This window comes from Corvus cornix, chromosome 9 (genome assembly GCF_000738735.6).
Source record: "Corvus cornix cornix isolate S_Up_H32 chromosome 9, ASM73873v5, whole genome shotgun sequence".
NCBI lineage: Eukaryota > Metazoa > Chordata > Aves > Passeriformes > Corvidae > Corvus > Corvus cornix.
In genome coordinates this window covers 23765739-23835456 of record NC_046339.1, presented here as the reverse complement: position 1 = coordinate 23835456, position 69718 = coordinate 23765739, and the positions used below count along the sequence as shown (strand labels likewise).

General features: G+C 51.6%; 3 protein-coding genes across 4 annotated transcripts; 2 read left to right on the top strand and 1 right to left on the bottom strand.

Annotated features, from left to right (window-relative positions):
* The first annotated feature begins 24460 nt into the window (after positions 1 to 24460).
* A4GNT (alpha-1,4-N-acetylglucosaminyltransferase) lies at positions 24461 to 30741 on the top strand. Its single transcript, XM_010411196.3, has 5 exons — positions 24461 to 24588; positions 24731 to 24774; positions 27829 to 28040; positions 28731 to 29180; positions 30130 to 30741. The coding sequence occupies exons 1-5, from the start codon at positions 24461 to 24463 to the stop codon at positions 30739 to 30741; spliced, it is 1446 nt and encodes a 481-aa protein (XP_010409498.3).
* Positions 30742 to 32279: 1538 nt separating this feature from the next.
* On the top strand, positions 32280 to 41799 carry LOC120410475. The gene is given in 9 exon segments (XM_039557074.1): positions 32280 to 32319; positions 32620 to 32668; positions 32670 to 32849; positions 33701 to 33728; positions 34545 to 34647; positions 37329 to 37443; positions 37665 to 37848; positions 38971 to 39158; positions 41787 to 41799. Coding segments are annotated over 9 exon segments (900 nt in total).
* Positions 41800 to 47161: 5362 nt separating this feature from the next.
* Positions 47162 to 64311, bottom strand: CLDN18 (claudin 18). 2 transcript variants are annotated; one of them, XM_010411157.4, is made up of 5 exons: positions 64092 to 64311; positions 51916 to 52080; positions 50306 to 50411; positions 49861 to 49971; positions 47162 to 49033 (listed from the first exon to the last, which is right to left on the bottom strand). In XM_010411157.4, the coding sequence occupies exons 1-5, from the start codon at positions 64309 to 64311 to the stop codon at positions 48856 to 48858; spliced, it is 780 nt and encodes a 259-aa protein (XP_010409459.1). In that variant the 3' UTR covers positions 47162 to 48855. The 2 variants fall into 2 exon arrangements, with proteins under 2 accessions (XP_010409459.1, XP_039413104.1); XM_039557170.1 differs by lacking the exon at positions 64092 to 64311 and adding an exon at positions 55923 to 56142.
* Between the last annotated feature and the right edge of the window lie 5407 nt (positions 64312 to 69718).

The window sequence follows — 69718 nt, the reverse complement described above, 5'->3', positions numbered from 1 at the left end:
CGCTGGAATGGCAGAGGCAGAAGGAGCTGGACTAAAACCCAATGCGAGGTCTGCTGTGTCCTCTCAGCTCCCAGCTGAGTCATTTCTCCTGGAGGAGTGAAGCTGCTGTGCCGAGGCCTGTCCTTCTGTTTGCTCTTCGGGGGAAAAAAACCCTCTGATTTATGGCCGTGGACTTGCCTCGGAGTCATTTACCCTGATATCTGCTTCCCAGATAAGTGGATAGATGGGATCGATGGGAGCTGCTCCTTACGTGCAGAGAACCCTGTCAGTAAATATGCATTATTGCTGGGATTAGCCCGAGGAATCACAGACATTGCTCATGCTCTGCTCGCTGCACGCTTGCCCTAATTCACTCCTAAAAGCCCGTCTGTTTAAACGAGCCCGTGATGCCCGATAATCGATAGTTCCCCGCTGCCGTTCCGGGGGAGCGCCGGGATGTGCCGGGAGCGCCGGGATTGGGGGAACCCCCACCCCGGCCAGGCACAGCGGGGCTGCCCTGCGAAAGCAGGAGAGACCCTACAACCAGCTCCTTGGCTACTTAGCTGGTGCTTGCCCCTAAAATCTGACCCCAAATCACTGCCTGGCCACTCTGCCCTTCTCCAGCTTCCCGTCCACTCTGTTCCTGCAGGGCAGGAGAGATTCCTTACTGTCCTGAGGCTTTTAGGGAGGGGATTTGAGACACACACCCCCACCTCCCCAGGCCTCTGCACCGGGGGGAACCTGGCACCCCGCAGTTCTCATGGCCAAACCCCACGGCAGCCCCAAAACGCAGCTCTGGAGGCATCACCCAGGGACCCCAGGGACTCGGGCTGCCCTGTCCCTACTCTCCGGGAGCACTCTGGTGCCTCAGGACCCGTCCCTGGCTGCAGGGGATGCTTCTGCAGACTGCCAGGGGAGCTGTGGCTCTGCTGGAGCCCGTTCCCACCTCCGGCTCAGCGGGAGCTGCTGGCCCAGCCTGATGGAGACTCTTCTAAGATCCCTGTTCCTTAATTGCCGGAGCATCTGCCTCACGCCAGGAGCAGGAGGGGAGGTGATTTATTCCACAGCCTTTCAGCCCACGGTTGGGAACGTTTTGTTGCAGCCAGGGAAGCTGCTGCTGCTGCTGCTGCTGCTGCTGCTGCTGCTGCTGCTGCTCCAGAGCAGCTCTGCACCCCCAGAAGCAGCACAGACCCCTCCATGCAGCTGCAGCAGCCTCGGCACCAGCACCACAGCCCTCCTTTGCTCCAGGTGAGCCCACAAACAGGTCACTGTTGTGTTTGCTTGAGGCTTGGCAGGGAGTTCAGCCTTTCAGCTGTAGTTATTTGTCACAAAGGGCTCCTTGGGAGGTGGTTTCTGTGTGCTGGAGGCCACAGGGCTGCTGCTGCTGCTGCTGGAATCGCAGCTTCAGCAGTGTGAGGACAGGGAAGTTGCTCCCTGCTTGCCAAAGAGGCTAAAATCAATCTGATGTGCCTTCAGACCTAAGGAGGACCCGGTTTTTTTCTCCATCCCAGTACCACGTGTGTTTGCACAGACTAAATTCAATGTCCCTGCCTCTGCTGCCTTGACAAGGAACAGCCTGTCAAAGGAAAAAAGCAACTTTGGAGACCCAGACCCCGCCAGAAACTTTCCTTTGAACCCCAGCCTGTGCTGTGTTTGCTTCACGTGTAAAAGCCTGGTTTATTTGCCCACTTGAGCTCCTCAATGTAAATATTTGCCCTCTCTCATTGCCCTCATTAAATCCTCGGCATTAGCGCTGGAAGTGGAGGGGCTTTGCTGGGATGTGGGGTTTGCCTGCCCAGCCCTCGGGTCAGGCCGTGTTTGCTGAGCTGCTCAGCACATTTGGGGCCCCAGAGCCCTGCTCAGGGACCCATTTCCTTGTTTATTCAATCGATTTGGGTCTGTGTGCTGAGAAATCCACACAGCAAATTTCCTCATACCAAGGCGGGTGTGAGCTGGGAGCACACATGGGCTGGCAGCTCCTGGGCTTTCCAACCAAACTGCATCTCACAGGAGACTCAGGAGTGTCTTGGAGGCTCTCCCGAGGGAAAAACCTGGGATTAATGAAACAGGACATGTTCAAGGCCAGGTTGGACAGGGCTTAGAGCAACTTGGTCTCCTGGAAGGTGTCCTTGTCCATGTCAGGGGGCTGGAATGAGATGGGCTTTGAGGTCCCTTCCAGCCCAAACCATGCTGTGCCTATGAAATTAAACTCAGGAGAAAGCATTTTTGTTTGTCTGCTGGCTGAGGGCAGAGGGGAATATTATGGAATCATATCATGGAATGGTTTGGGTTGGAAGAGGGTTGGAAGAGAGTTGGAAGAGACCTTACAGCCCATCCCATCCCACCCCCTGGCACGAACAAGGATACCTTCCACAGACCAAGTTGCTCCAAGCCCTGTCCACCCTGGCCTTGGACATTTCCCCTGCTCTAAACACTTTCTGCTTTTCCCCCTCCACTTCACATCCCTGTTTCTCTGCTGAGGAGCAACGAAATCATTGCAGGGGCTGGCAGGGATAAGTTCAACACCACATCCCCCTTCCCAAAAACCCAGCGGTGACTCCGGAGTCAGCAGGATCCACTCAAGGGATCCGAGCAGAGACACAGCCCCGTGTGACGTCTTTGCACAAAGCCATTGGAAGCCCGGACACCTTCCAGCCCAACCCACACTGGGTTCATTCTCACACCCAGATGAATTCCCAGCTGATTTTCCCTCCCTGGGCCACCAACTTGCTCTGATGACTACAAGTGATCCACAGCAGAGCGTTCCCAAAAGGGGCCTTGCGAAACCCAGATGTTTTAAAGGACCAGCCCCACTTCAGAAAGGGAGAAATGACTTTTGCCCAGTGAAGTTCTGAAGGAATGCAGGATACAAGGCACTTTCTGACACCTCCGAGCTGCTGTTGGCATGCTGAGTCCAAACCAGCCTGAGGAACGGGAGGTGCTAGAGCTCAGCAGAAAACATTAATTAATTCTTCTCTAACTCTGAAATACAGCTGGAAAAAAAAAAAATTAGGGCTTTTTTTCCCTTCTGCAAGCACAGATTCCTTTCTCTGATGTGAGGTTGTGCTTACAATAATTTGTGATACAGAAGCTCTGCCCAGAAGAGCCTTTGAAGCCAAAAAGCTTTGTTTAACTTCAGCAAAACCAGAGCTCCAGCCCAAGCTGGAACATTTGTACATCCCAGTAAAGTTTTCAGCACCAGTGGACTGCTCCCTTCACAGCCTTCTTCTCATCCCTCTCTGCCAAACCATTTCCCAACAGGGGCCCCCATTCCCTGACTGCCTGTGGGTGCCTCTGCCCAAATCCATGGGGCAAGGGAGTGTTTCCTACAGAAATACAGCTGGAAACACCTTGGATTATTTATTTAGTGATAGCAGTGCTGTTAAATGGGGAGGGAAGGTGCAGAAGCACCCAGGGAAGAGAGAAAAGCCCTTTTGGAGGGTTGGCTGCTACTGGAAGATGCCTTGGAGCCTCCTGCCCTTCTCCCAGGACACATCTGATGCTTTCCCTCTCTCCAGCAGCATCAGGAGCCTGGATTTCCCAGTGTGCCACTCATCTGCCTCTTGGCTTTCCCCAGAATTCCACCTAAACCTCCTTTCCAACCCCATATCACTGCTGCCCATCCCCACCAACCCCAAACCCACCTTCTTTCCCTGGCAAAGAGCAGAAATGCCCTGTGCCACTCACTCAGAGCGGTGCAGTGACACAGCAGAGCGCTGCCATCCCTCCCGCCTTATTTTCCCTCTATTTTCCAAGGATTTGGGGACTCCTGCTCCCTGTTATTTATTGCTGTTGCCTTGCCATCATGGCACACCCTCCTGGGAGGTTTTGCTGCTGGTGGTTGTGCAGGAACAATTGATTTTCTCTCTCTACCCCCTGCTCACCCCACAGACAGGAGAGGTGCTGCCCCTCCGAAAGAGGGGGGTCCTGGACGCCTCCTCAGCTTAAAGAAAGGTATTTCCCTTAAGCTGGAAACCTTCTCAGAGCCCTTGGCCCCTTTCCCAGCATCCCAGCACTGCCCATAACTTCCAGCACTGCATTTTTACAGCAGCTGTCCACAATTAGCAGCTCAGGGTGGCTAATGAGCTCCATCATTAACCCCTCAGTGCTGCTGCTGCCTGGGATCCAGCTCCTCCACCACAGGCCCATGCAGGACCTTTTCTCCACACTCCTCTCTCTTTGTTCAAAGGTTCTCTTTGCCTTCCAGGCACGAAGAACCATTTTAGGAGTGCAGACATCCAGTAAAGCTAATTCTGCCTTGATTAGCAGGGGAGGAAATGCAGAGCATCTTCCTGGCCACCAGCTGTGGCCCTTTGGCTTCAGCCCTCCAGATGTTTGCTGGCCATGCATCCCCTCCCAGCTGGTGGCCACTTGTGCACAGGTGTCCCCTTGAACTTTTGTTCTCACTGTAACTGATCCTGGAGGAGAAGAAAAATCCCCACCTGTCTTTGTTAGAGTTGTTGGCAAAAACATCTCTGCAGAGAGCCTTTGGAAGCAACCCATTCCATGAAGGCTGAGCTCCAATCTGGTACAAAATCCTCCATTCCCCATCCAAACATCCCAGAGACGGTATTTCACAGAGAGATGCCCTGAAAATACCATGAAAATACAATTACTCCTCCCCTCAGTGGATGATGGTTTGGCTGTCCTCCAGATCCCAAAATGTAAGGTTTGCTCCTGACTTCAGCCAGGTTTTTCTGCTGGATCCAGGCCTTCTCTGAAGGCAGAGGTTAAATTTGGGTGCTGCTGGGGTCTTGCAGCAGGGAGGGCCCGTGCTGTGCCACACCAGGGTATAAAACATCTCTGTGGAACAACTGACAGCATCAGTTTTGAGCCTTGATTAGGCTCAAAGCAAGTGAAAACTCTTCAGGAGAACCTCTCCATACGAATCCTACTCTGCAGAGCCCTGGGAAGAGGCAGAAATGGGAACAGGAATCAGCAAAGGCATTCCCAGGGGTGCACAAGCATCCGAGTCCAGTCTCTGGAGTTTGTATTCAGCTGTGACCTCCCGGAGCTGCTCTGACTGAAGACATGACCTGAGCTTTTCCCATCAATCCTGCAGCTCCTGCTGCTGGTGGGGGCAGATGGAGACCCTTTCCCACCGCAGGTCTGCTCACACTGCTCTGACCAGTCCCTGCCTGCACCTCTGTCCCTTCTGGGAGGCTTTCCCACCACTTTTCAACTCATGTCACCTCCCTTGGGGTTGGTCTGCAGAGCTTCTCACCCTTGCTGCTGCTCCTGTGGGATGGGACACCCATCCGGCTTCCATCCCACCCTACCCCACATGGCTGGGGGGATAATCCTGTAAGTGACCGTTTGGGGATTGCATCCCAAAAAAGCCTCGTTGTCGTCATGCAGGAGCACCAGAAGTGCTTCCAGAATTAGCAGCTCCTCCAGGTTGCCCTGTTCAGTTTGAGATGTGCCACTTCAGAGCCCTTCAAGGGCTTGATTTGGGAAGTAAATGGGATTGGGAGCAGGTGAAACGTTCGGTAATTACAAATTATTGGAACACTTCACGTTATGAAAGCCCTTCAAATAATTTTAAATTGCTTTGTACTAATTGTGATCAGCGCTCCATTCATTTCCAAAACCCTCTTCAAACGACAAGCCCTGGGATATTTTGGGAGCTGGAGCCCAGTGCTTGGTTTTTTAAAAAAAAAATAATAAAAATCCACAAAAGATTTCCTGCTTGGAATGCTGCACTTCTGACAGAGGTGTGAAAAATGCACTCACTGGTTGCATGTCACAGGTTCTTCCGTGCTGCTGGAGCAACATTCCAAGGCCAACGAGTACAGCTGGTACCCTTGAGCAGAGGATATTCCCCAATTACACCACTTGGGAATCATTCAGACATAAAAAGGAGGATTAGAGAAGAAGACCAGACCAGTGTGTTCCTGGCAGGAAAACGAGGCACTGCTGGAGTGTGTGAGAGTGCAACAGGCACCATTCCTGGGCATCCTTCATCCAGGACAGCCAGGAAAAGCTTCTCCATCCTCCAAGCCAGCTCCAGGCTGCAGGCACTGATTTATAATTGAATAATTGTTAAAAACCTGCCTATGGAACTGCCATGGGCCTCTGCAAACGGGGCCTTTGGTGGGACATGTTCCCAAACTCTGAATGGAATATTTGGGTTGGTTGGAGATCTGGGCACCTTGGAGATGTAAGAGTTGTAATAGGAGATTTCTCACCTCTCCGAGGTCTCCTTGTCTTACAGGGCAATGAATCATCTCTTAGGGATGGGTTTTCCCCACAGAAACATCAAAATCATCCAAAATGATGTTTGCAGCCTGTTGAGCTCAGCAAGCTTGAGCTACACCACTGTGTAGGACCTACTTCTAGCTGGTCTAGAAGTTGACCAAAAAATTGGATTATTGTCCCCTTAAACTGATAAAACCCATTATTTGCACTATCCTAACTGGACAGAAGTGTTATGAATCACTAATAATAAAATTAAACCATCAAATCTGATGGCACAGGGTGCCCAGAGAAGCTGGGGCTGCCCCTGGATCCCTGGAAGTGTCCAAGGCCAGGTTGGACGGGGCTTGGGGCGACCTGGGACAGTGGAAGGTGTCCCTGCCCCTGGCAGCAGAGCTGGGAGTAGGTGGTCTTTAGGGCCCTTTCCCACCAGACCATTCTGGAATTCCATGATTCTATCCATCTGGAGAAAGGGAAAAGCACGCAGCTCAATTTCAGGGGGTTGAATTTTTTAAGGACGGCAGCAGAAAGAAAACCTCCAAAATCCCAGTGCTTCTGGCTCCTCATCCTGCCTCTCCCATCCCAGCTTCTTCTGGATGATCTTTTCTGTTCCTAAGTCTCCAGGGGTGACCATCCACCCATACCCAGCCCCACGGTGTCCCTGGGATATTGTTCATCACTGGAATATCGTTCATCACTGGAAGGCTTTGCAGGAATGGGTTCTTATTCTCCTGTTTAGCAGCAAAGGCCTCTTTGTTCCCTTTTCCATGTGTTTTTTTGTGACTCAGCATCCAGTGGGTTACTCCCGTCCTGACTCCCTCAGAGGGCCTTTGCTGGGGTGAGAAAACCTTTTTCCATGGCCACTGAAAACGTTAATGGGAATCCCAGTGTTACGGCCCTTCCCACCTCCCTGCACCTGGGGAAACCTCCTCTCCCTCCTGCTGCTGCTCCTCTCCATGCTTACGTAGCTCATTATCCTCTCCTTTCCCGGGAAAACGCTGAGGGTTTAGGAAGCTGAGGGGTTGAAGTGCAGACAAAGCCATCAGGCTCCTGAAGGTCGCCTCGGAGAGGCTCCGCTCTGGTGTCTGGGCTCAGCTCCAGGTGGGGAAGGTGGGGAAGGGGAACCAACACCTTTGCTCCTTTTTTGGGTGAGGCTTTCCAGGCCTCCTCCTTTCCAGGAGCTGCTGAGACCATCCCCGATGGGTTCATTATGCAGTGACCTCGCCAGCTTCTTTGTTTCTAAAGAACTGGATGTTTGTCCCATGGTCTGTGCCCAGAACCGGACACACACCATGGAATGGTTTGGGTTGGAAGGACCTTAAAACTCACCTTGTTCCACCTTCTGCCATGGGCAGGGACATTTTCCACTCTCCCAGGCCCCTCCAAACCCGGTCCAACCTGGCCTTGGACATGTTCAGAGGGGAGAAGATTTAAGGGCACAGGGTGACTGCACTTCCAACATCCAATCACCTCTAACTCCACCTTCCCATGGATCAAATCCCACTTCTCCCAGTTCCATGGCCACCTGGATGCCTTGGTCAGAAATCCAGCTGTGGGATGATTTTGGGGGGTGTGGGCAGCCAGCCCCAAACCCTGCCGCCCTTGCCCTCCCTGGCAGCAGTGGTGGGAGTCTCTCCCCTCCTCCAGTCAGTTAGAAACTTCCACAAGACTTGCAGGGACTTCATTATCTCAGAAACCTCATCTGCACTCCCAAATGGTGTTTGGAAGAAGCCAGAGCTTAGCAAGGGTTACAGGAGAGCTTGCCAACCTCGCTGCCTTAAGAAACCAGGCTGCAAACGTGGAGCAAAACCAGCACAAAACCAAAAACCTGCTCCTTTACTAATTACAATAACAATCAAACTCAGTCATTAAAGAAGCAGTTAAAGCTGCAAACAAACAACTGCTTCCACAGTTATCCCTAACAGCCTTTACAAGGCCCAAGTTCTCCAAAGCCGTGAAAATGAATAGCTCAGGATATCATAAATTTTATACTGCTCCCAGAGCATCCAGTATTCCAGAAAATGCATCTTTCATCCCCCTCAGCAGCCCTGGCTCCCATGCAGACTGCAGCCGTGCTCTCAGTGTAATTTTATAACGCGCCCAACTCAAAGCCTCTTTGTAAAAGAAACATAAAAATGATGCATGCGCATATTAAAGACTCGTATTTATCAGGCTCCAATGTGAGTCCACGTCCGTGCTTAATGTGGCCATAAATCAGCAGCTCCCCCCGTTAAAGCAGAGATGAAACCCTGGGATCAGGAGAAGCTATTTATGAACCCCGGAGCCGCTAATCCGAGTGGCATTTGGAAAAATATTTGTTAAAAAGATTTCCAATCGGAGCGAATCACTGCGAGGATGCAGCATGAAAGGAGAATAAAAATAAAACCCTGCCAATTCAAAAGAGCCAAGGACTTCTGGCTCGAGGTGGGTCAGGAGGGGGAAGCGTTTATTTCGTATTTAATGAAAGCAGTGCCCTGAGTTTATCACGCTCCTCAGGTGGGTGTTCGGGTCTTTGAGAAGCCTCCTTAAAGTCTGGACTACAGAGAGCAAACTCTGTCAGAAGGGGGGATGGAATGAGAAGGTCATTAAGGTCTCTTCCAGCTCAAACCTTTCCGTGATTCTGTTAAAATATCATCAAAACTGCTTTTTGTAGAATCCCAGGATAGTTTGGGTGGGAGAGGACCTTAAAACTCATCCCATCCCACCCCCACTATCACCTTCCACCATCCCACGTTGCTCCAAGCCCCGTCCAGCCTGGCCTTGGACACTTCCAGGGATCCAGGGGCAGCCCCAGCTTCTCTGGCCACTCTAAGCCAGGGCATTCCCACCCTTTGCTCCTGTTCAAAATTGGTATTTCTTATTTAAAATAAACCCATATGAAAGTGCAGGATCTACTGCTTCTCCACGGGGCAAAGACGCAGCAGCCCGTCCACCTCAGGCTGCCCTTTGCCACCAAGAAGCCGCCTCCTGCTCCTCACAGGGGCCAAGAAGTGAGAGACCAGACAAGAGAGACCATGGGGAGAAGAAGAACCACATCTGCCTGGAGAGGAACCATGTCTCCCCTCATCCCTGCCCCAGATTTAGGTGATTTGGGGGCTCACAGGGAGGGGACAATGACTTCCCCAATGTCCCCCACACCATGTTGCTGCTCATCTAGGTGGCCATGAGCTCATCAGTATTGAAATTGGTTCATGCACAGTTCCAATGAACTCCTTATTCCGAGCCTGCAATGCTCCGAATTCCTGCCCTGCTGAAATCTGTTCCAATGCCACGGCCCAGCCATGCAATTTCAGAGAGAGATAAGATACAGATCTGCTGTACTCTGGTGATTCTCTCTCACAAGTGCACCTTGTCAGGCCATAATTTGATATTCTTTTACCGTTCCTATAGGGAGGAGGGGAAAGCCCTTTAATTTAAAAAAAAAAAAAAAAAATCACATTTTCCCCCTTTTGTTCACTAATGACACAAATAGTAAAATGTTCAGATTACATCAGGGAACGGAAAAGCCCCTTGGAGAAAAGACACTGACAAAAGCTTCATTTTCAGGTAAAATTGCACGAAGCTTCAGGCACCACATCCTCCTGGTGATGTGGTTTTATTTTTTCCCCTGCCTTTCATCCCCAAGCATCCCCGTGAATGTTAATCCATTTTACAATGGGACGTTTAAAAGGACTGCAGAGAAATCAGGTTTGATCCGCTCTGATGTCTTCCAGAAATCTCCAAGCAATTTGCAGCTGTGAATAACACACAGGGAGCGTGGGGAGAGAGAGCGGGGCCAGCCCCTCCGATGCTGACTGCAGCTGCAGCTCACATCCTGCAATAAAACCATTCCTGATCAGGATGCTTTGGGTAAGGCAGGGATATGTTTTAGTTTTCCTAAAGCTGCTTGGTGGCTTTTACACCTGCACGGGTGACCACGGGGGGAAAAAGGGAAGGGGGCAGGATGAAGGATGGTTTCCATAGCAGGATTATGTCGGAGGGTGGCACGGACTGGCATTGAAGAAGTGCCAGGCCCAGTGTGTGAGGGTGCCCTGCTCAAAGGACAGGTTCTCCACATCTCCAGTGCCTTCAAAGCCAGAAGTGGGATGTCCAGAAGGGGTGTGTGAGTCTCCACAGGAGCCAGGAGAGAACCTGCACTCAGGTTAAAAAATTGGGAATCAGAGAATCTTAGAACACCAATTAGAATCCCAGAATGCTTTGGGGTAGGAACGGGACCTTAAAAACCAAATGGTTGGAAAGGACCCTAAAAACCATTTAGTCCCACCCCTTGCCATGGGCAGGGACACCTTCCACTAGCCCAGGTTGCTCCAAGCCCAATCCAAGCTGGCCTTGGACACTTCCAGGGACGGGGCATCCATGACTGCTCTGGGCACCCTGTGCCAAGGTCTTTCCAAACCAGCACGTGTAGGACACAGCCTCCACGGCCATGGGGGTCCTCAGGGCACCAGCTCAAGTGGAGCATTCCCAGGTTTCAGGTGGGGAGGAGGAATATTCAGCAGTGGCCCCATTCCCCACCACCATGGGCAGCCTTTGGCCCTGGAATTCCCACACTCGCTGCCCTCGTGGGTTTGCAGAGGAGGGGGTGTTGCAAACAGCAGCTGGATGAGCAGCTGTTTTAAAATCTGGGATAGGAGATGTGGAATCAACGACAGATCTGGAGAACAACTCCCTGCACTGGGGGTGCAGAGGGGATGTTGGGAAAATGCTCTGTGCCCAACCCCAACACCGCTCTGCTTCCACCTCCCTGGCACTCTTTGTCTTGTAAAATCATCGTGTGGGACCCTGTTTCCTTTGGCATCTGGTCATAAGGCAAACCACTGGATTTCACTTCCTATCTCCAGCTTATCCAAGAGTTTTCTTCAGCCACGGGGTGGCCACAGGAACATGGGGCAGAGGAGCGATGTCCTGCTCGTGGAGGAAATGTAGCCAGGAGCTGCTTGGACTCTTTCCAAAGCCTCCCTGCAGGTTTGAACTGCAGGGAGTTTTGAATTCCCTCAATTGTCACGAGATTTCTTGTTCCTCATGTCAGACTCTACTTACCAGGATCATCCTGAGGATGTTGAGGACTGAAATAGAAGAACTACAGCAGGATGTCCTGAACTGAGTCTGGACTGGCAGAGAGCTCCTTGAGGGACAGCACCATCACTCTCCCAATCCAGTGGGATCTCTGGTAGCCCAGGCTCAGCCGTCCTTTGGAGGATGATGCCCATTCCCACCCCCCAGGCAGCACCTGAGAGCCAAGAAGGGACCACAGGGGATACAACCAGGGAACAAAACCTCTTGAGTGATGCACAAACCCTCCTGAACCTCTGCACCTTACTCCAGTCCAGGGTCTGCCTCTAATTAGGCTTTAAGAGACCAAGAGGTCATTTTCCTGTCCAGCCTGGAGAGAAGAGCATCCCAGGTTATCCAAGCAGAACCTGCCTGCGAGGTCCCACTGCCCCTGAGGTGTGGCAAGGCTGGCAGCTCGGGGCTAAAATCAGCTTCTCTTCCCTGCCTGGAGCTGGAGATTTAAACCTTATCAGTGCTGCTAAAGTTTTTAATGGATATCAATGGGGTAAAGTTCACAAACAAAGCGGGGATCGATGGGTGGAATAATACAGTATTGATCGGGGTGCCGGGAGCCGATGCACCCCGTGATCGATAACGAGAACAGATCACATTCCCCGGCTCTCACTTACTGCTCACCCGGCGCCACGCTCCGGGGAGGAGCTCCTGGGAAGGGAGCACATTCCAGAGCTCCAGGCTGTGCGAACAGCGGGCACTGCCTGGCGGGTTTGTGTCTGTAGCGCTCCTCAGACGGGCTCCCCGTTGCTGTCACCCCCCTTTTAGCCTTTGCTAAGGCTGTTTGTGGCTGGAATTTCTCCCTGAGATGTTGACAGGGAGAAATTCTCTGTGCAGCTGCCTGGGCAAGGAGTATTTCCCTACCTGCACCAGGACAGCCTCAGTCTGAGGGTTGGGTGTATGTTTTCCCAGCAGGATCACCTGAAGTTTGCCACACCAGACTGAAATCCTGGACTTTTTCCCTCAGGTTCCCTCTTCAAGCAGAGTTTGGTTGGGGGTTCTCAAGAGAAGAGGGGCATCAGGAGCAGCACTCCTTTGATTGCAATGATATTGGTTTTTTTATTGAAGGAACAGGCACCGGGACAATGGGGTAAGAGCTGGACTAGGCCGGGTTTAGGATGGAATGAGAAGGTTTCTAACCATGCTTGAGCTGAGCCCTTCTGGAGGGTAAAATTCACTTTTGGTGTGGGTAGAGTGCAGCAGGATCCTGCCCACGCTGGGGTGCAGCCCCCATGATCCAGCTGTGCTCCGGAGATACAGAGGGACCATATTCCCAATGATCCCATACCCTGCTGCATCCCACACCCCCCAGCCAGCACAGCAAGGCCGAGCTCAGCTCACAGCCCACCCCTAAAGCACACAGAAGGGCACAATTCCCACCTCCTGTGGCTTGATGCCGGCGATTTCACACCCCGTGGTCTGTGCAGGAGTGCTGGGGAGAGGAGCCTGCTCCAGCTGCCATCACCCACCACTGCCTGCTCTCCAGGGAACTTCCTTCCCTCTGGAAGTCGGGAGCAGTTTGGTTTCCACACCTCTGAGAAGAAAACTGCCCTCCCCCCCCTCCACCCTGCCTGCTCCAGCCAGGGCTGCGCTATCCAATTGTTCTTTTTCGAGGAGCATTTGCTGCTTCCAAAGGTTTGAGGGAGCAGGAGGTGCTCATTGAGTTACTCACTCTGTTAGACACGGATCTTAATGGATGGTATTGATTGGAAGAAACAAAGCAGCAGTTTTCTCTCTCTCTGTCCAGGGATTTCTGGGCTCACATGAGAAGAGTTCGCTGCCTTGTGCTCTAAACAACAAAATACCACATTACAAGGTCCCCAGGAGTCCCTCAGGGCAGCGCAGCAGCGAGAGCGAGAAATGTGCAAGGTGTTAATGGGATAACAAATTAATAGGGAATGGGATTAGGCAGGGACACAGGCTGTACCAGGGCTCCCCAGGTCTCTGGTGCCGAGCTCTAATCCGTTCTTGGCACGTCAGCCTGGCCGACAGATGAACACAACAGGAACCCACCTGATTCCTGGGGCCACTGGGATCTCCAATGGCAGCTGGGACAGCCACGGCATCGGGAGCAGCCAAAAGACAATTTTAGGGGAAATCAGCGCCCGCAGTACCTGGAAAGGCAGCGAGATTCTGTCCTGCAGCATTGGAGAAGCGGGATGGAGCAGCCAGCTTGGAAACAGTTTTTAAAATCATTACCTGACTCTCTGTTGGCCCATGCAATTTTCCCATCCATCTGCCAGTCATTTGGGAAGGTCAAGAGCAAGGACATGCAAGTTTGGGGACCTGAGACTCACTGCTGCTCCTCTGCTTTGCTGTCACCTGCAGGCAGCTGGCCTTGGCCACCGAGACTCCCTCACCTGGCCATCCCCACCCAGACACTTGCCTGGATGAGCCATCGCAGAGGGGACATTTGAACCCAAAATCGTTGTCAGTGCCACTTCCTTGCCAGGAGAACCTGAGTCCCATTTCCAGCTTCAGGATCTTGGATTGGAAAGGGCTCATTTTACCAAGAGAACAACCCATCCCTCTCTCATTGCCCTGGCACCTCTGAGAATTCCTCTGCCTCTCATGAAATATTGATCCCGGGCCTTTGGGATGAGTGAGAGACCCCGGTATCCCACCATCCACAGGGCTGCGGTCCCTGCTGGCATCAAGACAAAACCAAAAGGGCTTTCACCAGTGGGATGTGCCGAAGTGGGGAAGGTTTCTCTGCCTTTTAACCATGATGCTGATCTTTGGTGAGCCATGAGGTTCTGGGGGATAACTGCCCCCTCCAGCCCCTTGGCCGCGGTGCTGCTGGGCTGCGAGCAGGATGCTCTGCAATCCTTCATCCAGTGTTCCCTGACAACCCTCTGGCTGTCCCTGACATTGATGAGTTACTTATTATCCCTGGGTTTTATCTTTTGAAGGGCCCCCTGTCTTTCCTAGATCATGTTAACAAGACAGCCATGGAGAGCCGTGGCCCTGGGGGTCTTCATTAGTTCTTCCCAGATTTATGTTCCCTGCCAGCTCCGTGCAGAGCTTTGGGCATGGCTGCACAATGCTGGGGTCACCGGGAGATTCCGCAGGTCAGGACCTTGATCCTTTCATTCCTAAATGGCAGGGGAGCTCTGCAGTCATCTCAGGGCTCCAGCTGGGAAATGCTGACACGAGGAAGGATACCTGCACACCCACATTCCGGATCTACACGGTGCTCCTGGTGCCAGGAGGCACCACGGGATGGAGTTCCAAAGGATTTCCAAAGCCAGCCCTCGGTCCTGCTCAGGGGTGTGAGATCAGCGCGGCCTTTCGGGTGGATCGCAGGAGGGGGCCCCATTTCCATGAATCCCTCAGAAAACGAGGTCCTGGAAATGTTTTACCACCACGCTGCACTGCAGGTGAACATGAAGGGTGAGATCCACACCCCATGGATTATACTCAGTGTTCCCAGAAGGAAACTGAGCTGGAGACCTGAGTGTGAGGCTCCCGCCCACCTGACCCACACCTGAGCATGGACTCGCCCCCATCCAATCCTGAGTGGGATCTCCCATCCACTGCATCGACACCTGAGCACGGGCTCCCACCCACCTGACCCCCACCTTCAATCACTGAGCTGCAGAACAGGCTGCACTCCCCAATTCCCTTCCCTTCCCACTGGTTTTTTTCCCAGAACAGGCAGTTTTGCACTTCTCCCCTCGCCCCATCCCCACAGCCACCTGCAAGGATGGTGCATCCCATCCCCTGCCCTGCTCCAGCTGACCCCATGTCCATGGGGCACCTCCAGCCCCATCCTGTTTTTCCCAGCTGCTGCTGACAGTGAATTTGCTCTTGGTTAGCAATGGAAACACCACCACCTTCAGGATTCCCCCACACCTTCCCTCTTCCTCCAGGGAAGCTCCCACATCTCGAGCACGCTCAGCACCAGGTCTAGGGACGAGCAGGTTACCAGAAGAACCACCCTCCATCAAAGACTCAGCTGGGACCTAAAATCCCAGCTGCATTCCAATGAATACATCTCCATTCACACCACTGGATCCGCATTAATTTGGAGCAGCTGGGGCCAGGCTTGTTCAAGGCTCCTATAAAAAAGAACCTCTGCCTCCCAGCTCCCACTCTCTTACAGCTCCAACCCATAATTTACCAAGTGAGAGGTGACCTAAAGAAATTCCTGAGTGGCTGGAAAATGAGAGGGAGGAAGGAACCATTTCATTGTGTAGGCTACCACTGGCAAAGCGGTGCTTGCGCAGGTGCTAAAAAAAGGGAAGGAATCTGGGAAGCCACAATAACAATGTAAAAATTCCAGCATTCAGGAGGCATCAGAATGGCTAATGATGGAAGGAAGGGGTGCAGTGGGTGGTGCCACCCACGTTTCCCCAGAACAGCATCCTTTGGCAATTCAGTATTTCAAAGTCCCCCTGAAGATTTATTAAAAGTGACAAAGTTGTTCTGGGTTTGAGGAATAATGAGCTCCTCCAAGATTTTTTGGGGGGGGGGAAAAATTATAGAGAACTGTGAGTCCCACCTGTGGCTAAATTTGCTGCAGCACAGGTGGGTGAAATCCAGCAGCAGCTCTTTCCCTGTGGAGTGTCCTCAAAACCACAGCACCCTCAAGGTTGGAAAAGACCTCTGAGATCATCGAGTCCAGCCTTGCTTGCTTGATGTCCTCTGCTTTCCTTTGGATTCGAACATTCCTGGTGGACAGAAATGGCCCAGCTGGGGTGTGTTATCCCAGCACAGTGACCCTGCTGACTGGCGAATTCCTAAAGACTTCATGTGCCTGCCATACTTGAGGATGGAGCTGGAGTGACCAGGTGTGATGTATGGGGAGAAAAAACAGCCCAAGGCATTCCTTTGGCCCTCTCCAAGTCCTTGTTTAATATTAACAGGAGCACCTCGTGCTCATGTAAGTTTGCTCCATGCCAAAGGAATCCGAATCAAGGTGTTAATACTTAATGCAAACACCCTCCCTGCTGTTTCACGAGGTTTAAAAAGGTGATCAAGACTTATTAGGATTAAGGGCTCATTTCAGCTGAATTGATCAGATGGCATTTAGGTGTAATTTCAGCTAAAAATACAGGCAAGGAATAAGCAGATTTTATTTCTATATACGATCGTCTCCTCCTCTCCCTCTCCCTGTGCCATGCACACATGCGGACGTGTTCACACCCTCAGCAACTCTGCCTGCTTTGGGTGGGTTGGGGCTTTTTGTGCACTGGGAAAGGCTCTTTGGGCTGGCTCTGCAGGGAGGACAGTGCTGCCTTGATCCCATCCCATGGATTTAAACCGCTTCCCTTCCCACGGCACCAAAGCTGCTTGTCCAGAGCCACGTTCCTTGGACTGATTTAGCTTCCACCACCGGCGCTTCACAGTTGCCATCACAGATTTCTTGGAGCCCGCACTGAAATGTGTCCAGGCGGTGAGAACTGGAGCTGGAAGATGAGGAGTGGGATGCTCTTCCATGGACCAACATTGCCATCTCATGGCGCAGTTGCTCGCCTGCAAACTCTGCAGCGATGCTCCCGCTCCCGGCGCTCAAGGTCGCCGGCTCCCCAGCGCACCAGAGTCGCTGCAGGAGATTCAGGAAAGCCAGGAAGCTTCACACCCAGCCTCGGAGATGGAGGGACTTTCCCAGCATCGGCCTCAGGACAGGCTCTCCGGACACCCATCCGCATCCTCTCGCCGATCCTGATTTCCCGTGGCGATCCCGATCCTGATCCCGCTGCAGTCTCTGTGCCAGCCCCGGCTCTCCCCACTCCCGAGTTCTGTTAATTCTCATTTTCTCCAGCCTCACTAATAATTTCCCATGCGGCCCCATATCAAATGCTTTATTGAACTCCAGATAGATTAGATCTACCAAATTTCCCTTGTCTGGAAAACCAATTATCTTATCAAAGGAAGATGTCAGCACAGTCTGGCAAAAACTGCCTTTGGTAAACTTGGCTTGCACTTTATCTCATTTTTCTCAGTGCCTTTAATTAATGTTTCCTTCAGAATTTGTCCTGCAGTCCAGGGTCTGCCTACAAACAGGTTAACACATCCAGAGCTGGATGTCCTGCTTTTCATTTTCCTGATCTTCCTTACTTTCCCTACAATCCAGTTGCTTGTAGGGGCTCAATCAGTGCCGTTTGACCCACAAAGCTCATTAGAAAGCTCCCTGCACACCACATGTCCCTTGTTCCTGAATTCCTGGATCACCAGGGAATGGCCTGGTCCTGGCAGTCCCCCTTTCTGCCTGTGTCTAGGTGTTTCCCTAAAGAAGCTTTCCAAGGCTCCAGACTTCCCCTCACGTTGAAGGTGCACCTTTCTGCTGCCCTGACATTTCAGTCCATCTCTGTCATCTCTCTAATGTGGAGATCATGGAATCCCGGGGTGGTTTGGGTGGGAAGGGACCTTAAAACTCATCCAGTTCCACACTCCTGCCATGGGCAGGGACACCTTCCTCTAGCCCAGGCTGCTCCAAGCCCCGTCCAACCTGGCCTTGGACACTTCTAGGGATCCAGGGGCAGCCCCAGCTTCTCTGGGCACCCTGTGCCAGGGCCTCAGCTCCCTTAATGTAAATAATTTCTTCATTACATCGTTAATATCTGGAGCCAGACTGTTGCTCATGGGACGGTCTTTTCCTCTCTCTGATGTCATGGGCACACAGGAGTTCGTGAGGCCGAGTTCCCCAGGAATTTTAGCCACCAAAATAAAATATTAATTCTTTTTTTTAACAGATAAAGATGTGACATGATTGAAATGAAGGCAGTGAGGAAGTTGTTTGCCCACTTTGTCATGACAGATGGGGGGGTCTGCAGCTCGCCCAATGATTCCATGCTATTCCAGGGGAAAATCCTGAATTCTGGACATGCTGAGATTATTCCAGTGTGGCAGCAGAGCAATTTGCCATCCCACCAGGGCCAGAAGTTGAAAATTTTGCCTACCACTTGGAACAAGTGTCCCCTCCAGCTATCAACGGGTCCTTGCCCTCACAGCCTGGGGAGCTGAAGAGGCTCCCAGAGATCGTCTTTGCCGTTCCTCATGCCTAAAAAAAATCCTTGGAAAATGCAGCCTTCCCAGCAGTCTGCTAGTTTTGTTTTGGCAGATGCTCAACCAAATGTTACTTTCTGGCATGGTGGGATCCCATCTTTTTGGAATCCATCTGATTGGCCTGGTGTCAAAACGTGCTGACAGCTCAGCTGGGCCTCTTGGAAAAATCTTGGGTTGTTCCCATTTCGTATTTTACAGCACCACGGCAGCTCTTGGATCGTGGGAAAGGCAGGTCAGGATGGAGCCTGATGGAGCCAGGGAGGGGCCTTAGGGGGATGGAGGGTGAAGAGGGGCTCTGCTTCTACCACAAATCCTTCTGGCATGGCAGGGGACACCGGGCTGTGCTCCCAGGCCGCCCCTTCTCTGCCTTTCCTCCACATCCCAGGCTCCAGCTTCCCGGAGGAAAGCCATCAACCCCAGCTCATCCCCTGCATCCACTTGTTGTCCAGATTTAACTTGGAAGGGCATTGTCCCTGGTCAGTTGTTTCATCTCCTCTGCCCTTTTGCAGCATTTTATGGCCAAGAATCCAAGGAGCAGCAGGGAAGGATCCCAGGAGCAGGGAAAGCTCCACCCCTAAGGCTCAGGGACCAAGGAGGCACACGGTGGCCATGGGGACAAACGGGTGTGATAAGGGGGTTGGAGCAAAGAGCCTTGTCATGCTCCATCCCAATCCTTGGAAAGTTGTTCCCTGAGCTCTCTTTTCCTTCCCTTCCTCTGTACACAAGCAGAGCAAGCACAGAGCGGGAGGCTCTGACTACAGGCAGAGCTCCAAAAAGCCAGGATAAACCTCACAGGAGCACAAGTCGTGTGCCCCAAGCTAAATTTGCCTGGAAAAAAACCACCCTGGTAGTGTTTTACACCACCCTATAATGACTTTCTTTCTGTTGTGATTGTTGCTGTTGTTCTGGTTAATACCTTCCTCACTTAAAAAGCCCCAAACACGACCCCATGGCAGCCACGACACAAATATCATTTGCTTGGATTATTCCTGAGGTGGTTCCTGTGCTGGAGGCAGCGAGTGCTTACAATCACTCAGTACATAATGGAGAAATTCGTTCCAATAATAACACTAATAACAGCATTTATTATTTTTGAAATATGACTCTGATGAATTCATGAATATAGAAAGCTCTTGTTTGCTGGCTGCTGGTGGAATTGAGCAGGATTCTCTGCTGGAGTTTTTCTGGAGATTTCTAATGCCATTGCTCCAGATGTGCATCCATCACCTCTCAGCATCTGATTCCTGGCCTCACTGGAGGACAGGGAGGGCAGATCAGCCTGGGCCACCTCATCCTGCTCAGGGCACTGTGCTGACAGTGTCCCACAAAATCCCAGGGTGATTGGGGTGGGAAGGGACCTGAAACCTCCTCCAGTCCCACCCTCCCCATGCCGTGGGCAAGGACACCTTCCACTATCCCAGGATGCTCCAAGCCCCGTCCAACCTGGCCTTGGACACTGCCAGGGATCCAGGGACAGCCACAGCTGCTCTGGGCACCCTGTGCCAGGGCCTGCCCACCCTGCCCACCTTCCCAATATCTGATATTTATACTTATTTACAAATGTTTGCTGTGTTATAAAAAAAACTTTTCTTACAGGCAAAACAACCAATAATCTGGAGCTTTCCACTCCCTGGTGTTTCTCCTTTCTAGGGCTGGGAGCTCTGTGGGGTCACATAAAACCAGGCTTTGCTCTGGCCCACCCTGCTCACAAGAATAAATTCCTCATGAGCTCAGCTTGGTGGGGTTTTTTACTTTGCAGGGACTTCAGGATTGGCACAACCCAAATCTCAGGGGCTCAAACACAATCTGCAGCAGGTAAAGCAGCAGTTTGCACTCGCCCTGCTCAGGGGAAATAGATCTGTTCCTAATGGGAGGAGAAAAAATAGTGGCTTTGCCCAGTGAGGCTCCCTGGTCTAATGGTGTTTGAACTGCGATTTAGCAGCACAAAAAGCCCTGGTGCTGCAGAGGCAGATTTGGGAGCACCCCTGGCTAACCCAATTCCCTCTGCTCTGGAGGTGGGGAGAGAACTGGAAGGGCAAAAGTGAGAAATTTCGGGGGTCGAGATGGTGACAGTTGAGTAGGGGAAGTAAAAGCTGTGCACGAGCAAACAAACCCAAGGAATCCATTCCCCGCTTCCCATGGGCAGGTGTTCAGCCATTCCCAGGAAAGCCAGGCTCCATCACACAGACAGGTGACTTGGGAAGGGAAATGCACCACTGCAAGAATCCCTCTCTTCCTCCTTCTTCCCCCAGCTCTGTAATGGCAAACACAGCCCCATCCCAGCTCCTCTGAGGGAAATCAGCTCTGCCCCAGGCCAAACCAGCACAAAGATATTGCTTTACAATTGGCTGTAATTCGGCACAGATCAGCTCCTTGCATTCCTTCCCCCGATATTTTTCCCTCCATGCATTCCTGGCCCTGCCTCCCCGTGAATCGACTGCCAAGCACTCCTTTGGGAGATGTAGCTCTGGGTCTGTTTAGATGAGCTTCTCTCCTTTTGTGTCCATCTGCATGTAAGCTCTAAGTGCTTTATTGTTTTCCAAGCTCAGCTATTGATTTTTGGGGAAATAACTAAGAAAACATTAATTTATAACTTCCCTGTTGCTCAAAGGAGCAAATGACTTTTCTGCCATATCAATATAATTCTAAAAAAAAAAGACACAGGCTTTCAATAAATACCAAAAGATAAAAATGCCAGGAGTTAAGAGCAGTGAGGAGGATGGAAAACCAGAGAGGGTGTGTGGAGGGTGGTCCTCTGTAACCAAGATGGTCATGGAATTCCAGAATGGTTTGGGTTGGAAGGGACCTTTAAGCCCATCCAGTGCCACTCCCTGCCATGGCAGGGACACCTTCCACTGTCCCAGGCTGCTCCAAACCCCATCCAACCTGGCCTGGAACATTTCCAGGGATCCAGGGGCAGCCACAGCTTCTCTGGGCACCCTGTGCCAGGGCCTCAGCACCCTCACAGGGAACAATTCCTTCCCAATATCCCATCTAAATCTACTCTCTGGAAGCCATTCCCTGTGTTCTGTCCCTCCATCCCTTGTCCACAGTCTCTCTCCATGTTTCCTGTTGGCTCCTTCAGGCAATGGAAAACCACAATTAGGTCACCTGAGACCCTTCTTTTTGCCAGGCTGAACAACCCCCAATTTCCCAGCCTTTCCCCATGGGAGAGGTGCTCCTGGAGGGCCATCAGGATGCTCACAGAGGGTGTGCAAGGAGACAGTGAGGGAGATGCTCAGAACAGCGGAGGAAAGGGGAGTCTGGTCACTGTCTCTCACTATTTAAGAGTTTCTAGGGAAAGCTGAGCCAGGCTGGCTTGGGTGATGCCGAGAGTGTGTACATAAATATAACATTATTACATCATGTTATTATAATAGATATAATATTAATATGTTTTGTGGGCAATGGCAATGTCTGCATGGGGTTCTTGCCTTCAGCTCCTGACTCCTCTCCTGAATCATCCTTTTGAATGGTCCTTCGGCCCAATCCAGCTCCAGCAGCTACTACAGATCCAGCCCAGAGGCTGGCTGGGCTCATGGAGAGCGGTCCCCAACCAGCCACATCAACACTCCCCTGTTTTGGGAGAAGCTGTGGCTGCCCCTGGATCCCTGGAAGTGTCCAAGGCCAGCCTGGACGGGGCTTGGAGCCACCTGGGCTAGTGGAAGGTGTCCCTGCCCATGGCCAGGAGTGGAATGGGATGGGTGTTATGGTCCTTCCCACCCAAAGCATTCCATGATCCTGTGATCCACATCCCAGTGAACCCAAGCTGAGCAGGCAGAGCAGGGGCCAAAGCTGGTGGGACACTTTCCCCATGACTCTGGGGATTCTCCCGTGGTGTTTGAGTCCCAGAGGTTGCTCTGAGTGTGTTGCATGTGGGGAAGGGAAGGGAAGGGAAGGGAAGGGAAGGGAAGGGAAGGGAAGGGAAGGGAAGGGAAGGGAAGGGAAGAGAAGACCTGACTTTGCCCCAGTCACATCCGTGGGAGCTGGGGCCTCCTTCTGCTTCTGTGACACTGAAGGGTGATTTTGGCCTCCCCTGGCCATGCCACCCAGGCCTTGGAGATGCAGGAGGTCCAGGCACAGGCTCTGCCTCCAGCCTCCCATTTTTCTATGGAAAACAGGCTCCCATAGAGGGCAATGCAGAGCAGCAGCAGCATTTTGGCTGCTCCCTGTGTTTGGTGTTGGTGTGTGTGGGTGTGAAGCACCCAGGGGTCTCAGCCCAACCCCAGCTGTGGACCAGCTGTGGCGTGTGTGTCACCCTGCTTATTGTCCCCTCAGCAGACTTTTGGGGACCCAAACTCCCCTGCTGGGCTGGCAGGGCACCGGTGAGGCCACGGCAGTGGCACCTGGAGTAGGGAATGGGCAGAGTCCTGGTGGGATGCCCAGTTGCAGCATCCTGAGGGGTACAAAAGGATTGGCCCCAGTTCATCTGGAATTAAGAGGCAGGATGAGGTGCTCCAGGCTATAACTTCCTGCTGGAGTGAGCTCCATGGAAATATCTCCTCCTAAATCTGTGCCAAGAGTCTCAGTAGGGCATTAGGGCAATGGGGAGAGCTGGGGGAGGAGGGGGAAGTTTCCACGTTATGGATAAGATAAAAACTGGGCTGGAACTTTTAATATCAGCTGCTATCTCTGTCCTGGTGTTGCTGCATCGTCCAGGCTCAGCAGACACTTCCCAGCGCCCTGGGAAGGGAGGGAGGAATGGACCACCACGGAATCGTGGAATGGTTTGGGTTGGAAGGCACCCTGGAGATCATCCATTTCCAACGGGCAGGGATGCCATGGATCTGCTGGGTGGGCAGATGGATGTGTTCACCCCCAGAGGAGCTGCCAGCATCTGAGCTGCGCGCTGTCCACCCCCAATTCCCTGCAAACGATGGACCCGAGCCGTGTTTGCCCAAGGGGAGCGTTCCTCACCGAGGGGTGTGCCGGGCTCCTCACGCACGTCATTGCCCCGGGGATGTTGTTCACAACTGGAGCTCTCCTGGCATTTTTACCCGGGCCCTTATCAGCTGATTAAGCGCTGGGTATCTCGCTGCCTTTCTGTGGGCGCTGTTTGCCCTGCCTGCAGCAGCATGAGCAGCTCTCGCATCCTCCGCCAGCCCTCCCAGCAGGAATCACGTAGCCGGGGTCAGCGTCTCTGCACCCTGCCGAGGGGTGAGGGGGTGCCCCCGAGCTGGCCCGGAGCGAATGGGAACACCCTGGAATGTTTCTGGCTGGTTTTGAAGAGCTGCCTGGATTTTTGGTGCCATCACAGGCTGCGGGGGGGATGCGCCGAGTGGTTTTTTGGTGTCTTCCAAGCACTGGTGATGGAGAGAGGTGGGGGGTTGGCTGGAAAATGGGTGGTTTTGCCATGTTTGCGTGTGTGCAACACGTGGGGCTGCCGGCACTCCCTGGCTGGAAAAAGCTTCCAGCTCTCCTGGCATCTCTGGGTATTTCTGGCATTTCTTGGCCAAAAATAGGAAGAGGAAGGAAAAAGAGGAGGAGGAGAGCTGCAAAGAACCTGCTTGGTGTGGGTGGCTGGAGCCGGGGATCACGTCCCTGCTGGATGCTGTGATGTCCTCCCATGGGCTGAGCAGCTCTGGGTCAGGGGGGATGCACTGGGGAGTTTTCTTGGATGCCACAGCTCCACCTCTCCTTACAGATTCTGCTGTCCCGGCACAGGATGGCCGCTGCAGTTCACACCCCTGAGACTCCAGAGCCACGAAAGCTCTGGAGGAATCCTCCCAGTCTGAGGTGGCTCACCCAGTCCTGTTCCTGTGCCCCTCAAGGCATCCTGCTGGGGACAAGCAGAGGCTCGGAGGGATCGGAGAACCTCCCCACCTGCCTGGGCAGGCACGGAAGCCTGTCAGGCGGTAGTTCAGGATGTGCAGTGTTATTTGGGATGTGCTTGTGTAGAAAGCCCTGTTGTTGCTTCCCTTGGAAGTATCCAGAGCACCGATCCCACCCAGCAAAGTCCTTCTTTGCCCCATAACAGCCTCCCTAAGTGCAGATCTGGGTACAAAGAGAAAAGGCTGAGTGTGCTGCAAACCACCCCCAAAAGGTGCCTTTTCCCAGTCCCACCCATCCTTAGTGACGCTGGCAGAGCAGGGGACTCACCTTTGGCCAGCGGAGGACCTCGCACTGCCCATTGCTGGGCGAGCACAGCCCCAGCTGAGCCTTATCTCGGCACCCCGGCAGAGCAAACAGCAGAGCTGCTGCAGAGCGAGCCATGAGGCTGCTCCGAGCCCTGCCGGGGCAGGACACAGCGGGGAGGCAGCGCAGCTCCTCGGGCTCTCCGGTGCCTGTGCATCCCTCCCAGTGGGGCTTCCCAACAGCCCCACTCTTGGCAGCCCTCAGGTGAGTTTTGCTCCATCCCTAAACGTGTGGAGTTGGAGAATGGGAAGGCAGGTGTGGCACAGCACAGTGAGGAGCCCCTTCACTCGCATCAGGCCGGCCGCGTTAATTAATCTGCCGTGAATCCGATCTATTCCTCGCACAGGCTTTCCATGGGAAAGCGCTTTCCAAACGTGCCTGGTGGTAAACGTGAGGGGGCTGGGCTTGAAGCGCGTGCACGTGCATCAGTTTGATGGCAGCCGTAATTTCCTCAAGCAGATGCCATAAAGACACAAAAATAAACCCATGTGTGTTCAGGAGACGCTGTTTGTGTGGAAATCGGGGACTGCCCTGGGGTTATTCCCAGGAACATCCAAAAGGCAAATCTGAAAGCAAATCCCACCGGCTCTCAGAGGAAAGCTGCAGAGCTGGGGATAGGCAGGCGGACGGAGGTGTCTGCTTTGAATCCCGAGGGATTCCAGGAGCTGTGGGAATGCGCGTTCTGTGGCAGTGGGGTTTGCCAGAGGACTGGGAGATGCGCAATATTTGCTTGTGGTGCACGAGCTGCAGTCTGTGATGCACCTCTCGCTTCAGAGAGCCTAAAACTGAAATGAAGGCTGGGCTCAAGGGCTGGGGAAAATTGTGAGCTGCAGGTGCTGGGGTTATTTATTTATTTATTTATTTATTTATTTTTAAAAATCCTTTTTCGCAAACGGGGAGTTTTAGTCCTTGCTCAAGCTGAGCCTGAGTCCCTGCGGGGCTGGTGGAGCCTCGTGGGCTGTCCTGGGGACCTTCCTTTGTGCACCGCAGGGACTCCAGGGGTGCGATGTGCAGGGGGTGTAGGGCCAGCACCCAGCAGGATCATCGCCCCTCTTTGGTGGCATTTACTGCAAAATCCCGCTGTATTCCCAGCGCCTGTGTCTCACGGCCACCTCGAGGAGTTATCACAGGCCTCTGTAGTAATCTTCCTTGTAGTCTCCCAGCCGTTCTCATCCTGCACTTGAAACACGGAAATTGCCCCAAGAAAAGAAATCTCTTTACAAGATGGGCCATCAAGGCAGCAGCCGCATCGCGGAATCATCCCGCTCAGCAGGGTAATCTATTCAATGGCCGGGATTTATTTCTAACATTCGGCTCTGCAGTCCTTTTAACTCGAGCAGGGAAGGGAACATTTTGATAACAGCAGCCTCCAGGTCAAATGTGATGAGAATTCATAACTCGCCACACAGGGGTTTTGGAAAACCAACCAAGCAAAACAATTTCCTGGAATGAGCCGATGAAGATGCGTCGTTCTCTTCACAGCGTTGTGCCCAGAGCAGGGAGATGTTGGAGTGGCTCCTCATTCTCTGCCCACAATTTGCAAATAAAATGCCTCCCGGACTGTTTTAAATTTGAAGGACTATTGCGAGCATGGCTTTGCTGGGCTGCTCATAAAGACCTGAGACATTGGATCTGTCGGCCATCAAAGGAGAAATATGAATCCAGTAATGGGAATGTCCTCATGCTCCCAACTCTAATCAAAGCAAAGCTGGGGGTTTCTGCTTCAGGAGAGTGGCATCAAGATTTAAAACGGAACAGAGAGACTCCAGTCCCTGCTCGGCACTGGAGCAGCAGCAGGAATGATTTCCAGGGGCACGGAGTGACAGGACAGGGTGAATGGCTTTAACTGCCAGGCGTTAGATGGGATATCGGGAAGGAATTCCTCCCTGTGAGGGTGGGGAGGCCCTGGCACAGGGTGCCCAGAGAAGCTGCCTCTGGATCCCAGGAAGTGTTCCCAGCCAGCTTGGATGGGGCTTGGAGCAATCCAGGCTAGTGGAAGGTGTCCTTGCCTTAACGGTACAGGAGCACCATTGGATGCCCCAAAGGATTGGGAGGACCCGGGTCAGGTTGGAGGGATCCCCCTGAGCTTTCCTGGCCCTGGAGCCTGAGGGGTGTGAACTCCAGCAGAAGGGGGTTGGAGCAAAATGAGCTCTAAGGTCCCTTCCACCCCAAACCATTCTGGGCTGGAAAAAAACCCAACAGCCAGAAGCCTGCAAATGTGGCCAAGCTGAGTTAGTGATGGAGCTGCCAGGGAGCAACGTTTTCTTCCTGTTTTCTTTTCAAACGACCTGAGTAAATTAGCTGGACCTGTCTGAGAATGAGGCAGGTGGGAAAGGCGGGAGGAAATTTGGAGATTGAGCACTGCAGTTTATTTTAGTGCCAGTGCTGGTGTCTCCCGAGCCCCGTGGGGCTGGGCTGGGCTGGAACATGCACGGGCTGCCTTATCTGCAGGCTCGGGAACATGGCCTTTCCAAACGGATATTTGCTCTCCATTCCCTGTCTTCTGTTCAAGTTCCATATCTGCAGGGAGGTCCCGAGGGCTGCCACTCACAGCAGAGTGCAGATTGCTGGGACAACGAGAGAAACTGGGAATGGGATTGGAAAAATTAACATGGAATTATATGGAACCCCAGAAAGGTTTGGGTTGGAGGGGAGCTTAAAGCTCATCCAGTGCCACCCCTGCCATGGGCAGGGACACCTTCCACTAGCCCAGGTTGCTCCAATCTGGCCTTGAGCACCGCCAGGGATGGGGCAGCCACAGCTTCTCTGGGCACCCTGTGCCAGGGCCTCCCCACCCTCACACCCAAGAATTTCTTCCCAAACTCCCGTGCTGCCCTGGGAACCCGGGATGTGATGAGAAACCCTGTGCAGCTGGAATAGAAAACAACAAAATCTGTCATGCAGCACAGGAAGCAGCACTGATGGGAACAGTCACTGCTTTAATATTTAATTTGATGAGATCCAGCTCTGAGAAATGGATTGGGAGCTGCCACAGCTCCAAGCACAAGCTCAGCACTGGCAGGGAATTTCCATGGGGTTTTCTCCGCTCCGGACTTATCTGTATTCTGGAAGGGTGACATGGAATGAGGCTCAATAATTATCCCAGCACACAGAGCTGTGTTTCCTGCCATTCCCTTCAATAACTCAAGGTCTGGACACTTTTAGGGCCTCTTGGACTTTGGGTTGTCATTCCAGGTGTGTCCCCTCCACTGGACCCTGGCTCCTGGTCCCTGCAGAGCTACTCAGGTGCAACCAGGTGGCATTTCAGGAGGGAATTTCCTTGTGTCACCAGGCAGTGCAGCGCAGATCCGATTCCATCCTGCCTCTCGCTAGCAGGAACTCCCCGTGGCTGTATGGCCTCATGTCCTGCTGGGATCGGGAGGGGGGAGCTGTGCCAGGCACGAGATGGGTCTCACAAAACGTGTCCCTTCTTTGTCCTTTTAGGTGGATCCCACACCTTTTCTGGGACTGAGGTTGAGCTGGCAGCAGAGCTGGTTTCCCCCCGTGCACCATTCTCCTACCTCCAGAAATCCCTTTGCATGGTCCAGACGGTTTGGGTGTCCTCACCAGGGAGCTGGGCTTTGCAGGAGTCCCACTGCCACCGCCAGGGCAGGAAAAGGAGCTGGAGATGTAGATTTGTCAGGACTATAATCCGGGTACGTCCTAATTCCTTCCTTGTATGAAACCATCCACTTCCTATCCTCATCTGCTTCTCTCTGGTCCATCACAAGACTCCATCCCTGCAGGCCACAAATCCCTCACATCCCTCAGGGCTGAAGTGTGAGCAGAAGGGATGGATTGGGAAAAAGCCTTTGGCATGCTGATGTTTTAGCTCGGGGTGACACACCCCGAGCAGTAATCACATCCTTCCCCCTGGTGACACTCATGTTCCCCTTGGACGCTTCATTCCGTGGGTACATTTGGCTCCACAGATTCCCTGGGACAAGCAGGTGTTGGAATGGCACTGCAGTGCTTGGGAACAGTTTCCCACACCAGCCTGCCCCAGGCATGGGCTTGGGGCTCCTTCCCTTGGCATGGTGACCCTTCTCACGTGCTCTCCCTGAGTCCTGCCCTCTCTGCCAAGCCCATGCCTGCACCACGGGACACAGCTGCCCATCCCTTCTCCAACACCTCTCCTGGTTCCCCCTGCCTGGCTGGGGCCAAGGAGGTGGGACTCCAGATCTTCATCCCAGGGGGAAGAGCTCTCTGTACCCTTAGAGGGATTGTCACCAGGCTTGTCACCAAACTGCCTTCACCTTTCACTGTCCTAAGCCACGTCCCTCCATTTCCTAGTCCTGCTGAGTAATAACTGGCTCCTCCTTTTGCTGTTCCTTGTGTCTCCTCAGCATCCATGTCGGAGGCATGCCCCCAAACGCTCCAGGAAAGCAAGAATGTTGAGGAAAATCCAGATATGCCTCTGTTTCTGCTTTGTCTCGGGCATTTTGTACGAGATCTCCCTCTTGTCCAGCTGCGTCTTCTCCTACTTGCCCATGGCCCAGCACTACCTGACACCTGAGCAGGTGCTGAACCTTGGTAAAAGCATCATTTTCCTGGAGACAACGGAGCGCCTGGAGCCACCCCCGCTGGTGTCATGCTCCGTGGAATCTGCAGCCCGGATTTACCAGGACAGGCCCATCATCCTCTTCATGAGGGGACTCACCAACGAGACAGCCTTGGACCTGAACACCAGCTACGCAGCCTTCTCCCTCTTGTCTTCTATGAAGAATGTCTTCATCTTCCCTCTCCAGATGGAAACCATCTTCCAGGAGACCCCTCTGCTCCAGTGGTACAATCAGGTGAGTGTTAAAACAAGCGGAAAACAGGAAAAGAGTTACAGATAGCGGTGGGAAAAGGCTTTAAAAGGAACGAGGAACGCAGGACTGTGTGAAATTAGTGACTTTTATTGTTTTGGTTGGGAATAGATTCATTTTGGCCGCGTTTTGCCGTGTATTCATCTCTCTGTTTATGGAATACATGATCGGCGTTTTCCCCCTTATCTGAAGAATCAGATTTTTTGGCAAAAGAAACACCGGTAAAAATAGATTGCAGACGTGTTTTGAGAAAACAGCCTTAATAATGTTCCCCAACAGAAGCTGGTTGAACAAAATGTGCTGCCTGAGCACTTGATAGAGCTGCCTCACTCTGCCGGAGCCTGCAGGAGATAAGAGATAGGGGAGAGATTTCAGGTTCTATAACAGCAACATGCAAAGCCAAGGAGGGATCTGGTGAGCTCCACCCTGGGAAAAATTCCTGGCAAACTGCCCACAAGTAGCTTTGGTCAAATTGCTTGGGCAGGGCAGGCAGATTTCCTCCCAACTCTTTCTTCTCCCGAGAAAAAGTGACTCCAAATGCCAACAAATGCCGATGAAAAGCCTCCAAATGCCAACAAATGCCGATGAAAAGCCTCCAGCCTGGTTCAAAGAGCTGGGAGGGATCCGGGAGTGTGTTAAGTGGGTTGTGTCCCACTGAAATAGCAGGGCATGACTCATGGTGGCATTGGGTTAACACTGTAGGTGCCATCAAACCACCTGGGAAATGTTCCTGCATTCCTAATGAGAACAAAGCGTTGCTCTGCTCCAGCTCCTTATCTTATCCCAGTAAAATCCAGCGGCTGGAGGCAGCAAAGGCTGTCAGCGACGTTTGCAGCCGTGCAGGTGCAGGTTTATGGTGCCATTTGCAGCCCCGTGGATGGACTGGATCCATTCCCCGCCCACGGCAGCACATCTCACCTTTCCCTCTCTACAGGTAGTCCCGGAGCAGGAGAAGAACTGGGTGCACATCAGCTCGGATGCCAGCAGACTGGCGCTCATCTGGAAGTACGGGGGCATCTACATGGACACGGATGTCATCTCCATCCGGCCCATCCCCCAGGAGAGCTTCCTGGCGGCGCAGAAGTCGCGCTTCTCCAGCAACGGGATCTTCGGCTTCCCTGCCCGCCACAAGTTCATCTGGGACTGCATGGAGAACTTTGTTCTCAAGTACAACGGGAACATCTGGGGCAACCAGGGTCCATTTTTGATGACAAGGATGCTCAAAACGCTCTGCAACCTCACAGATTTCCAAGGCACCGAGGACCACAGCTGCCAGAACATCTCCTTCCTCAACCCCCAGCGTTTCTACCCCATCCCGTACCCAGCCTGGAGCCGGTACTACCAGGTGTGGGATAAAAGCCCCAATTTCAACCACTCCTATGCGCTGCACCTGTGGAACTTCATGAACCGCAACCGCAAGGTGGTGGTGGCCGGCAGCAACACCCTGGCTGAGAAGCTCTACAAAACCTATTGCCCCACCACCTACCAGGACCTGATCCAGAATGCCAAGCACAGGCATCTCCCAGGCCCTGAGGACATTGAGTGACGTGGAACAAGGAGGAGAGGGGTGATGCTTCCAGCCAAACACAATCCCCACTCCGTCGGTATCCGGCTTTGTAGGAGAAAGAAAGAACTTTCCATAAGCACCATTCCTACTCCCTTGGGATGCTGAGAATGGTGGTGGGTATCCACTGGACGTAGCCTCCAAGGACACCTTTGCCTCGATTCTGTTTCCTGATAGGTGCTCATGAACCAAACCTTCCCAAATCCGACAGACTTTGAGCCTTTTCATGAGCTTCTCCAAGGGAATGGCATGGCCTCCCAGGAGGAATGTTGTCTCTGCTCCTCCTGGCACTGCTGGCAGCTTCCCACATCAGAAAAGTTGGAAGCACAACAGGCTTTGGACTGGAGCCTCTGGGGCAAAAGAGAAGCCCAAACCAGCGTCTTTTCCTGGTGTTTTCCTCACGTGGACTTTACACCCTACGTTTTTGAGAGGGACTTTAGTGTGAGTGAAAATAAAAGAGTTTGTAAACAACCACTCCTCTGAGCTCGTTTCTCCCTGAAAAATGAGTCACATTTTCCAAATGTTTGTGCTCTCACACTTCTACGTTGGCTTTTGCCAGGACGCGGCTGCGCTGCCCCATCCTCAGCCAGGTCAATTCTGGCTGTAGAAATGTGCCTGGAAAGGGGGTGCTGAGACACCAAGGATGGATAGGGATGGCCCTCCAGGTTCCCAAATCCCTTTTAAATAAATGGATTTCAACTGACATGAGGTGGTCACCCATGTCCAGCTGTGAAAACGTCCTGTTTAATCCCAACAGGGCTCCCAGTGAGCAATCCCCTTCCAGATACTCCCTTTCCCAGGATAATGCCAATCCACCCAATTCCCTAAAGAGAAGCCCAGCTTGTTTTTACTCGGGAGCAGAAAGGTGGGGATCAGCCTCCGTCATCCAATGTTTGCCATGTGCACAATGCTATCTCCTGCAAACACAGCAGCTGCTGAGCCACCTGCAGCTCGCAATTTGGGGTTCAGCAGGAGAAGGGAGCCCTCTGCACATGGGGTTTATGTGCTCCTGTGTCCGGACAAGGGGCTCCTTCCTGCCCTGTGTTCCTCCAAAGTCACTGCACTGTAAGGCCAGGTGGTGCCAAGCTGAGTGCTGGGGATTGTTGGAGCAGGAACACAGCATGAGGGAATATTTTTCCTCTCCCTTGCCTAGGGTGACACTCTCATGGCTCAGCCCCAGCCATGAGTTTCATGCTCTGGTGCTGTGCACTCTGGTTTAGCTTTGGTCCACTCTCTCTTAGAGCAGGGTTTTCCTGCCTAGGGATTTTCCTCCACACCTTTGACCTCCCAGCACTGAGGGGATGGAGGGGAAGAGCGGTACAGCCCAAGAAGTTCTCCCTGTTTCCCACATGGCTCCGGACAGCCCTGATGGCTCCCCATTCCCTTTGACTGCCCACACTCCTCACTCTGCTCCCATCCTCATTGCTCCCCTCCAGTTTCTCTCTGTTTCTGGCAACAAGTGAGGATTTGCCTTTTCTTCCCTGTGACTCGACTCTCTGGGAGTGTCCATGAGGGGATGGATGGGGCTGAGAGACTTCACCGCTCAAGCTCCCTCCACAAGTGAGCTCAAGGAAGAGGCATTTCCAAGGCTCTGCTGTGTTATCTGGTGGCTCCTCTGCAGATGTCCCATTTCTCTCTCCTGCCTGGCAGGAGGGGAGGAATCCTGCCAGGAGAGGAGAAATCCTGCCAGGACTTGGAGCAAAGCAGGGCACCAAGCACAGCCAACCTCACCGAAGTTCTTGCATTGGGGGTGTCTCCTGCTCTCACTCTCTGTGAGTCCCAGGAGAAGCTGGGAAAGAGCAGGAGGTGCTGGCTGCATTTGGAAAGGGTCTGGAGGAGGTGGGGAAGCTGCTGGAGCAGGTCCTGAGCAGAGGCTGGGTCTCCAGTACCTGCTGCACTGCCAGGACCGCCGGCACCAGCCTGGCCACCCACGCCCGGTGCCTGCAGGATGCCCACACTGAGCTGGCTGCTCCCGGCAGCAGGGACAGAGCAGCACAGCTCTGGAGAGAAAAGAAGGAGAGCAGGAGGTGGAAGAAGCTGATTTTCCCCCAGCAGCTCTTCCTACAGCTGGCCCCAGCAGCTGCTGCAAGGTGCGTGGCGGGAGGGTGTAAAACACCCCTGGGCACGGCGCTTGTTGCTTCATCCTGCCTGTGTATCCCACACTTTGGCCCCATAAAAGGTGCCAGCCAGCCCTGCTGTTGGTTTCTCACCTTCATGGAGATGGCAAATTCCCTGCCAGCCCCTGGGAAAATCTGTGTTCTTGGGAGGTGCCAGCTGCAGGTGGTCAGAGCTGTGTGAGACAAGGGGTCTGTGAAGGAATCTCATGGGATCCCTGTGTCCTGGTGGATATCTCACGCCATGGAGAATTTAAACATCCTCCAGATCAGTGAAGGGATTCTGGATGCTCCTGGATTTAGTGACGATTTTCTTTCCCCACCGTTCCATCAGGAAGCCTCCTGGATGTTCCTCTTTTCGCCTGCTTCTGCCCCATCACCAAATCAACTCCCTCCTTCCCTCCTGGAGGCTAAATCCACCCAGACCAGATCATTTATGTTCATTCAGCTCAGGCATCCCTGAAGCATGGGACCCCCTTATAACCAGGACCTCACCGGTGCTCTGCTCCCCTCGTTTCCCTGCTCCACTGGAAAAGCAGCATTTTTCCCTGAGCACTCTCCCTGCCCCATCCTGGCCCCTGCCTGCCCCACTGGTTCCAGACAGAAGCAGCTCCTGACCCCTCCATCTCCATCCCCCCAACACATCCATGTCTTTGGAGGTCTCCCCTCTTGCTTTAAAGCACCAAAGCCCTGCCAGCTTCACCGGGAACATGAGGAATGTCCCTCCCTGCAGATCCCAGTCCTTCTGCTGACTTGTCCCTCCTCTCCAGCACCACCTCTGCCACAAATCCTTCGTGACCAACTCCTTCCTGCCAGCCCACATGCAGTGCCAGCACACAGAGGCCACTGAGCCAGGTGAGCTCTGAGACAATTCCTGCTCTCACTTTCCCAAGCAGGTTGGGATGGAGATGCTGGAAACCAGATGGACCATAGGAGGCAACTTTTTATCACTTCTTTCTTCCACATTTCTGGCTGAATTCTCTCTGCCTGCTGCCTTTCCCTCAAGGGAGGGACATTCCCTCACAGGCAGGACATGCAGCCGAGTACGAGACCTCCGGTGCATTTACAGCTCCTCAGTTTCCCCAAGGATCTTCTCCACACAAGGATTCCATGGGGCTGTGGGGATGGAGTTGGGTTGGGGAGTTTGGGACAAGGTTTTGTTAGAGTGGGATAGGGTTCACCTTCCCCATGTCCCTTTTTTTTTGGCAAGGAATTGAGGCTCTGAAAGCTGCAGATGTGGGAGCTCTGGAGCCTTATCACATCTTCCCCTGTGACCAGCACTGGAACTTGGCAGACAAAAAAGCCACTTTTGCTCTTTGCTGGCAGCTTTCAACCCCAGCAAATCCAACAGGTTGAGCTTTGCTCCAGAGGCATTTTCCCTGCTGCACTTGGATGCAATCAGGGCACTTGGGATGCTGGAGAGGGCAAAGCTCTCTCTGTGAGCCACCAATCTCTTCAAATTTGCAATAAATCAATCAATCAATAAATCAGAGGCAGCATGGCCACATTTATCCTGGCTTTTCCTGCAGCTCAGCTACCTGCTTCTCCATCCTGAAACCCTACAGCGGCTTTGCTTGGTGCTTTGGTGAGGATTTCCCATCCCACCCAAAGCAAAATCCCAGTAATCCCAAAATCCCAGCAGGAGCTGGCAGATGGCACTGCTGCTCACAGCCCCTCTGCTTCCCTGAGCTTTCAGAGAGGCAGAAGAAGAAGCAGCTGGAGCAAAAGGAGGAGGTAGAGGAGCTGGAGGTGAAGCTGAGGGAGACAGCTGGAAGTGGAGAGAGAAGGGAAGGGAAGGGAAGGGAAGGGAAGGGAAGGGAAGGGAAGGGAAGGGAAGGGAAGGGAAGGGAAGGGAAGGGAAGGGAAGGGAAGGGAAGGGAAGGGAAGGGGAAGGGAAGGGAAGGGAAAGGGAAGGGAAGGGAAGGGAAGGGAAGGGAAGGGAAGGGAAGGGAAGGGAAGGAAGGGAAGGGAAGGGAAGGGAAGGGAAGGGAGGGAAGGGAAGGGAAGGGAAGGGAAGGGAAGGGAAGGAAGGGAAGGGAAGGGAAGGGAAGGGAAGGGAAGGGAAGGGAAGGGAAGGGAAGGGAAGGGAAGGCCTGACTTTGCCCCAGTCACATCTGTGGGAGCTGGATGGGGTGTCCTAGCCAGCTGCTCCACCTGCCCAGGGACAGTCACGGCCTGACAGCCCAGAGCAGCCTCCTTCCTGTGCTCCTGGGGCACACGAGTGTTTTGGGGTGGGAAGAGATGGCTGCCTGAGGCCAGGTCCCTGTGGGACACACGGCTCCTTCCTCTTCCCAGACCAGAAAGTGCAGGAGCTGCAGGCAGAAGGGTGGTGGGGTCCAGCCTGGGGACACTGGGGGACAATGACAGCGAGGAGTCAGGGTGGCGGGTGCTGAGCCAAGGCCAGCAGGAGCAGAGGGTGGCACAGGTGAGCAGGGCAGCGCCCATGTCCTCACCCCTCCTCTGCCCTCCAGGACATGCCTATGGATAGAGATGGACCCACATCCAGGCAGCTCTGGGAGCATCTGCTCTGTGGATGTCTGCTCTCAGCTCAGGACACCTTCCACTAGCCCAGGCTACTCCAAGCCCTGTCCAACCTGGCCTTGGACACTGCCAGGGATCCAGGGGCAGCCACAGCTGCTCTGGGCACCCTGTGCCAGGGCCTCTCTGCCCTCACAGGCAGGAATTTCTTCCCGATATCCCATCTAAATCTACTCTCTGAGCATGGATGAGACTGTGCCCATGGCCACAAGAACATTGGACAGGGCTTGGAGCACCCTGGGCTAGTGGAAGGTGTCCCTGCCCATGGCAGGGGGTGGAACGGGATGGGCTTTAAGGTCCCCTCCAACTCAAACCAGTCTGGGATCCCATGATTAGATTACCAAGGGAAATGACACCAGAAATTACCAAAGTTGTGTTCTATCATGATCACTGAGAAGATCCAAGATTGCCGCCAGCAGACTTTTATCTGGTGGCACATCTTCGGCCCTTTGGAGGACATCCCAATGATGAATAAAAATCCAGAGAGCTTCCCCGGCTGGTGAGGGGAAGAGGTGGCTGCAAACCCATTTTTACCATGTTCCCATCTTCTCATTCCTTTTTTGACTCCTTCAGGTGGAGAAAGAGAACAAGACATTCCGTGCCACCCCATTCCAGGACCATCAGGAAATTATGGATCATGTCCACTGGGAGATGTCTGCCCTCAGCTCCCATCCTGGGCAGCAGCCCAAGGCTATGAACATCCAGGAAAAAAAGACAAGTGAAATGATAATTTTAAAAAAAGAGTCCTTGGTTCATTAAGAGCATTTAAGCAGATGTTTAACTCTAAGCAGCCTTAAAATATTTGCTGAGCTTAGACTAAGCCTAATTTCAAGCCCCATTTCAAGCCCATTCCGTGATGTTTTACTCCATTTGGCACTCATTAAACACAAAGCACCACATGAATACCGTCGAGTCACCCACCGGGGTGTCATCCATCAGAGCAACACTAAATTCCAGTTGAGAGCGTCTTTCCCTCGTCATCAGATCCGAGTGACACGTGGGCTGTGGCAGGATGGCATCTGATGGATGGCCTGGTGGTTGTGCTGTGGGAAGGACGGGCCCTGAGCTGGCCCCTCGCAGGTGTGGGCAGCGGAAGGGACGCAGCTCTTGGGGAATCTCTGTGCTCACTTTGCTCTTCTCTGCTCTGGTCTTGAATGCATTTCATAATGGTATTCTGCAGAGAGAGGAAAAATTGCCAAAAATTACCCTGAAAATGGTCTTTGATGCCCAGCCTGTTTCCTTACAGATCCAGCTGCTCGCAGCAAGCAAAGCTGAAGGTAACGATGGCATTCTGAAGTGAATCAATTTGGGTGTAGATACATTTTTCATAACTTCCAGCCCTTCAGAGCACAATCTCTTCTCTGTCTCCCTCTCTAGCAGCCATGGAGTCCCCTCAGGGAGCTGGCTGTGCTTCCCCTCACACGAGCCATGAACTGGACACTTCCAGTCCTTCCACTGTCAGCACGGCTCACAAGCCAAGCTTGTCCCTTGGCATCTCATCCCGATCCCAAAGGAATGAGATTTCCATGAGATTTCCATCCAGTTTCCCAGCAAAGGGGTGACCTTGCCTCCTTCAAATGATGCTAATGGTTATTTGCATAAAAACAAGGACCTTGGCCATGCTGTGGATCCTTCATTGCAGTCCAGGGGAAGGAAATGTGGGATTTCTGCTCCCTAATGAGGGCAGAAAATAAAACCCATCCTAAACCAGGGCTGGCTGTTGGCAAATACCCAAGGGGGGCATTGTGACCCTTTTGACATCCTCCAACCAGTGCCCTTGAGGTTGTTCTCCAAGGACTGCTGCCATCCCCAAAGGGACAGTTATGTCCGTGCTTTCCATGTAGGAAAAGCAGGTGTTGACCAGGACTTGCTTCCATGCTGGGGCCATGGTTCCTTTTTAACCTTCTTTCCCTGCAGGGACCCACGAGGTGACCAAAGTGGTGCTGGTGAAGATCCATCAGCTGGTGCCGGAGCTGGGACCATCCCGAGAGCACCAGGATGGAGCCGGCCTTGGGCTCGGGGAGTTGGGAGGGTGAGGATGGGGGGTTCTGGGGGCACGGGGGGTGAATTCCCTGCTCCCCTTGGCTGGGCAGGTCCATGACCAGCACTTCCCTGGGAAAGCTGCCCCAGGTGGCTGCTGGGATTTTGGGAAAGCTGTGAGCGGGAATTAATCGAATTAGGGGAGGGAGTCGCTCCTTGGTAGAGGGATGTAGGCTGTGAGAGCCTGGCTCTGGGACTGCTGACACCCATCAGGGGGGAGAAGGGTCCCCCCAGGCCTCGCTGCACTGGTACCAGCACCCACCTCGGACAGGGAGGAGGCCACCCCACAGGGAAGCTGCTGAAAGCCCTGTGGAGAAACCCAAACCTCCTGGAGCAGTTCCACCCCATCCTGGAGGATGTGCTGGAGGAAAAGCTGGACAGCCTGGGCGTCAATGGGGTAAGTCTGTCCTTCCAGTGCCACCAACCCTGAGGGGCTCCAGGGACACAATAACCGCTCCAAACTGATTTTTTTGGATGGGGGAAGCAACCCAAACAGCAGCAAAAACGCACCCATCTGGAAAAATGCCCCTCTGAGAGGCAGATGGGATAGTGGAGGCAGAAGCACAGGGCTACACCGGGAATAAATTTCCCTGCTCCCACCTCTGAGGCTGCTTTTTAGGGTCCCACCAGCAAATCTACCTCTCCCCTGTGCTAAATCACCCAAAGCTCCCTCTCCCTGAGGGGAGGAGGGTGTGTGAAGGCACAGCAGCCCCTGGCGCGGGGATTTCAAGGGGACATTCAGCGTCCGAGCCCCTTTGATGCCAAGCACATTAACCAGCGCTTCCTGCGAGCATTGCCGAGCTGGCGGCAGTGCAACACCACCACCTAGCACCGCGCAGGGCTGCCTGCAGGGACACGGGCGGCCGGGATGCTCCGGGAAGTCGGGATGCTCCGGGAAGTCGGGATGCTCCGGGAAGTCGGGATGCGCCGGGCAGCCGGGATGCTCCGGGCAGACGGGATGCTCCAGGCGGCCGGGATGCTCCATCCACCCGTGCCTCAGAGCAGGGCAGCACTTCTGCTTCGGGTGCCAGGAGCACAGAGGAAAAGCAGTGCCTTTATCCGCGAGTGTTTCCTGGAGACGTTTTTAAAGGGCACTCCTGGGTTTGTTTCACCGCGTGGCACATCCCCCTTTCCCTGGCACGTTATTTGGGAATGCTGGGGTGGTGTGGGAGGCAGCAGTGGTGCCCAAAGCCAGACCCACAGCTCCCTTCACTTCTCATATTTTACGTCTCCAGGACATTCCTGGTCACAAAACCCCCTCGAGCTGTAAATACGTCCTGAGAGAAAACACTGCACATACCCCATAGCCTGAAAGTTCCCAAAAGAGCCGACTGACTCTTCAGCAGTCATTCCCCAGAGCAAACGTGGGCTGTACCTTGGGATATGTGTAGCTGGGAAATGCTGGGTGCAAGGGATCGTCCCTGGGGTTTGGACAGGGCTTAGAGCACGAAGGATGCTCTGAGAGATGGGTGCTGCTGCTCAGGGCTTGTGCCCTGTCCTGGGGGACCACAATGCCCAGGTTGTGAAGGGAATCTCCACTCGGACCCGCAAGAGACTCCAGGCTCTGGTGAGGCATCAGCAGCAGCCCAAGGATGACAAATTCCCTGCTCTGCTCCACCCAAGGGATGAGCTGGTCCAGCAGGGATGGGGGAAGTCAGTGCAGGAGGACCAGCAGAGCTTTGCCTCCACAGCTCTCCCTCATCCCAGGTGAGGGGATATGGTGTCCTCTGAACACATGGACCTGGACATCTGTATCCATGGCTGTGGGATGCTGTTCCCTGACCTGCGGGACAATGCCCCAGAAATGCCCCAAAAATGCATGTGGGGTGGTGTGAGTCTCCGCAGTTTCTCTCTGCATATTGACCCTAGGTGGGCTGATGTGCAGTATTCAGAAAAAGCCTCCCAGAACCCCTGCAGGGTGAAATACAGCTCTGGCAGTGCTTGCAAATCCCTTTTCCCCCCTTTTCCTACATAACCCCATGTTGGGTGGGCCTACAGGCCTAGCAGAACATGGGGATTTCCTTACTGTCTCCCAGCTCAAATCCCAAATCCCCCCCAGTCCCTGGGAGGGTCACAGCCTGTGGGGACACCAGGTGATCCTTGCTGATCCCCAAAGCTGCTCCTTGGAGCAGAGCCTGCTCCACCCACAGCCCTCCTGGCACTCCTTGGAGCATCCCCTGGATCTCCAAAGCCAGAAACCCCCACCCAGGACTTATCCCACAGTGGAAGTGAGTGAGTCCCACCAGATCCTTTTGGTGCCCAGGCTGTTCCTGGGCCCTGAGTATTCCAAGTGCTGCCCAAACACCTTTGGAAGCTGTGGAGTGGTGGGTGATGTGACACCCCAGAAGTCCGAAAAGAACTTTCCTGGGGACTCCCTGCCTATGTGGGATGACTCAAATGACTCAGCCGAGTCTGACCCGAGGACTTGTACCCACCGTGTGGGACTGGGGACAAACCTGGAACTTCCCCCTGTGGTTTAGCTCCTTATTCCCTTCCCAGAACCTCAGCAAGGGGTTCTCTTGGGCTTTGGAAACAAAAGTAATAAAGGTATACAGTAAAAACCTGGAGAAACTGGGCAGAAATGTGCATAAGGAACAACTTAGGGTGAGGACAAGGTGGCAGCAGAGAAGAAGAGGAGCTCAGGAGCAGCTGAGGAAGAGGAGTGAGTCATTTGCCCCAGGAGCAAGAGGAGTAGGATTCAAGCTCAAGGGGAGGTTTTAAGCTCAGGAAGAGGTTTTAAACTAAAGGGGAGGTTCTAAACTCAAGGGGAGGTTCTAAACTCAAGGGGAGGTTTTAAACTCAGGAACAGGTTTTAAGCTCAAGGGGAGGTTTTAAACTCAGGAAGAGGTTTTAAACTCAAGGGGAAGTTCTAAGCTCAAGAGGAGGTTCTAAACTCAAGGGGAGGTTCTAAACTCAAGGAAAGGTTTTAAACTCAGGAAGAGGTTTTAAACTCAAGGGGAGGTCCTAAACTCAAGGGGAGGTTCTAAACTCAAGGGGAGGTTCTAAACTCAAGGGGAGGTTCTAAACTGAAGGGGAAGTTCTAAGCTCAAGGGAAGGTTTTAAACTCAAGGGGAGGTCCTAAACTCGAGGGGAGGTTTTAACCTCCGGAAGAGGTTTTAAGCTCAAGGGGAAGTTCTAAGATCAAGGGGAGGTTCTAAACTCAAGGGGAGGTTTTAAGATCAGGAAGAGGTTTTAAGCTCAAGGGGAGGTCCTAATCTCAAGGGGAGGTTTTAAACTCAAGGGGAGGTTCTAAACTCAAGGGAAGGTTCTAAACTCAAGGGGAGATTCTAAGCTCAAGGGGAGGTTTTAAGCTCAAGCAAAGCAATACCGAACAGAGCCGAGGCCGAAGTGGGAATTGTTGGAGATTCCAGCAGCCAGGAGGGTGGGGTCAGTGGATGTCATGGGCCTGTCCGTGTCTGTGGGGAATGTGGGACTGGATCACAGCCACATCCACACAGGAAAAAGCCCTGGATGCCGGGGCACAGAGATCAGCTGGTGAGGGAACCTCTCCCCACCGGCCCAAAGCCAGCCGAGAAACTCCGAGTGTCCCGTGCAAACCCACAGGGGGATTTTGGACATCATCTACATTAAAATAATAAAAGGAAAGTCATGTGCTACCTTCTTCCCACCTCCTGCCCAGCACCAGGGCCCCAGGGAAGAGTTTGGGCACAGGGACTTCAAACCTACAGCAGCAGACGTGGCCCTTCCTCCAGTTGCACGCATCTGTCCTTTCCCTAATGTTTGTCCATTCACCCTTTTTTTTTTTGGGGGGGGGGGGGGGAAATCAGTATTCATGCAGTTGGGAGCAAAACAGTAACTGCCAGAGAATCAGCTTGGGAAAAGCCCTCTGGAACAAATCTAGAGATAATTGGAGTGATGCAATGGCGAAATAATGGAATTACTAAAACAGGATTTAAAATAGCCTCAGTTTATGGGGAGAACTGGGGTAATTACAGCGGCGGCAGTGTCAGAATCAAATTGCTTCTTTCACAGAAAAAAAAAGAAATTTACAAAGATTTTACCCAAGGAAGGGCCTGGCACAAACCCTGGGAAGATTTATTTTTCCATACTGCAATAAAAACAAAATTCCAGGCGTTTGTCTGGCAAATCCAAAATAAAAAGGAGGACTTGGGGACAATTTTCAAGCCATGGAAGTAGAGGAAGGGTCTCCTGTGTGGTGTCCTGTTGCAACCATGGTGTTTGGCCCTCTTGGCTCGAATTTTTGTAGGAAATCAGGAAGAAGAAATCCCTGTTGATTTGCAGAAGGCAGCTCAGGGTGCAAACGTGGGGGTTCTGTCCCCTTCTCCTCTCTCTGTGCTCCTCTCCCGGTTGCAGGTGGCAGCAGTGACCTGGGGAGGGGACACACGGTGGGGACAGCGAGGTGACAGCGCTCTGCCAGCAGCCACTGGATGGTGCCACAGGACCAGGAACGAGCAGCAGCCGCTCCTGGCCTCTCCTTTTGGGAAGACCCCAATGCTGGCGTTCTCCCAAGGTTTGGGACCTGCCTGGCCAGCCCCCGAGGAGGATAAAGGACATTTCCCAGGTGTGGTTTCTCCTCTCCTTTCATGGCACACGTGAGTAATAACAGGGGGTGGAGGTGCCAGGAGCTCTGCAGCCTCAGCAGCTCTCCCTGGACATCCTTAGGGCATAGGCACGACCCCCTTGCCATGGGATGTGGCATCCCACAGGCTGAGGGCAGCTCTCCACACTGGACACACTCGTGTGTGGCTTCTTGACTCTACAGCAGCTTTCCCTCTGCTCATTTTCCTCGTTCTCCTCTTCCCTCACTCTCCTCGTTCTCCTCTTCCCTCACTCTCCTCTCTGCCAAAGCTCCAGAAGGGGATGGGAAATGCCTCATTTTCTGCTGCAGGAGGGACCTGGCCTGAATTCCCTTGGACAGAGAACCCAGCCACAGCTGCTGTGTCCTCCCTCCTTTCCTTCTGGTGGGAAATCCAACCCCAAGGATGACTCTGTGCACTGTGGACGTGACCAGCTTGACCCCTTCTAGAGCTCATCTGTGTAAATTAAGTTCATTTTCCTAATTCTCTCTGTATTTTGGACATTTCTAGCAGTGCATTTATGATCTTGGTCTCCTCAAAGTATGGAATTTGGGAATATGTAGCAGGAAGACCGGCACTCAATTCCTCTTCTCTTTTCCAACCCGCTCCACTTCTGGTTCAGGCTCTTACCCCTCCCTATTTCCCCCATTTCCAGGTGGGTTTTATATTAGGAATTATTAATATAATATAATATAATATAATATAATATAATATAATATAATATAATATAATATAATATTATATTATATAATATTATATTATATTAGGAATAATATAGGAATAATTATTATATTACTTCATATTTCTATTAGGAATATTAGGAAGCAGGACACACCCAAGTGGGACTGAACAGGACAAGGGCAATGAACTTAATTCCTCTGGAAAGAAAAAAAGATGCTTTCCACACAACTGTTCACAAATAAGCAGAAAAACCCTTTTTACCTGTAAGAACTTACAGGTGGCGGTGAGAATTTGTTCTTGGGAGGGGGTGACAGGAAATCCAGGCTGGGCAGTGGTGCCGTCACCATCCAAAACTAACGGGAAAACAAATTCCTGCCCCAGAGAGCAAACAGGCAGGAAAAGGGCAGAAAGCTGGAGCTGCTCTGCCTCGGCGACGTGGCAAACCTGGTGCCAAGGCAGGTGCCTGCTCATTCAGCTGCCAACAAGTGCAAGAATCACTTTTCTGTTGGTTTTCCCAGCAGTTTTCCTGCCTGAGGTGCTTTTGGTGAGCTTCAAACCCCAAGTCCAGGTGGTGGTGGAAAAGTAGGGGAAAACTTCCCCTAAGTTTGGGAAAGTCCAGAAACAGCTGAGAGCCTTGTGCCCAGAGGAGGGTGGCACTCATACCCTGAGCAGTGAGGGAGCTGAGATGTGGAATAAAGAGGTTTTGCTCCACATTGGACATCTTGAGCCAGCGCTTTCCATGGGAACTTGGGAGCAAATCCATGCTGTGACCGTGCCCTGCCGTCCTGGGGCTTGCAGGTGCTGCAGGGTGGTGGCTCAGGCTCAGTCCATGGGCTGGAAAACTCGCCCCTGTCCTTGATGCTCAACATCCAGAGGCTTTGCCTCAAAGTCAGAAAATCCCAGGATGGTTTGGGTTGGAAGAGACCTTAAAGCCCATCTTTTTCCACCCCCAGGGACATCTTCCTCTAGACCAGGTTGCTCCAAGCCCTGTCCAACCTGGCTTGAAACAACTCCCAAAGTTTTGTTAAATGATGGATGATGCAGTCTTTGCATGCTGGTGGGATTTGGAGGAGCAGGGCCTGTCCAACAGCCCTGGTTTTCCCTGGGCATGGTTTTCCCTCAGTCCTCACCCCTCTGCCCTGCCCTGGCTGTGTAATTCCATCCCTTCCAAACCGCTCTCCTTCAATTCCCACGGGGTTTTATTTGCCTCCTCCTCATTTTTTAGCTGTTTAGTTTAGCTCAGCACAGCACAGAGGGTTTTCCATGGTCTTCACCGACTGCTAACACCCCATTTCTCCTTTGGCTTTATCCTCTCTGAAGTCTCTGGGAAAAGTAAAACAAGCCCAGAGCCAGCAAGATAAAGAACTGGCCAATTAACTGAAGGAGAAATCACACAAATCAGTGGGTTTGTGGGCTTTGTTTTTCCCAATGACTTTTTCTTCATGGGCTCCTGTGACTGGTAATACTTTTATAAATCATGGATACACAAGGGAATATCGGTAAATATTCAACCCACAGCACTAACAAGCTCTGAATGCAGCATAGCTCTCTCCCAAAGCTGAAAAAAAATATAATAAAGGAAAATAAAAATCCTATCAAATTTATTCAGCTGGAATATCTCACCCAGAGAGCTATTCTCCCATAATATTTGGGGCAAGCTCAGTGTCATAAATCTTAGTGCCATTAATCCATAGACTCATTCATCTCTGTTCAGCTCCATAAAAGCAATAACCTTGTCACTATAGGGAGGAAGATTGGGCTTTTAATTGCATATAGATTTCAGGAGAGTTCTTATCTCCTAGTCCAATTTGTAGCTCCAGATACGGTCCCTTGGTCAAAGTCCATGCAAATCCAGCGTGCTCTCACATACTCCAAATCTTGCAGGGGCTTGGGAAGAACCTCTTCAGAGCTGGCAGAGAATCCACCCAGCCTTTGCAGGCTCGGCTTTATTAGGCAAGCCTAGATTTAATTAGCTCCTCTGAATGGGAAACGCATGTTTTGGAGGACGATCAAATTTGTGGAAGCAAAACCCCACAAGCTGTTCATGAGTTCCCCAACTCCTCTCCCTCGGTTCTGCAAGTGCTACCAAATCCATGCCCTGCAGTTTATGGTCAATAAAGGCAAAATTAAAGGTGGCAGAGGGTTGTCTTCCCTCCCTCACCAGCAACAGCAGCTGGAAACACTGGATTTACTCGCAGGGCCGCACGTTCTGCAGTCTCTGGGGTCTGGTTTTTTCCAGGCTTTACTCAGCCAAGGAATTTCAGAGGCCCAAAGCTCCTTGTTGCCATGCAATTGGCTAAACCAGCAAGCCCAGTTTAGCCCAGCAAATATGGAGCTGCTCCTCCCAGCCCACAGGCAGGCAGGATGGATTTGGTCCAGTGCCGTGTGCTGCTCCTTCCAGCAGCTCCGGCCTCATGTGATGGATCTCAGAGCCCAAATTCACATCCTGGAGGGTGAAGTGTCTTCCTGGAATGCATGGCATGGAGGGCAGGGGTTGTGTTTGGGGTGGGTGGCCCCAGGATGGTCCCCAGGCAGCACCTGGCCAAGTGTTCCCCTTCCCTTGGCACAGGGGGCTGTGGATGTAGCTCAGAGGTTTGTGTCCTTCCCTAGGAGCACTGGGACATGATGGGCTGTCCTCATCCTGAGGGTGCTTCTGGATCTCCAAGTCCAAGAAGTAATTAGGGTATTATAATTACATTTCTTAGCCTGCTGGGCTGCAGAGAAATCTTGGAAGAGGGAACTTTGGGCTCCGTAAAGACCCAGAGATTTCCCAAGCAGATAATTTTGGCTTCAGGGCTTAGAGGAGACATCAGCTCAGCTGAAAAGGGGATACTTGGGTCAGTGTCCAAGACAAGGAATCACAGAATCATGGAATGGTTTGGGTGGGAAGGGACCTTAAGGTTCATCCAGTCCCACCCCCTGCCATGGGCAGGAACACCTTCCACAAGCCCAGGTTGCTCCAAGCTCCATCCAGCCTGGCCTTGGACACTTCCAGGGATCCAGGGGCAGCCACAGCTTCTCTGGGCACCCTGTGCCAGGTCCTCCCCACCCTCCCAGGGAAGAATTTCTTCCGTATATCCAACCTAAATTTCCCCTCTTTCAGTTTGAAGCCATTGCCCTTTGTCCTGGCACTCCAGTCCATTGCAAATTACCTCTCTCCATGTTTCCTGTTGGCTCCTTCAGGCCCTGGAAGGCCACAGTGAGGTCACCCCTGATGTCTTCTCCAGGCTGAGCAATCCCAGCTCTCGCAGCCTTTCCTCCCAGCAGAGCTGCTCCATCCCTCTGCTCATCCTGGAGCCTCCTCTGGGCTCTCTCCAGCAGCTCCACGTCCAAACCCCGAGTTCTCTCTGCAGCAGGAACTGCAGTTCCGTGGCTGTGGATGCAGATTCTCCCAGTGCTGTCATTCCCAACAATGATGTGCACCACCCTCCATGGTGCCCAGCACGAGATAAGGTCCCTTAGGGCCACAAACACAGGAGCAGCTGCGACACCAAGTGTAGTTACGCCACAACCAGGCTCATAAATAAATTATTCTCTGCTCCAGAATGGGATTTCTTTTCAGTGGAGTTCACTGCATTAAAATGTTTCAGCCTGCGTGTTTTCGGTCAAGGCAAGGAAATGAAAACTGATGCTGGAAGATTAGGAGCCCAGCGAGGGCAGGAATTCCCGGATACAGCTCTCTCTCTCAGCTCCCCATAAGGCTCCTGCCCCTAATCTTGTCATCTACACGCCTGCACACATCAAAGTGTGACCGAGAGATAGCCGGCTCGGAGACTTTGTCACAGCATTTGTGTAGCAGTAAAATAAAATGTAACTTTCAAAGCTGTTTCCTCGGGAATTTTTTCAGTTCTGACTCAGTGGTAAACGTGCATTTCGAATTTTTCTGGGCGTTTTCCTGCCTTTTGCATTCCCCTGTGTACCTTTCCCTCAGCACCACTTAGGGGTTTCCTATCTAAATTAAACATTCCTGGGCTTTTCAGCCCCTTTCCAGTGGAGGCTGAGAACATACCCGCAATTCTTCTGCCCTCCTAAGAACAATAAAGTGTTTAGAAGTGTTTAATATCTACTCTGAAACTTGCTGCACTCTACTCCTCAGCAAGATCAGGGTCTCTGACTTCATCACGTCACTGATTTGGGGTCCCCAGTAATTATTAACCTGATTTTCTGCTGTTTTCTCTCATCATGTGACTCGTTATATCTTACTAAGAAAATAAAACACCCAAATCTTTTCTTTTTTCCCTCAATGTCCCAGCTGTGTCCATACTCCTTCCAAGAACATGCAGAACACAAGCTGGGGGGACTTTGGCTGAGCAGGAAGGTTGGAGCTGTTGATTTTTTCAAAAAGACAACAACTGGAAACTGTGATTCTGGTTTTAAGACTTTCTCTTTTTTTAATATTCATGTAAAAAAAAGAAAACAACAACCAACAAAACAAACAAGCAAAAAAAAAAAAATCCAGCAGGCAAAAAAAAGGCAGAAAATCTAAGTTTATACTGAGAGATACAAACCATGGAAAAGAGTAACTACCTTTTTAAAATAGAACAGGATCTACCTCTGCAAAATAAATTCTTCTCCTTTAAAAACAAGTCCTTAAAGCGAGTCCTTTGCCCGAACAAAAGGGAGGGTCAGCACTGACATCCTGCAGGGATTTCTCCCAGGTGGCCAACATCCAGCCCGAGCTGCTGTTGGCTGCAAGATCTTCCCACCCCTCTGCATGGTGGCTGTTTCCTCCAGCCACCTGCCAGGTGTTCCCTCGTCCTCTTGCTGACCTTCCCCAGGATCTCCTGGGCCTTTGGTGCTGGGGATTTGGCTCCATGTGGTGGTTATGGAGAGCTGGAGGTTATGGAAAGCTGAGGGCTGTGGAGCGGTGATGGGCATGGGGAGGTGGGGGATGCAGTTTGTGCTCACTGGGAGCACAGCCTGCCCCCTCTAATCCTAGGAGCCACCAGAGATGCCAGCTGGGCTGGTGGTAACTTGACCTTCTGAAGGGCCAACTCTGCAGAAATGTTCAGCTGTAGATTCGGATCCCTCCAGGGTATCAAACACTCAGGGAACACCAGCATTTCACCAAAACAATTTTGCCTGAATTGAACTCCTGCAGAGAACTTGTAATCCTGAGGAGTGGTGCTCAAGCCCACTGCAGATGCCGTTAAAATGGTTATTTTGGAGGTTCTGGACCCCTTTTTTATCTCTGATTTATCCCTTTTTTTCTATTCATAGGCATTGCCTCGAGCTTTTTTAGGATGTGCTCTGGAGCCAGGTGGGAGGACCTGCTAAGAGCTCACAGCTCTCTCTTCCCACAAAAGTTCTGACATCTCTCCCCTCTTCAAATAAACTTCCTCTCTGATGGATTGGCTGCAGGAGGCAACGTCCCACAATGGAGTTAATCTTCCCATCACTGGGGGGAGAATTACCCCAGGGAAGTCCTGATGTCAGTGTGGAGTTACACATCTAATTCTCCCTGGGATTCCTGCTCCAAAGGTAACTCTAATTAATTCTAAATGAGAAATTCTCCTGGCTCCATTAAAGATGACATCTGCAGGAACACCGGTGGCACACGGAGGTTGGCAGCTATTAGGGCAGGAATAACAATGGATTATGCACATTCCCTGGAGAGATCCGAAGAAATAAATACACTTTGCTATCACAGGCTCCAGCAAATGTCTAAGTAACAGAAATCAGATTAAATATCAGAGCAGATCAGCGTTGGAGTACAACCAGCAAAGCAAAGGTGGGACTGGGTAGAGAAGTCAGCAGGGAGGACAATGCCCTGACCACAGGCTCTGCTTGCTTTGGGCACAGCCAAGGGGACACAACTGAATTAACTTCAAATACACAGTGATTATCAAAGGGGAGTTTTCACCATTTGAGCAATTAGGAAAGGGCACAAGGCACTGCTCCTGGATATCAGTTTATACAGAAAATAGGAGCAAAATGTTCTACTCTGAGAGCACCACAAGGCGATACTTTGGTCACAGACCTGCTGGTGCTGTTAATACTAACGGGCAGTCGAGTAAAACTGATGTTCACAACAAAGATGCAACCTCAGAGTAGAGAAAACCTGCTAGAAAACACAATCCTATTTACAGACTGCTTGGCTTGCTGCACTTTTTGCTTGTGAAGTTAAAAGTATCTGCTAGCACAACTCAAGGCCAGAAGGTCTGCTAGACGTAGTCGTATTTCGAAGGGTACGAGCGTCTCCCATCCTCACTTCGAGGAGTTTCTTCATATCCTGCGCCCTTTCTGGTCTTCGGGTCAGCTTCATACCCAGAGCCAACCTTGTAGGGCCCCGTCCTGTAGGAGATGTTCCGGCCAGAGGCGTTGTAGGACACGGCTTTGTAGCTGGAAGAGACACAAGAGGAACATCAGCCTCTGGAAGGGCTGTGACTGCCCAACGTGGTGCCCTGTGCTCATGGTGGGTTTGAGGGAACTTCGTGCTGTGTCATCACCTGGAGGCACTCAGAGAACTCAGCCCACCATCCATGGACAGGCTGCAAGTCCCGTTCTTTCGTAAACTTATACTTTTTTTCACTTGAATAAATCCTTTGTGGAGTGATGGACTCAACTGCAATAACCAGCTGTGTCAGGGTACAAGTTCCTAGGGATGTTACACCATCCCTGGAAGTGTTCCAGGCCAGGCCGGACAAGGCTTGGAGCTACCCGGTCTATGGAAGGTGTCCCTGCACGTGGCAGGGGTGGAATGAGATGGTTTTTAAGGTCCCTCCCAACCCAAAGAGCTCTGGAATTCTATTATTCCATCTACCTCAGCTGATGCAATCTACCCCTGCTAATGATCTGCTGTGCAATTCATGGGCCTGAATCCACCAGCACAGTGCAAATGTCACATTTTGAGGTCAGTTCTCATGCCCTCTCCATTCGTGTGTGAGTCACAGGGTGAGGGAGGGGAAATGCTCACTTTGGACCCACAGAGGGCAACTCAGTAATCATGGACTTCATGTAGTGGTGGCCTTGGCAGTGCTGAATCAATGGCTGGACTCTGATCTTAAAGGTCTTTTCCAACCTGAAGGACTCATGATGATGGGAACATCATCATGAGAACTGTCATGACGGGGGTGTTACACATCCACACATCCTGGGCCAGCTGTGGGACATGTGGACAGCCCAGGTTTTCTGCAATGCCTTCTCACAGCTACCCCAGCTCAGCTTACCGGGATTCTTCTGGGATGAGCCCTTTGCAAGCAAGGCACATCATGATGCCTCCCACGAGGGCCAGGCCCCCTGCCACCCATCCGACAAAGAGGGCTGAGCCAAAGGTGTACCTGCAAAACAGGCACGGCTGGTTAGGGTGTGACAGCTCCTGTCTGCTGCTGCCGAGACACACTGAACATTAGCATCCCCCCTCTGGCCCTACAGCTGCACCCAGAAGTCCCCCTGTGGTCTGAACCCCAAAGGCCTCCCAAGCTCATTCTTGAGCTTCAAGGACAGAGACATCCCAGCCTATTTGCTTATCTCCAGCCCAGACAAGAGGGTCTTTCTGCCAAGAATAATCTTCCAAGTCCTGCAACCATCCCAATATACTCCCAGAGTTTGCCAGTCCTTCAGCCCTGAGGGAGATTTCCACCATGGAGCACCCAGAGCCAGCTGAGCACCCACCTGTTCTGGACGTTCTGCATTCCCTGGAACATGTTAGTGGTGGACATCCAGAAGTTTGTGACCAGCATGTTGGCAAACACGGACACTCCAGTGATGGCACACAGGCCTGAGATGGGACAGAAGGACAGATCGAGTGGCACAAAGTGCAAGAAGTCACCTGGAGCCTCAGGGAAACACCTCACAGCTCTGGAAAGTTGGGTGAGACACTGCTGTGTGTGGCCTTCAGCACAAAGGGGCACCCACAATGTGTTACACCTTTCTTATAGGTTTTCCTTGCATTTACAATCCAACATCAGGAATCAATGTCACACAATAAAATCCCAAGCCAGACCAGCATACAGGAACCTTTCTCCTGGTGTGTTCTGTCACACGAATGAGTTTAACAGACAGATCATTGTACAAAATACCCAGTAGTTCATTTTAAACGTTTGTTTTACAGTGAGAAACATGAACAAAAGATTCCCTGCCAGTATTTTTTTAATGGGAGAACACACTCTGTCACGTGAAAGAGGAGATGTCTCCGGTTCACAGCCTGTTCATCACCAGATGCGGAAGGCCAGCCCCAGGAGGTGGGAAGTTCTTCCATTCATCCAAACAGGGGATGTCTGGGATGGCCGTCCCTGACAACCCTGGCACCAACACCAACCTTTGGTTTTCCTCGGCAGAGGAATTCACAGAACACTTGAACATGGAATCACAGGTTTGGGTTGGAAGGGACCTTAAAGACCAAGGATAAATAGGAGCTGGGATGTCCAGAAGAGCTGAAGTCCAGAACTTTTGGCAAACAGCCCTCACATGACACTTTTGTTTTGTTTTTCCTTCCACAGAATCCAAGGCCAGGTTGGATGGGGCTTAGAGCCCTGGTCCAGTGGAAGGTGTCCCTGCCCATGGCATGAGGTGGAACTGGATGACTTTTAAGGTCCTTCCAACCCAACCCATTCCATGATTCCATGATTCTAAAATGATAGATGTGAAATACGAAATTAAAGCTGTGTGGCAGAAGGTGGTTTCCTCTTTGCAGCTTGTACTTATTGAAGTTGTGTTGAGTGTCTCATAGCCCAACAAAAGTTAAGCGGTGAGATTTGACGGGTTTTAAATAGGGACGTTCTCCTTCCCTTTGTTAGGATATAGATTTCATTTGATTCTTATCTCCAAAATAATGTAGGAAAACATTACAACAAAGTGATGTATTAAGCATTTGCAGTTTGGAGGGAGCTGGGCATTCCTGCAGCCTTGTAGCCTGGTATTTAAAACTTACAACCCTGGGAATCTTCCTAAAATTATTATGGATAAAGCCTGAAACTGGTAAAAAATATTCTGTATAAATAAAGGCTATGATAATACACAACAACAACATATATAAAACAAGAGATATATTTCCTTTTCCATCCGTGGGATCTGTTTTCAGCCTTCCATGTTTTGCCCAAACAAACTTCTGGTTTCCAGAGATTTTTTTTGTTCCCTAATCAGAGGTAAAAACCACTTGATCCCAAGAGATCAGGCTGGAGGACAATGCCAATAACTTCAGAAATGCACCGAGACTTGCCCAGTCCTTGATTCCAGGGAAATGCAAACCCTACTACGTGGAAGACACGACAGTTCCCACTTACCAGCAACGATGAACATGATGCCAGAGGTCAGGGTCATGTTGGCTTTGGCAGTATCCTCCATGCTCCCAATCCGGATGCATTTCAGGGCAAAAATGCACACAAAGAGGCCGAGGATTCCCAGGACGATCCCCACGATCATGAGGGCCCTCACAGCCTGGAACATCGCTGCAAAACAAACAGCAAGAGGCTCGCTGAGTGGCTGAAATAGGATTTATCAGAGTCTGGGGGACTTTCAAAGATTGCCTCTGTCTGAAAATAGAAATATTAAAGAAGAAACCCTTGGAAAATGGGAACTGGCTCTACTCTGTATTATCGGGGACACCTCTGGAAGTGCGGCTGTTTGACTTAACTTCCCAAAGAGTTTGGTGGTTTAGGCAGCATTTTTTTCAAAATGTTCATTAGCACCAGTCGTGAAATTCATGGAGAAGAGTTAGTGAAGAGCTGGGATACGCACGGATTGTTCCAGAACCACAGTGGTTGAGAAAGGGCTCTTCTTTCCTCCCCAGTCAGCAATGGGCAGACAGTTTCACCCAGCTATCTGGGATATTTCCACTCAAAAATGCAGTTCTGTATGTTCCTGCTTCCCAGGAAAGCACATGGAAAAGAGCAAAAATCACCTTGAGAAACATTACACGGAGAGCAGGAGAGAGCATCAAAGCTCTGGTAATCATCTCCCTCACCATATCCTTCCCAGGGTCATTTGGAACATCAGTCCTGGATAGATCTGTCCATGTTCATGAGAAAAACATCCAAATACTCTCATCCTGAATTTGTTCAGCAGCATGTCATGAGCTGGAAATGCTGGTGCGTCATGCCCATGGGAACTGAGGCCTGAAGGAGGCAAAAGCCCTCCAGACTCCTCTTGGCTGGAGTAGAAAAGTAGAAGGAAAAGTAAAGAGAAACCTGCACCTTTAAAACTGGAGAAGTGGTGGGGAAAATAGTACTTGAATACCAAGGTGATTCTCTAATAGGTGGCACATATCCCATCTTTCTCCAGGCTCTTCCCCTCCCCACCTGTGCACGAGACCCTGGCAGAGACAGGAAGGCGGCAGAGCCCTGGAGCGGGTGCTGGGAGGTATTTCAAGGGCTGTTGGGGTTTGGCTGGGACACTTTGCAGCCTCTCCTCGCCCTGCTGCCACTCCCACAGCCCTGGGTCTGGCTTTGGTGCTCCCCTCGTATGATTGCCTCTCTTCAGGGAAGAGAAAGTGGGCTCGCGATGGAGTGAAACGGGTGGAAACCGCATTCCACAGCCCCAGGGACTTCTCTGCCCTGTCTGTCACCCCTTTTCTGGGCGACCATGGTGCTCAAGGGTGCAGGAGAGCACAGAGCCCCTGCTGGCCTTGCACTGGTTGGGAGGAGGGTTTGTAAACCCTTCCCAGGAGGGTGCTGGGTGCCTGGGTGGCTCTCCTGGCCTGTGGGGTGTCGGGAAGCCAAGCAGAACCTCACTGGCACCGCGACGCACAAGGAAGCGGGCGGGCTGCCATTGCACAGGCTGGGAATACACCACCTTCTGCCGCCCGGCAGTCCCACCGCCTGAGCTCTTATGACTCAATTTGCCCTTATCAGCTGATAAGGAGCGCTAATGAGCTGGGGGTTTTCAATCTCCCATTCATCAGCCCCCAGGTAGGAGCTCATTAGTTATGCTCCATCAGGGAATGGCGGATATGCCTTATCAGCCCTCAGAGGTTGTTCCGAAGCACCTGATGGGAAGCGGAAAGAGGAGGAAATCTCAATCCTCCTTTGTCTTTGCAACCACCAAAGTTTCTTTGCAAATGCTTTTGTTTCCGGGCAGGCAGGAGAGGCTGATAGTCCAAGACTATGGATTGTGATGGAATCTCCTTGTCCCCAAGACAGTACTTCATTCCTCAGCGTTTCCTGCACATTCCTGGGTGTCACCACTAGCATGTTTTCAACCCATCGAGCAGTGACCCCAGACAAAGATCCCACAGAGAGTTTGTTGGCTCCCAGGAGAGGTGTTCCAGTGCCTTGGGTGCTCATGGAAGGACACAACAGTCAGACCAAGCCAAACAGCCAAGTGAATCTCCATTGAAAGGAGCCGTTGGAAAGGGGAGGAAGATGAACACAGCAGGACGTGACAGAAAAAATGCCAGATAATCATCGGCAGCCGTTCCTGCCTCCATGAGACTGAGTTATGCACCATCTCCACTAAGGGATGGAACGGAGAAGGAAGTCCTCCCAGGCCTGCTGTGGCACGAAGACCTCTCCACCTGGCTCACAGGACTTGACGTGGGAGCTGTTTGGAAAGGCAGCACTGCTGTTTCAAGGGAATTTTGGCATCCATTGAAAGGCCTCTGAAAAGAGCTGCTTTCTGAAGGTGAATGACCTCTGCTTGGAGGAAGGAGTGGAAGGGCTTAGACAAACAAGGGGGAAGACTGAGGAAAAACGGTATCAGGAAGCAAACAGCCCTGGAGTTACAAACCTGCCTTTGGCACACACCTTTTGCACGAGGGAAGATAACTTGGCTTCCCTTCAAGGGCTGGTGTTCCATAACAAGGGAATAGCAAAAGCACCAACAGAAATAGCTTCTCCACCAAAATAAATGCCAGTGATGTGAAACCACAGCCAGCATCCCTGTTTTCCAGAGGTAAGGGAAACTGGATAGCTGTCTTTGTCCCCAGTGTGAGTGCTGAGAGGTGAGTGAGGTAAAGCAACTTCAAGTCATTTAAATGACCATCACCTGCATTTCTGTTGCTAATACACAATAAAAAGGTGAAATCTGACTTTATGGCCAGTAATGATTGATGGGATAAAGAAATTTTAGGGACATTAAGTAAATTTCAGCAGGGACATTTTTTCTATATGTTTGAGGGAATTAATCAATTAAATGGATTCATAAAGATAACTCTGACAGAAATTGTCTGTGACTGCTTTGCACATTTCTTTATTGCCATATTACTTAATAATAACTGAGGAAGTAAAACCTTGATTGGGATAAATTGACATCAAAATGATGGTTCCCATTTCCTCATGGCTCATTTAAAACACTATCACCTGCACACAGCATGATGAGGAGACACAGTGGTCAACATTTTGTAGAGATAGTAGGATAAATCTAATCTTTAGTCTTTAAAATAAATATTCCCATGGGAGAAGTGACTCTAAATCCCAGATTTGCTCTTCCAAATGGGAAAGGATCCACCTGGTGATCCTGAAGCTGGGTACACAGAGACACATTTATTCCATGGCACCCCTTGGAGAGTCACAGGTCCTCAGCAAAGCTTGAGGGCATCCCTGAGGATGGCATCCCTGAGGGCACAGGGCTGGAACCCACATCACGCTCGGATCACCAGCTGCAAAAGGCCTGTGCACAGCAGTGCTTGCTTGGACCTTTCTGTGATCGTGCACCAGAAGTGAGAAACGCTCCCAGGGCCAAATTTGCTGCTGGGTTGGGAGCACTGGAACACCCTCACATGCAGTGGGGTGGGAACAACAGCTCTTTTGGGAAAATTAGCGAGCAAACGGGACAGCAATACCCCTCTGCACTCCGCTTCTGTAGGCACTAAGTCTGCCCAGGTGATGGGGAGTGACTGAACACACCTTTCCCCTTCTCACCCTTCCTACCCACGCCTCTCACAGTCATATTTCTCCAGTTCCAGTTCTCTCTTTGGAAAAACAGTACATTTCCATTCTTTCCATCATCCTATAACACTGCACAATTGCATACAGCCTTCTTTCTTGTGTTTCCATTCCAAGGGAGGTTAAACACCCTGGCTCTCCTCACCTCAGTGGAACTGTGCTGATTTATGCCAGCAGTAGTGCTGAACCCTTGGTGCTCACCCAGAGATCCCCCACACATGCTCCAGGTTGTAACCCCCACCAATAACCCCCACCACAAAAATAATTTTGGCAACGAATACGCTCCTATTTTTATGCTCATACACTGGAAATGTTATTCTTCACAAAGTGCCTTAAGATACCTGCTCCTCCTTTCAGATGAAAACTCTGCAGGTCACCCAGGAGAGCCCCTGGTGCATTTTTGCCCCTACCTGGCAGCCCAAGGATGGTGAAATACGGCCGACACTCCGTGAAGCCGGAGCTCTGCCGCACGCAGCTCCTCCACAGCCCCTGGTACTGGAACACAGCCGTGACCGGGTTGTCATACAGATCCTGCGTGCTCCACGTGTCCATGGCCGTGGCCATGATGCTCCCCGCAATGCCCAGCGATGACACGAGGAACCCCATCACCTGGCAGAGCGTGGTGGACATGGTGTGTCCCTGGAGAGCAGAGGTGACACGGCCCCGAGGGAGCCGCAGCCCTAATGGAGCACCGGAGTCCTCTTGCCTGAGCCACCACAAGTGCAGCTGCTCTTATCAGATGCTTTCCATTGAGCGCTGTTTGCTCAAAGTGTTTTTGCAAGATAGACCAGTTTCACTCTCGCTGCGGGGGAGGTTTGTGCCGGCAGGGTTGGAGATAGGAGCTTTTGTCCTTTAGAAGTGCTTGTCCTTCCATGTTTAAGCAGCCACGCTCTGCCGAGTGTTGGGCAACCCACTTGGGGCTTGGCCAGCCCCCTGAAACCCTTTGCTGCCCTTTGGGCCTCTCCTGCCTGCTTGGCACGGGGCACAGACCATGTCGCCAGGGGAATCCAGCACGTGGCCCTGGCCACCACCTCCCCATCGCTCTGCTTATGCCACCAGACAATCTGTCCCCCGTGGAGGTGTCCGCACAAGAGGCACAATGAGAGACAGGACCCTGTCAGAGGATGTGAGGCCACCAGCCCAGCCCAGGGACGTGGCCGCTCCTTGCAGTGCCCTCAGGCATCATTGAGCTTCCACTGGATGCTCACCATGGTACAACCCAGGGCAGCAAGCCAAGAGCCCCAAACTGATCCAGCAAAGCTCCTCCAGTGCTGTTCTCCACTTGCCCACATCCCCACTGCCGTCACGAGGACACACTGACACCCGTGTGGGAGGGAGGAGAGCGCAGGGACCACCGGGAAATGGCCTTTGTGGGGGTGCTTGTCCATATTGACTGGAGGGATGGTCCTGGGAAAGGGATGGGGGATGTAAAAAATGGGAAATTCATTCTCACAGTGGAGAGGTGCTGGTGGGGGCAATATAAATCCACTGTGCCGCTCTGCCAGTGGAGTCAGTGAGGTACAAGGACCTTCTGGATTTTACACTCATCCATTCTCATCCAGTATCCCTCTCCAACTGATTTACTTCAGCCCTGACCTAGAAACATGTTCCCACTTTAACCTGTCCATGCCACAGGCACCATCCACACCAGCACCTGGATGTGAAGCCATGTGAAAGCCAGCAGGAAGAGAGGAGAGGCTGATTTGTGTCCATGGAGGAGCTACAACGGGGTTATTACACCCAGGATATTGCTCCTGCCTTCTGGAAAACAGCAACCCAGGACATGCCTTGGCTTGTGGGGCTGTGCTGGAGGAGCCAGAGCACAATTCCATGTCTCCTGGCAATCACAGTCCTCTTGAGTCAGGAACAAAATGTCTTTGCTTCCATCAGTTTTATTCAAATGTCATCATTTTCACTCACTTTGGCAAGTTTACATCAGAGGAAGGGTCAGTTCTGACCTGCTTAAATTTGCCAGCAAAAATAATAAAGTGAAAAAAAAAAACGTAGAAGGGAACCCTCAAGAACCAGTAGAGCTGCTCATCCTCTGTGAGGGACAGGGAATGCTGACTAAAATTCCTTATTTTGGATAAGGATTTGTGATAGATCAGGGTTGGAGAGGACCTAGAAGCTGAGACAACAACTAGGGATGAGGAGGACCTGGAAAACAGAAGGACAAAAAGTCCTATAATGTGGCCAGTTCTCATCCCTTGTGGTCCCACAGCCAGAATTGTGTCCCAGACTAGAAAATCCAGTTGCATCCAAGCCCTGATGCTCTTCAGCAGCTCTCCAGGATGACTCCTGTCCTTCCCACGCCCCAGGACATGCCTTCTTGTTTCTGGCCATCCAGTGGTAAGAGCCCATGTCCCTTTTTCTGGGCTGAACCTCTTCAGAATGTGTCAGAGGGAGCGCTATTCCTTTGAGACATAACCCCTTTTCCCAAGTGTGCAAATTCCCAAGTGTGTGCACCAGTGAAATGAACCAGTCTGTACTGGTCATAGCTCAAAATAACCCCTGGGGAGGAAAAAGGAAGGAAAGGGGGAGAATTAAAGGGGTGAACATGTTTTTTCCAGCTTTTTTTTTTTTCCCCAAGCACCTCTGCCACCTTTTAAATGATTGGTTTTTTCTGCTCAGTTGGACATCTGGGTTGCTGCAGGAACACCAGTGTTGGTGGCCCTTCCATCCCTATATCCACGTTTGCTTTGGTGGGAGAGGACACACCACTCCTTCCTCCAACCTGGCCGCTGGTTCCAGCCACGTGCAGCAGGAGCTGCTCTTCAAACCAGCAGGGACCTTTTCTTCTCTTTCTCCAGTATTTCACCCCCCAAGCTCTGCTTATCCCCCCGAGACACCTGTTGGAAAGAGGGCCATTCCTGGATGTGCCCCTGCCCAGTCCATCACCTCACTAACCTTTCCTTGGGAGTGGAATTTTCTCCCGTGGATGGAGACACTGTTTCTCATCACAGCTCTTACTCAGGGATATCAAAACCCCAGAGCAATGGTGGAGCAGTCAAAAAAAATCATCGAACTCTCCAGGTGGGCAGGAAAGTCCAGGAGAACCAGTCTGGCTTTGATCTGCAGGGCCAGGTGGAACCATGTCTCTAAAGAAGGTAAACCAACACAGGGTTGGACATTCCCCACTGAAGCCTCGTATGCTGTCCCCAAAAATGGAGCCGAGGAAGGAATTTTGGTGCTGATGGTCATGCTGCAATCCTCACTTAAGAGTTAAACACCCAGCCATGCTCAGCACTCCACACGTTGTCATCTTTGAAGAATTATTGTGGTTTGGGGGGATCTGTTTGCTCAGCCCTAAAAGTATTGGCTGAGGTGTCCTCCTGCCATGCCATTGCCATTTCTCCTGCTCTGACCAGAACCATACTTGGAAAGAGTGGGAATTCAAAGCTCCCACACCTTCCTCAGTGGATGCTTGAAGCAGAGTTCTGGAGACAAAACCCAAACTTGTTTCCTTCCCAGCCCTTCCCCAGCATATTTCCTTGGCCTTTCTCAAATATTCAGACTTTAAGATTATTTTTAATGGTTGTTTCTGAGCTGCCCGTGATAGGGAAAAATACATTCATCCCATTTTCTCAGATAACAGAAGATCCCCAGGGAGTTTCATCTGAACTGTTGGCTCAGAGCACAACCCAAGAAGGGGCTGGGTGAGAGGAAAGCTGTGGAGCGAGTCTGAGCATCTTCACCACAACCTGATGCTCATCTCCAGCCACCCCATGGAGATGACCACAGCCAGGGTTGGTTGAAGGATGGGAATCTCTCTCCAAGCAACCCGTCGTTTGTCTCCAGTGGTTGAATGCTTGGCCAGAGGCTTTCCCAATCCACATGGAAATGCTGAGCTGTGTCTGAGGAGGGGGAATGACGAGGCTGCAGCTCACCAAGGAGCAGAGAACAGGGCTCCCACTGAGGATTGGGATAACTCCGGTGGTTTATCCAAACGAGGAAAAGAAGGGGGCTTTGTGACCACTCCCTGTGCCTCTTTATTCCAGCTCATAGTTGCTTTATCTCTCCAGGCATTGACTCTGTGTTATCTCAAAACCGGTCCCTGGGCCCAGGCAGCTCCTGAATGTTATCGCCGCCTCTCCCACAAAAATCACCTCCAGCTCATGTTTGCTCTCAAATTTGCAAACACAGCTCACACCCTGCCAGCTGCTCACACCAGCCCAGCCTGCTCAGGCCCAGACTAAGCAAACCCACCCTTCTCTTCCTGCCCCTCCATAGTCAGGACCACCTCAGGCTCCAGGAGTGTGTGGCCTGCAATGAGAAGGGCTCAATGGCCTTTCTGGAATTCAGTGAGGGAAGTGGGTCGTGGAAGGACCCCATCCCAGCTCAGATCCACACTACTGGGTGGTCCAGGGGGTGCTCTGAGGTCCCTCAGCAGAGCATGAGGCTGTCCTTGCCTACATATCCATGAGCTGTAGCCCAGCCCCACATCTCCACAGCCTTGCTCCTCTTCTGGCCCTCATCCCAGATCCCTTAGGATTTTCTTTTCTTGTCTGTCATCCTTTCATGGTGTAAAGGCACAAAACAATAAATGTGACACACCCACCCAGCTCCCTGCCACCTGCTCCCACCCTGAGTGTCACTGGGGGTCCTGAGAACTCTCTAAAGGTCTCCTTTGGCCCTTTCCCCATCCCCACACCTCTCTCAGCTCTAGATGTGAGTGCAAATCCATCGGAGCCTCACACATGTCCTGGTAGGATACATCAAGTCTCCAGCCCACCTGGGCCACCTAAATCCTTCTGCACCCAAAACTTGACCTCAAAAGACTTTAAGCAGGTTACAGCTGTTACCTGCAGATGTTTCAAAATTTGGAGCTGACCTGGCTGGGTGAAAGGATTTCAAGCAGCAAGCAGACCTTGAAAGAGGCTTTGCCATGGCCACCACTGGTAGAGGGTCATGACATGGCAATTAGCACTTCCCATCCTTACAAACTTCAGGCATAGAACAGTTCCAGGGAGCTTGGCCAGCGGCTGCCCTGTATCCAAAATCAGGTTATTTGCTATGGTTATGCCACAAAATTGTTGTGGGTTGTATAAAATGAAAGAAAACCTTGTCAGAGCATCGATATAGAAAGGAAAAATCCAGAGAAGCCAATGTTGATGCTTCCTAGACATGAATTCTCCTTGGGAAACATCTACGCACTGCTGCTACCCTGCACCGGCCAAACTGAAATTTATGGAGAATCTGGGCAGTTGTGGTTGCATTCATGTGACCTCTTTTCCTTCTGAGCACTCTAAGAACATGGGCGTTTTTATCAGCTGGAGAAGTTGAACAGGCTGCTCTCAGACTATCAAAGTTTGCCATTGGAAAAGCAAGAATATTCTCCTGTTTCAAGCCACCACCCCTTTGGTCCACAGCAAAGAGATCTCTCAGCCCTTCTGAAGGGGTCAAAAGGGCTTTGGACCTGAGGGAGAAATGTTCTTGGAAAAATTGCTGGACATGTCTCCCTGCAAAGGTGTGGGAAAAAGACACCAGCACAGACACCAGGAAAATCAGTGCCCGTGCAATTGTAGCTGAGCAAAGTTGGGAGCAACTGCAAAATTCTGCCTTGAGCAGAATGCACCTCATGATCTCCACACAAGGTGAAACCACCAGCCTTGCCCAGCTCAGCTTCTGCTATTTATCACTTATGTGTGCTCAGTTTCCAACTGTGTCCTCCAGACCATCTCACGCCAAAGCAAGGAGCAAAAATAACAGGAGGAAGCAAAATCAGAACAAATATGTTCAGTCCTCCAGTGCCACATTTCACCAGAGAGCGACCGTTTATAGCCAGAGCCATAAACTGCCTGGGTTATTCCTCATTCCTATCTATTATCTTGATTTTTCCTCAATCTATTTGAAATTAAAGTTCCCAACTAAATTGAAGATAGATGATGGGCAAAACAAGTTTAATCTTTGCTGTGGGAGCGAGGGATTGAGGTGAAAAAAAACCTTGGAACCCAAAACTTCCTCGATGTGCTCAGGTCACCTCGCTGCTTTGCCTATTATTTTTATTCGCTCTGGCACTATTGTTCCCAATATAAATTGCCATTGTCAGGATAATAAATAGGGGTTGATAATGGAAATGCTGACAAACCATTAACTCTGGTGTAGTTCGTGAGGGGGGTTTCATGGAGATCACTTAAAATAAACATGGGAATGATGCATTTAAATAATATCTGAACAAATTAATAATAGGATTTTTAGCATCATTTCCCTCCCCCTCTGATTGGGGTACCACCTTTGCTGGTGGTGGGTGGGGAGAATTGCCCATAGGAGCAGCTGGATTCGGGAGATGGAGCCAATCCATAAAGCCCAGCAGTGGGACACAAGGCTTTGCTCCGACTTCTCCGGAGACTGGAAGTGTCAGACAATCGATAACAGGAGGGAAAAACGGGAGCAGGGAGGGGGGTGACTACAACAGAACAAGCCCGCTTCATTAAACAGAAAGGGAAAAATTCCAGCTCGTTCTGTAGGGCAGTGCTGATAGCACTGGTCATGAAAAGGATCATTTGGGACAAAGCACATAAATATTCATATTCCCTCACACTGAGCCCACACCATCTCCCCGACACCGCTGAGAGTGAGGACGGCAACTTTGGGGGGTTCAGGCTCCCACCATCTTTATTTTTTATGGTTGTCCTTTATTCCTTGGGCTCCTTTACATCCCTTTTTGTAGGTGACCGCAATCAACCTGGCAAACACAAGTGGAAACTCCGCTCTGAGGGTTTCATCAGAAACCCCAATATTTAGGATAGGATGCTCCATGGCTGGGAGGGATCCACAGAGCTTGTGGGATGGAGCTGAGGAATCATGGGAACACAGAATCCTGGGATGGTTTGGGTTGGAAGGGACTTTAAGGACCATCTTGTTCCACCCCCTGCTGTGGGCAGGGACATGGACACACCGATCTCCAGCAGCCCCTCTAAATGCAGGAAAATCCTGCTAATGCAGGAAATCCATCCCCTCACCATTCCCATTTTAGAATATTAATAACCTACCCAACAGACACCAGTCTGGAGGTTTTGGAATTGCAAAAAAACCATCCCTAGTTTTCTGCCTTTTTCTGTAGGGCTGAGGTCAGCGACAAAGGTATTTTGAAAGAACAAACACCCCCAAATCTCAAGTATTCTGATTTCTTCAAAGATTAGAACAGTTCCCAGAGCTGAACACTTGAAAAGGTTAAATGCTCCTTCTGTAGAGTTACAATTTTTGCCATTTTAATTTTTTTTTGAGCAGAGGAACTGAGGAAGAACTGCAAGAACTGGAAGAACTGCAGCGTATTGTGGAAGCATCTCTGTGGGGAGGGTTTGCTTTTTACACCCCAATTTACTCCTCACATGGCAACTTTAATCTCTTTATAGAATCACTAAGGTTGGGAAAGACCCCTAAGATTGAGTCCAACCATTAACCCCGTGAGTTTTACCAACCTGTCCTGCCCTTTTCTCCCTGAGTTTTCCCTTGGTGAAGGTGCTCAGCTTTGCTGACTGAAAGAGCAGTGTGTGAATACCAGCCCTGCACAAACACCCTTCTTTGGATGTCATCCTTCAGCTGCATGCCCAGGCAGGATCAGGCTCATGTCCTTCTAGGAAAAGGTGCCTCTGTACCCAAGAGTCCAAGCAGGGACATTCCAAGCCACAGCTCCAGCAAGAGGACGATGCTCAGGGACCTCCCTGGCACCTGCGTGGGGAAGCTGCAGCACGGCCAAAGCCAGCCACCAGTTGGGAATGAGGATCCAGAGAAGAGCAACACAAAAACACAGCTCAGGGGAGGAAACACCTCCCCAGATGACATCTGAGGCCGCAGCCGTGCTGGGTTATACTGGTTTGATTTGTGCCTTCTCTCGAGAGAAGCGATTTTTGTGCACAATGCCCCTTTCTGTGTGTTTTGGAAATGCCATTTTGCAGAAGTTCTGCAGTGATTTCCTGATATAATTGGCTTCTTCCCTCCATTCTGGCTGTATCAAAGCACAGAGGCCAGATGGGTATAAGAGTCTAAGTGCCTTTTTTCTCACTGTATTAAGGCTAGAAGAAACCCCAGATAATCCTGTTGTAACCTAATTGTTTGCACCCCGAGATACTCTGGGCACAACCAGGGCAGGAATGATTCCCGTGGCAGAAAAAACTGGAACCAAAGGAGAATTAGGGAGAAATCCAGCCTGGTGGTGTTAGCCCGAATAGAAATACAGTGAGCTGAACTGTGACATATCCTCTTAGGAAAGGATCTTCTCCAATGACAAGACTATTACTGGATTCTGGTGGGAAGCCACACACAGCCACACAGCTGGGGCAGGGATCTGAACCAGAGCCACCCACGGAACAGGGGATAAACCTCCCCATGGAGCAGCCTGGACAATACCTCAGGAATCCGATGCATAATTAGTTGTAATGAGTTTTGCTGAACCTCCACTTGGCCATGGGAGGGGGTTTGCCCTGAGGTATCTCCAAGGGGCCAGTTGTTCAAACAGGGTGAGCACCCGAGGTCCTTTCTGGCTGAAATTTGGGTTACCCACTGAAAATCCCCCACTGCTCACACAGAGATTGTGTCACTCGCCCTCCCACCTCTTCCCTGGCGCCATCAGGCCCTACCTGGCAGCCCCAGGATGGTGAAGTAACCGCGGCATTCGGTGAAGCCGGAGCTCTCCCGCACACAGGTGCGCCAGAGGCCCTGGTAGTTGAAGACGGCCGTCACCGGGTTGTTGTACAGGTCCTGGGTGCTCCACTGGTCCATGCACGTGGACGCGATGATGCCTCCGATGCCCAGGGCGGACACCACGAAGCCCATGGACTGGCAGATTGTCACTGACATGGTGCCAGGCACGCTGGAGCCACGTTCTGGGCGCACACAAGCCTCCGCAAGCCGGGTCTGGGGCAGGCAGCCAGGGCACCAGGGACTTTTAGCTGGAGGCACTGCCTACGTCACGCCAGCAGCCAGGAGAGCTCTGGGTGCACCACGCAAACCTCCCCTTGCCTTTATCTGTTTCGGTGAGATAATTTCCTCGCTCGGTACCAAGAGCCATTTGTTCCACCTCGCTCTCTGTTTACCTTCTCCCTCCAGGCAGAGGTGCAGCCGGCACGGCCGGACGAGACCAGCGAGTCCCTCTGGAGAGCTTCCACAGAAACGCCAGGGAACTTTGGGAGACCAAGCACAGAGGGGCTTCAATTGGATGAAACATAAAAATTATGGAGAGCCTGATCCTTTCCTGGCAAGGATGATGCTTTTGAGCCAAGTGGAGATCGGATATTAGGAAAAATTCCTTCAAGGAAATGGTTGTCGTGTGTTGGAGCAGGAGGCCCAGAGGAGTGCGGAGTCTCCAGGTCTGGAGGGATTTAACAGATGTGTAGACGTGGCACTTGGGGACGTGATTGACCTGGGAGTGCTGAGGGAACAGTTGGGCTTGATGATCTTAGAGGGCTCTTCCAACCTAAATGATTCCATGATTTGTTAGCATGGCTCCCTCTGGCTCAACCAAAACATTTAAGCTGAGGTTGATGCCATGAAGATTTTTGCCTTTTCTTTTATACCCCTGTTATACCTTTTTACAACTTCTGTATTCCTGGTGCTTTTTCCCTACATTCTTGGACTTGTTTGTCAAGCTGAGAGACTCAACATTTTAGAAGCTTCGTAGCCAGGGATCAGTGTGCCCCAGACCCCAAGGTGCTCTCCAGAACACATTCTGTAACCTGAGATAGAACCATCCAGGGGAAGGTTCCTTGGGGGGGGGGGCTCACTCGAGCCTCTCATTGGGGAATCTTTGATAGATCTGCTAATTAGTAAAGCCTATAATGTTGTACTCAATGTTGGGGGGGGGGGGGGGGGGGGAACACACACACTCAGCGGGGTGCTTCTCGATGCATATGACCTGGACGTGTGCACCTAAGGATCCTTAAAAATAAATACCAAGGTAAAATCCCTTTTCCCCTTCTAACCGTGTCTGACTCTTGATTTTAAGACCAGGAAAAGGCATCAGGTTAATGTATCAAAGAGGGAAGCTTGTAGCAATGGGTGCTTGGGCAGACCTCGGGAAGGTTGGGCTGTGAGCCCATGGGAAAGGCAGCACTTTCTGAAGAGCGAAAGGTGTGAACCTACAGTTTTTTGTGGGAGGACCAAAGGAAAAACCTAGACAAAACTGCATGTCCTCGTTTATTATTGTTTTATACCCATCATCCAAATAGGAATTTGGACTTTTTTCCATGGGCAAAGGATGATGGCGGGGCAGACCTGCTGTAAGACCAGAGTGCCCTAAGGGACCTGGCCTTATTGCAGAAGATGCCGTTGTAGGGTAATGTCTTGTGTGCCCATTCTGCTCCATCCCTCACCACTTTCTTCTTAGCCCAGTTCTCCAGAGGTACCAACCTGTTTGTGGTGGGAGAGGAGCAAGGAATGTGCAGGAGAAGAGGAGATGAGGAGCCATTTCAGCAGTGCCAGATACCGAGCGTATGGAGGGGTCAAGGAGAGACCTTCAGCAGAAGTGGAGCTCAGTGGGGTGACATTTAGGTGGTGGAAGTGGAAGGTCAGGAGGAAGCATGAAGGTGTGGACCTCTGTCACCTGGCTGAATTTACCCTTGCTCAAGGACCCTGAAGTCTCTCCCAGATGCTTGGCCTCCTCAATGCCTTGAGGACTTCCCCGTGAAGCTGCTTCTGAGGAAGAGCTCACCTGTTGTGGGAGCAAAATCTCCCAGGGATTATTTTTGTCCTGCACCTTTTTGAGAGAACCAAGAAAGGGAATGTGGGAAGTCACCCAGTCTGTTCCCATGTCCAAAGCAGAGCAGCTCTACTCACGAAGCTCCAAGAGAGATGTCACTCTCATTTAAGATTTTTTGTCCCAGAGCCTCAATTATCAATTCTGAAAATGTTGTGTCTAATACCGAAATTTGTCATGAAATTAATGCCCAAAATTAAACACCAACCAGGGAAAAAGGCAACTCCAAACAGTCCTCAGGTTTAAATGGAATGCTAGCCCATTTTCCATTTTTTCCCCAAAAGAACAGGATTGGTGATTCATGTGCTTTCACAACCCACTCTCTCTCCCAGACTTTTTTGGGCCCAGTGACGCCCAGTGCTGGTGCCACACCTCACCTGCTCCATGTTGGGGCTGTTAATTGCTTTCGGTATCGGTCAACAGAACTTAATCACGGAAAGCTTTCCCAGTATCACGTAGCTAAATATAGAGCCTGAGTCCAGAGCACAAACACACTCCCTGCGTTTGTCACCACCGGGATTGCCTGGAGACAGAAAAGACTCATGGCAGCCGAGGACTGTGCTCAATACATTAACTCAGAGCATAAATTCACCTTGCGTTCGAACAACTTGGAAGGCCTGCAAAAAGCGTCTCCACTTGGTACACGTCGATCCCTGGGTGGGGAGTGCCAGACACCCACAAAGGGACACATTTTGTCCAAATTATCACCTGTTTGTTTCAAACTGTGCCAACGTGCAGCCAGAAGAGCAAGGTCTTTGTGTGTGAGCATTTGCAAGCAAAAAATCCCTAACCTTACCAAAAAGGACAGTTTTCCCTCCTGAGAGGATGTCACCGGGAAAATAGCCAAGGACTGAACTCCTTCAACCACCTAAACTTACCAGCTTGATGTGACTTGTGTAACTCACCTCAGTTATCTCACAGGACAGGGCTAGAGCAAGGACAAAGCCTCCCCTGGGAGTTTTTCTAAGGAATGACTCTGCACATTGCTCCAAGTCCCTCCAGCTGTGGCCGCTGCCCACCGCCGATGCTGTGACTGCTCGAGTGGGAAATAACACCACTTAAAAAGTAGAGTTTGTGCTGTCCTCTGGGATTTAAGCGATTTAGCCTCGCTTTAGCCTTGCTGCTGCCCGTGGGAAGGGGATCAGTCCCTTTGCACCTGCAGGGTCCACTCTCCCTCTAACACATCTCCTCACCACCTTCTCAACGCCACTGAACCTCCTGCTTCCAGCACAATGGAGAAGATTTCTCTTGAATGTGGGATTTGTCCCTGCCAAGGAGGATGCCTGGACTGCCTAATTATTTTATTCATAAGCCGGCCGTGCTTTCAAAGACATCTGGGTGACCTATCTAAAGCTAAGTGAATCCCTCACCCCGGAGGAGCCCTGCTCCTCCTGATCCCTCCGGGGAGCCGGGGTTGGGTGGCGGAGGGGCTGCCGGGGGAGTTCTGCGGATCCGGACAATGAGGAACACATTGACAAAGTGTTCACATTATTGGCTGATGGGTCTGCATCAGTCACTCATTCACAAGCACAAGGTCTAAATTGCAGAACCAATTAACGGCACTAATAGCCCTTGCCTGAATTAATCTTTGAGACAAAAGAGGAGAGAAGTGGAAGAGCTATTAGCAAATCAAGCTGTACCATCCCTACTTTATTGCAGGAATCTAAGTGTCTGTATTTGGCTATTATGAACTGACTGCAATTACAGCCCTCATTTAAAATGATTAAGTGGTTATAATTATTTTTCAATTAAAACTTAGATCTTCCATTTATACAACATTGCAGGCTTCAATTAAAGTCCTTTTTCCTCCTTTTTTTTTTTTTTTTTTTGGAGGAAAAAAGTACCACTGTGCCAAAAGACTCTTGCATCTCTTCTGGCCATTGAGAACCAAGTAACATGATAATAACACCTTTGTTTTCATCCCTCCTTCCCGGCCTCCTGAACTCCTGCATGGCCAAGGAGATAAACTGCCAGGCACAGCACCTGCCAAAGGTCAGGAAAAACCAGCTTGGAAAGCTCTACGAGCATCAAACACCCCTGAAATCACGTAAACCCACCTGGCTTAACCACTCTCAGGGCTAAGAGGTGCTGTAGGAGTGATTTATAAAGGATTTGGGGGGCTGGAGGGGACTCACTTTGTCTGGGGCTTTTGTAAAGAGCAAAACCACTGGAAAGCACAGAACTGGGAGGAGTGTGGCAGCAGGTGAGCTCGGGAGGAGTTTCTGCCAGGCCTGGTTTTAAACATCTGAGGAGAGGAAAGCCAAGATCTTCACATGAAATTAAGCCAAGTGAAAACTTTCTCTAGTTTTCATTTCAAAATGGCATTTTCATTTCTAACTGTGCTTTACAAGAACAGGAAGAGGTTTGGGAGAGGAGAGGAGAGGAGAGGAGAGGAGAGGAGAGGAGAGGAGAGGAGAGGAGAGGAGAGGAGAGGAGAGGAGAGGAGAGGAGAGGAGAGGAGAGAGGAGAGGAGAGGAGAGGAGAGGAGAGGAGAGGAGAGGAGAGGAGAGGAGAGGAGAGGAGAGGAGAGGAGAGGAGAGGAGAGGAGAGGAGAGGAGAGGAGAGGAGAGGAGAGGAGAGGAGAGGAGAGGAGAGGAGAGGAGAGGAGAGGAGGGAGATTCAGAAAAAATGTGATGGCCCAGACAAAACGTATTTTCCTGTGATTTTCATTTTTTAGCGACATGCCCCCCAAAATTTATTTATTATTTTCATTACCTACACGACGTTGAAGAGCTCTAATAGTGTTACTTGGTCATGGCTTCTGTCACCAAGTTTGACTTGACAGTGTCAGTCATCAGGTGAGAAAGGCAGCTGCCATAAAGAGCCAGACCACACCAGAAAGTCACTCCTTCCACCGTGATGTGACCTCCAACACAGAACAGCACAGCCAGCTTTGTCCCAGAAATGCTGGGCACACCAGGAAATTTAGAGAGAGAGGATGTTTTGCAATTCTGCAGGGAGGGCTGGGTGGAGGGGGTGACTCAGAGGGGCAGGGTCAGACAGGAGGGCGCAGGCAGCAGTGTCACCCTGCTTGTCCCAGCACATCACAACAACACCCACAGCTTCTCGCTCTCAGGGTCTTCAAGGAGCAGCAAGCAGCACTTTTCTCTGCACAAGCTCATGAGCTCCACCACGACAGCTCTTTGGACAAGTCCAAGCATGAGCAGCTTCTCAGGGAGGGTGAACTTCACACAACCTCTCAACTGCTTCTCCCCTGCCTGTCCCCAGGAGGAGCTGGGGGAAATGTGTGGGCAGGAGGAGCTTTGGTCCACCACAAAGAGCTCAGCAGAACTCATGAATCACTGGTTGTTTCCCTGGTTTGCATTAAGGAGCAGCCACACCAGAGGTATTGCTGGAAGACTTAGGGAAAGCCCTTTTTCCATCCAACCTCAACTCAACTCTCCAGCCTTTTGTGTTTCTACCAGAGAGGTAAAAGTGCCCCCCACTGAAGGGTCCCCAGATCAGGTGCATTCACCAGGAGGTTCCAGGGGCTGCAGTACCCAGAAGTGGCAC

Coding starts and splice junctions, on each gene's coding strand:
- A4GNT (XM_010411196.3), top strand. CDS start 24,461: ATGAGGCTGCTCCGAGCCCTGCCGGGGCAGGACACAGCGGGGAGGCAG. Junction 24,775..27,828: donor AAACGTGCCTGGTGGTAAAC/GTGAGGGGGCTG, acceptor TTGTCCTTTTAG/GTGGATCCCACACCTTTTCT. Junction 28,041..28,730: donor TTGTCAGGACTATAATCCGG/GTACGTCCTAAT, acceptor GTGTCTCCTCAG/CATCCATGTCGGAGGCATGC.
- CLDN18 (XM_010411157.4), bottom strand. CDS start 64,311: ATGTCAGTGACAATCTGCCAGTCCATGGGCTTCGTGGTGTCCGCCCTG. Junction 50,412..51,915: donor CATCATGTTCATCGTTGCTG/GTAAGTGGGAAC, acceptor GTCCCATCTCAG/GCCTGTGTGCCATCACTGGA. Junction 49,034..49,860: donor CTCATCCCAGAAGAATCCCG/GTAAGCTGAGCT, acceptor TGTCTCTTCCAG/CTACAAAGCCGTGTCCTACA.